Here is a 72,089-nt window from a genome sequence, read left to right as displayed (position 1 = left end):
TTTCAATCGTCAATGCAAAACGATCTTAAGGCAATTCAATGGTGGTTTACCAATAATAATATGCTATTAAGTGCAGAGAAAAACCAAGTACGTAAATTTTAATGTAAAGAAGAACATTATTTTTGATATTAATCTGGAATATAAGTGTGCTAACTGTCTTATTTACCAGGGAGTTTGTGGGACGGGTAAAATGTGCTGTTGTGGAAAGAGCGGAATACATTAAGTATTTAGGAATTCATCTTGACGAAAGAATAAACTGGAAAATTCATATCAATAAATTAAAAAACAATTTAAACAATATTTTGAGATACTTTTATTTTTTTACGAGAAATGTGTAATGAAACATTGTTACGAATGTTATATTTTGCTTTGGTCCAAAGTATATTAGAATATGGAATAGTTTTTTGGGGAGGGACATATTTTTCAAACATTAAGCCATTATACATTCTGCAAAAACATTTCATAAGATTAATATCCTTTAAAAATAGAACTGAGTTTTCACGTTCCTCTTTTTGAACATTTAAAAATACTTCCATTGCAGTACTTGTTTGTCTACAATGTAATGAAAACTTTTCTATAAAAAGAATGGTAGCATGCCTCGAGATAATAATACATACAAGCATAGAGTTAGGAATAGGAATGCATTTTTTGTCCCAAAACCTTGTACAACCTTTTTTACGAAATCCTATATTTTCGTTGCCCCTAGGATTTATAATAAATTACCGGAGAGTATTAAAACTTCTAAAAATGTAAATATATTCGTAAAAAGACTTAAAAATTGGCTATTTAGTATAAAAGAGATTAAAAACACTGCTAGAGATTTCCTGATGAATAAATTAAAGTTTGTAGTAGCAAATAATTGCAAAAATAGCAATGAATAACTTGTAAATGTTTATTTTATTTTGAGGAAATAAATATATTCTATTCTATTCTATAGTAGTCACACCATACACGTGATCAATCTATATAAACTCGCAGTTAATAATGTGATTGAAGTATTTTCAAAACACTCGAATTTTTTTATTTTTTATTTACGGCCAGAACGTGATTCCTCATCATAATTAATCATTGAACACTGATCAGTTTCTTAAAGTAGAGGCTACCAAAATTTAAATTTGATCCTACCTACAGTTTGTTTTAATTATGCATATTATTTTTTAATGTTTAATAGTATCAATGGTTTTAAAATACATGCTTGTCTTGCTCATTACAAGATATTTTACGTATTAATTACATTATGCCAAGTCATTGTTAAAACATTAAATTTATCATGCTATACATTTTTATATTAAATGTTATATGTTATTATTAAATCTGTGTTTTTTACATAAAATTTATTGTCGGCCGAGGTATAAAGTTATGGTATAATTTTACATAAACTATTATTTATGTAAAATTTGACATTTTAAAATAACATAAACTTATCAAAGCCTGATTATATAGAAGAAATTACCAGTCACGATCAACGAGGTTGGTAAAAATTACTCATATTGATTGGTGGTTAATGACTCATATTAACTGGATGTATTTACAACTTAACTACTGCACAATGTTTACACTAGCATGTTTTACTGTTTATTATTTTTTATGTTTTAGTCATTGTAACTAATGTTTCGATATAATGTGTGTATAGCTTATAGCGTAATCTATTATTTTGCTGTAAGAACTGCAATCAAATGTAATTATGTATAGCATATTTTTTAATCTAATGCAGACATCCTGAAACTTATTATAAATTTGTTTCTTGTTTTTCTTGAAATTAAATATGTTGGAAAAAGCACATGATATATCATTGGTTTGTAATAATGATTACCACTTACTTAATAAATATTAACGAGGCTGTGTTAACATTATAGGCTTATTATGTTGTATTTTAGGTTTTATGAGATATCTATCACTCAAATCAATCTTTTAGCCAAATTTTAATAAAATAGATGTATCTATTTAAAATTTAAAATAACTAAGATTTCAGAAGGAAACAGGATTTTACGGACAAAAGAAAATAAGATTTGAGACGGCCATACTTATTGTTACAGTTATTACAGAGTATTATTAAGTTATATTATAAAAAAAATCACATTTGGTATAATAAAACTAAGGATTAGGCCAATGTTTTGAAGTTAGGATTTTTCTTGGGTCCCCACGTGGGTTAAACACATATAAAATCAAAAGTTTAAAAATTATCAACAATTTGTAAATAAGTAAATGGTCATGCTTAATTTGCTTTGTTTTCAATAAGCCTGTTGCTTTCAGAATAAGTGCCTATTTTAAAATCTGGTGTTGGTTTGTGTTTTTATATTCAGGCAATTTCATTATAATATAGACAGATGTTTCTAATATTTCCAGCTAGGCACAATTAAAATATTTAATTTCTCGAAAATAGCCAACAATGTGCGATTGGCGGTATATTAAGATTACAGCAAATCACCTTGTCACACGAAAATTTAGTCGGGTTTTTATTGAAACATTCTCCTTAGAATTATAACTTATTATTATTATTATTATTAGGAGATCTGATACTTGATTAAACAGTGATAGATTGTTTTCAAAAGATTTTGTTATCTAAGTATTTTTATATTCTAGAGCACAAAATTCCTTTGGCAAATTTCCCCCTGATCTTTCCCAACTGTTTACTCAGTTCAACTCAACCCCCCAATCTCAACTCCAAAAAGCCAGCTACTTCAGTTGCACCTATTTTTGTTTTTCCTATAAAAAGGTGTGATTGAATACATTTTTTGACTCATTTGAATGCAGACTAATTTAATTTTGTTTGGTTTCAATTTATGTCTATTAGCTAAAATTTTATTGGGTCGAATTGTTCACCTTTACAAAGGTGCAATCTCAAGTACATCACGATTTTTGTGTTTGGTTTTTCACAACATTCTTTCTGGGACTACATGTGTGATGTCAGTAATGTACACTAGAAAGAAAAGGGTGTCCAAAATCGATCCTTGTGGATCTCTAAATTTGATCAATATTTTGTTTGATCTTTGTCTTAATTTTGAATGAAGGCTCATGTTTAACCTCAGTTACCTGATGCACCTGGTTGCTCACGTATATAATAACCACGTGCAGTTGGTATTCTAACCCAGGGAAGAATATTGTCTTTGACACCAAGCACTATAGTTTTCTGAGTAAGAAATTTATATCAACACAGTCAAATGGCTTGCTCAAGCCTGCAAATGTTGCCATTACAGTTTCGCCAGCAACAGCTGTGTCGATGCAATCATTCACAAAATTAATGAGAGCACATTTTGTTGATTCATTTTTTATGAACCCATATTAGCAGCCAAATAGGAAGTTATTATTTTCTAAGTATACTACCAGTTGGTCAGGAATGCCTTTTTCTAACAATTCGAAAAATAACTGGTAGTAGTAAGATTGCAACATACTTGCACATCTCCCCCTCATTCTCTTTTTTTGAAGACAAGCCAAACCTTTGCCATCTTGCATCCCTTAAGAGTAATTCAATTTGGATTACTGACACAGTTTTAAAATCTTCATGCCTAGCTCCTCAAATTTGTTGAGGTTTTGGAGGCAAACCTACTAAATATTCTTTGTGATAGTTCTTTATTCAAGTGTTTTTAGAGCAAAATTTTCCCTTTTTTGTGGATTAAATTTCTGAGAGCATGTATGTCCACCTGTATCCACCTCTAAGGTCTTGTTAAAAAAAAAAAAAAATAGTAACTTATTAATTCACTGGTTTTGCTCCAGGCTTCCTTAGGTTTAATGCTAGATTCATCACTCATTCTACTTTACCATTTGGGATTTGAAGTTGTAATTATTTTCCTGTATTCAGATAGAGCAACTTTAAATTGTTTTCTTCATACCACCTGTTTTATATTTTTACAATTTTTATACATATAAATAGTAATTTGTTTGATGTGTATTATATCACGATTACCCATATTATCTTATTGTTATTTTTAATTTAATTTCCTTGAGCATCATATATTAAAATGATAGAACCCCCACCACCAACGACCCATTTTTAATCTAATATTCAATCATTTATATAATAATTTTTCATAAATCTGTCATCTTTTTAGTGTTTCTTTTCAGTTATTTATTATAATGTGCAGTTTGACTGCATGGTGACCCGATATCAATGGATTCATTACCTCCTTTCTTAATATGGAATTATCTAGGTTTACAGTAAAGTTCTCTATGAATCATTTGTTATTCTTGTGGGGGTACTAATCACAGTTTTTAATTAATCTAAAACTATCAAGTATATTTTTGTCTCCTAGTATTATTGTTTTCAATTTAAGTACCGGTATCTTTATTCAGGCCCCCAATCCCCTAAGACAAATGAATTTTTATAGGAGATAATACATGCTATGATAAGTAAATATTCAGTTTTTCTGTGAATGAATCCAAATCTCCATCTGAGCTTTTGTACACTGTTACAAATATAAAGGTTTCTTTGCCTATTTTAAAAGAAACCTTACAAAGTTCTAAGTTTATCTTTCCATACATTTAATTTCCAGCACTTGCACCTTTTTACAAGTTGTTAACTCATAACCACATTAGTAATAACACATTTACATATTTTTTATTAGTTTGTATGGTTGGACAAATTGATAAACAAAACATTATTGGTAATTTTGACCAACCTCAGTCAGGTAATATGTATAATAGCTGTTTAAAGTGATAATTTTTAATCACTACTTGCATGCTTAGCATACTTGTAGTAGTAAGAGCTATTTTTATTGTTTTATTTATTGATTTATTGATGCTACAAAAGAGAAAATTCCAATTACATTGCAGCATTTTACAAATAATAATTATTAAAAAAAATTAAGTTTGTACACTATAGCTTTGACAGAAATAACATATAATAAATAGCTTGTATAGATCTATTGACAAGGTAATTTAAAAACAATATAAAACGAATACTTACAATACAGTAAATTACTTGCACTGTGTTATAGTAATTGAATTTGATTTATTTCATTTAATTTATTGTAGGCAGTATAGCATAGTGCAAGTGACTTACTCTATTGTAAGTAGATGTTCATTTAAGTTTACTTCTTTATCAATCATTATCACACAGATCTTGATTGGTGTAGTGATAATTTGTCTTTCTTGAGTAAGGAATTATTTTAACTGCTTATGCAATATACAGTGTAAGTTATAGTATAATCCTTAATACTAATATTCAATTAAGTATTTCGGGGTTTCAAAGAATAAAATAAAAGCTATAGGCCTACTTTGTAACAATGTTTTTTAACAAAATAAAAGTTGAGAATCCTGAACTCTCCTCCAGGCAGGTTTCCGAGAACACAACACAATTAGTGTGTCTATGTCTAAGGTGAGCATATTAGTATAATAAACTGTGGAAAACTTTCCTCGGATTAAAAAAAAAACATGTTTATGTAAATTTTGGTAATTCCACAAAACGTTATTATAGAGAAGACCTACGAAAAATATTATTAGGGGAAATAAGTGTTTTGGTAATCATTGAGCAAACTGTGCCATGGGTGTCAAATTTTGAGATCACAAAAGTTCATGAAACTGAAATAAATAGTAGAAAATACTGCAAATAGAGATTTATAAGTAATACAAAATATCAAAAGAATACCATTGAAAAAAAAAAAGAATTTAAATGCTTCAGATTATGGTTAGGCTATTGTGTTCATGAATGGACTGTACAGATTAATCTGTACTGCAAGTTTTATGTTATTTTATTTTTAAAGGAACCTGCAGAAAGTTTAATCTCCAACTTTAGGTTCCTTTTTCTCTCTAGCTATCATTCAAGTACAATCAGAATTTATCTATATATTCTTATTACAGTTTGAAAATAATAACTTTTGATAAAGCTCTAGAAGAAAAACAATAAGTAAGTTGTTATTGAATTAGAATTTTTGTAATAATTAAAATGATAAATGTTATATATATATATATATATATATATATATATATATATATATATATATACATGTTAAGTCTATAGCTCATTTCATTCTCAGGATGTCCTAAGGACAGATAGAAAGATAGACAATAATTCAGAAAACAAATTTTTATGTTCCCCAACACACAAAAGAGAAATTGTGCCAACCTACTGACCGATAGGCTTCCATGACAATTAGCCAAATTCTATGGAGTGACATGCACCATCATTGAACTTTTAGTTGCCTGTATATAAAATTAAGCTTTATGCAAAATTTCCAGTCTGTAGATCATTTCTACAGTCAGTTTGTTTTCGAGATATTGTGGAGACAGACATACAAAACTGAAATTTTATGAGTGCGTACAGTGGTAGAATTAACTAACGCTCATCCAATTATGGGCTAAAACAATGTATTGTGTTCCATTGATAGCTAAATTTTGTCTGTTTTCTAAATATTAATTTGAATTACAATATACTTGTGTAGTGTAATGTCTCTTTAATTTTTTCATATTTAATAATTATTATCACTGCTTGTGAGAAGTTATTGTATAAGACACACTCTTGTAGTGTACAAATTGATTTATTTTCATTGTACAGTATGAGTAAATCATATTACATGATAGCATGCATTGCTCCTATAACAAGAAATTCCAAATAAAAAGATCTATTAAACAGATTCATTCAAATTAAAATTTATAATAATTCAAATAGCTTATTTTTGCAAAACTAACATTCTTTACAACTAATGATTGCATAAATATTGAAAATTCAATATTGAAACAAATCTGCATCAATGGCTTTTCTAGATGTTTGTAGTGTAGTTATATATTTCAAATTTGATCAATTTTGATAAGTATTTTATATATATTTTAACTATCTGATGTTTGTTTTGTGAAGTCACGAAAGATATTATTCTTTGTCATTGAAATAATTTGTTTTTATAAAATTTACTTTGTTGTAATATTTATTTTGTAAAATTGAACACTGTAGCATATTGTAACAGCCCTAAAAGTCTGTCTTGTTAAACCAAAAAGGTATTAATTTATAGGAACTTTCTGTATCCAAGATAAAATTTTAACCATAAACCATATTTTTGTACTAAAATTTGTAAGGGAAACAAATAAATCACAGTGAGAAAACTCATTAAGTGATTTTATTATAGTCAAATTTGTCTTCCTTATGTCAAAAGGATATTATACAAGAAAATAACCCCTTGTTACAATGACCCTTTACAAGCTCTTCAAAAGTTAACCAATAAGTAAATATTCAAGACTTCTCTAAAAAATTGGTTTTGAGTCTTCACCATTGAGTAAGGAATAAAAAAGGTCTTGGCTCGGGTAGGGTACGATAAGCGGACCCGGTTTTTTATATCGAATTTGGCAAAGGATATTACTTAATCATAACCATCAATATAATCAATCGATACTGATTAATTATTTTTAATAATTAACTTAAATAATCTATATCAACAGCTGTAAACACTTTCAAATAATACACGCAAGGTAATATTTCAATTTTACATAATTAACATTTGATTATTAAATATAGCAGTCAATTTAAGAAATCTACACCACATTGCTTTGAAATAATATATGTTTTTCGTGGCTTCAACATGTTGTATTCGTACTGAAAAACCCATTTTGTAAAATTTGTGGGAAAGAAACAACTGTAACTGTGAGAGTAGCAAATATTGTCGACTTCAGTTTTCCTAATTTTGGTTATAATAATTTGTTTGGCCACTGTAAATATTACATTAATATTCATATAGGACCATAGATACTTTAATATCGATTGATAGTCTAGGATTTGAGATGCGAATATTAGGTATCGATGGATACATTCTTCGATATAAAAACACCGGGTCCGCTTATCGTACCCTACCCCTTGGCTTTTCTTGGAGCTGCCAAATGCCACGATTTAGTTAAAATTGGAGGACACAAAAATTAGGGTTCTTGAATTTCCCTCTGTCTTCAGAGTAGTTTAGGATTAATAAATATGACGCATTGGGCTTATGACCCATAGGAACACACCTTGAGTAACGGTTCTTAAGAGGTTACAATCCCAAATCAGTGTATAAAGTCTCATCTTCAATAAGCTTACATTAGAGGTACCTGTTGTTGAGGGAAAGTAATAAAAATGTAGGCCTGCATAATGAAACATTTTAAGAAATATATTAAATTTATCTAGGTTACAATTATTGGTTATACAGTTTTAATGAGTTGTTAACATTTCTAATTCTTTTTGCGCTTTGGTCAACTGTGAAGCTAACAAGTCTCTTTTCCGTTTAGTCCATCGGATTCTCCATTCCTTAGCCTTGTAACCAACAGCAAATCCAAACATAAAAGTAAATCCTAGTAAAATGGTCAGTCTCAGTTCATGTGGTGTCATTTCAATCCCTCAGCTACAGTTTTATAGATTTCTTTTCGATAATTTTTATTCTATTTAAATTTAAATAACTCACTAAGCTGTGTTGTTATTTACACCCACACTGAATTAAAAGATATTCCACTTTTTATCAAAATTATTCCGATACCTCTTCTAACCTCTAAAATCTACACCAGACAAAACAAACGGAGTGGCTATATGCCCGGTCACCGGTCTTAGTTTCAAAGGACGGGAACGACTATGACGTCACAGACTTGACGCCAAAGGTTTTGAAGTAGCTCTAGCACTGTGCATTGTTATTAAAATGGCGGGTTGTAGAAAGTTTAGTTCTTTTGACCAGTTGAAAACTTTTATCAATAATAAAGAAAATACGGACCATATTCAATTAAGAATAAGTGATTCGAGGTTTGCTATATACTTTAAACTGTACCAATATCCCTTCTATAAGAACCTACTGTCCTGATAAAGTCCGATAATACTTAAGTGATTAATAATAAAACTATTTTAATCGGTAAATGGAAGAATTAATTTTTAAATATCTCAAGACGAGAGACTAATTTCCCTCTTACCACTTACATACAATAATACAATGAAATCATAACCATTTGAGTGTTATTAGTAAATAAAACAAATTATGTTCCAGTTATTTTATGCTATTAAATAACATACATATTTAATATGACAAAAAATATTTATAATTAATTATGATTTCTCTTAATGACTATTAATTGAAACATTCCAGTAAAATTGCGAGAAACAAAACTATATCTTAATAAACTACGAAGAGTAGATTCTGGTACAATAGTTAATTTTTAGTTGCATATTTCTTCTTTTTAATTTATTTAAGCGCACACTTTTATTACATTACCAATGCATAATATACAATTAATAAAATAGTCTACAAATTGTGTTTTTTATATTTCTAAGGCACTGGTGTTAATGTGACAGTTATGGCTGCCCTTTCGTTACGTCACGGTCGACGTCACCACTCATCGCCCGTCTGTCTAATCTACAGACGGTAGCCGGCCATATAGCCACAGCGCAAAACAAAACAATAGTTTGGAAGGTGTACTTTTTGAGGTATTTAATATGTTCATGAAGCCTTAATATTCATTAGATTTAAAAAAATGAAAGATCCACTGGATCACTTGTGTAATAATAAAAATATCTGGTATACACTAAACCGATAGGTTGTTTGTGTAGGCATTTACGTAACAACCTAATCCGTTGATAAATATAACGTTAGTACAATTATATTACTAATATATCTAAATTAGTACATGCGTATAAATTGTTACAAAAGTAACACATGTTTTTAACTGTTTAACCGAGATTAACTGTTTTTGTTTATAAATAAATGATTAATGTATCATTTTAGCAGCCGGTAGAGAGTATATTTTGTTTGTTGCAGAAAGTATCGTATAATCTTTTATTACGATCAAAAGTTATTTTAAGTTTATAATTACATGATATATTTCTATTAGCACAATGCGGGTTTAATATTTAAGTTATCAATTAAGACTCGTAAAAAATTATTGTTTCATCGAATCTACAGGCAGTTACAAAATAACTAGTATTTTTGTAGGTGAAACGTATTTCTACTGATTTTCGTCGTCCAAGTGTGAAAGATAATTATCGTCAAAATACGGGCAGAATAGCAATCCAAGAACGGGATAAACGATGTATTCAATATTGACGTTTTAACTTAAAAATTCATGATGTCTTAATCATATGTGATCAGATAATCTATAATATTTATTTATTACCTAATAATATCCCGAGAGATGTTTTTGTTTGTTATCAGAAGGACGAAAAGGTACTGCGATAGCCCGCATTTGTGGCCAGAGATATTTGAGATTAGACAGTATAAATTTGATATTTTATCTCATACGTACTATCTCGAAGTATATATTTCGTCTGTCACCAGCAATGTGGCACAGTTTTAGTATATCCAATGTAATCGAGTAGTTAAGACAATGAAACAATAAAAAATTATATTTCCACGAAAAAACATACCTAACCTCTTATCTCTTAAAATGTTTTGATATAATTAATTACAGTAGACAATCACCAAATCAAGAAAGAGCTATCAATCTGTCAATCATTCCGGTATCCGAGCCTGCTGTGATTTCTCGTGTTGAGTCAAACTAAGTCGCAAGCTCCACTCCTGGTGGTGCCCTTCCGTCAATTTCTTTAAATTTCAGGTTTGCAACTATAATTTCCTAGTTTTGTAATCAAAATGATGTCTATAAATTTAAAGTTCACCCTCGAGATAGTGTTATTACTAATATGTTATAGTGACTGCAGAGTACAAAAAGCGGTAAACTACTGAACAATCACGAGATAAAATGTTAAACAACTCAATACTGGTCTGCGATTTCAGTAAGAGTTCCATTGAAACAGTGATGGTATTTTTCAATATTTTATTAAATCTGTTGTTTGTGTCTTTGAGTGCAAACTAACTTTTTGTAGCTAGTTTTTCTGTACTATTTGTCATGTTATTTACTTATTTTTCCACCTTTTAATATATTTTAAATTAAAACCGTCAACGCTATAGCCTATTATTCATGTACCCTAACGAACATCCATAAATACGCCATCAACAAAAGTCAATAATGACTTTTATCTCGTTAATTGGTAACATTAGGTTAAAGTTTAATAGGATTTATTATTTTTAAAGTCAATTGCCTTTCAATAATTCAAGTACTACACTTAAATCAGCTTACCCACCGTTTTAATGTTGAATATATAAATATTCTAATTCATGGATTGTAAGTAGTCCGCAGAGTGCGACTTTTGTCTGTATTTGATAACTGATACTTGGTTATGCGTAAACTTGGTTATACTGAGTTAGACTTGTCATGATGCCTGAAATTCAAGACATGAGATTTTTCAATTAGTATTTATGCATATACATAATCAAAGGCTTTTCTGGAATCAGGCTTGAAGAGAAGCCTAGTAGGTCTACTATCTGGTCTTGAAACGTTTTCAAAACCTAATCTTTAATTATAAAATATACTTAATGATATATTAGGAGCAAATGTTACTATTATTTCTTTAAGTTTTTCTATTTGCTTCAAAATGTATCTGTCTGGCTAATATTACATTTGCCGATTACCAATTGGAGATAAAAAACCTTTGACTTTAATTCTTTGATGAATGGTCATGACTTTGATTATGACAGTCTAAGAGAAGATATTACATACAATGCCAAATTCTGTTGTCACTAGCAACGTTGTGGTTGCACCCGAACAAAGAAAATGGTAATTATAAAATATATATTAAAGAACAGTATTAAACACGTTCCTAGCTAAACATAGTAAATTCTAACAATAATAAAAATAATTAATAAATATATATATTTATTAGTTACATATAAATGCGCGCGCGCGCACACACACACACACACACACAATAACTAGAAATCATTGTTATAAAAATCAAATGGATTACAATGTTAAATAAAATATTGATATAGTAGCGAGAATTTAAACGTCACCGACAAAACTAGCTTAACGGGCAAAATGTCTAGCTCACTATCTATGCTCACATGGATGTAAGATCAATGAATGGATTCGTTTTGTCAAAAGTCCTCCTCCGTAGACTAGTGCATACAGTCACGGCTCTCTAACTGAGAGATCAAGGGTTCAAATCCCGGGGAGGTCCAATCATAATAGGAATAATAGCCATATATATATGAAGGGCTAACGGAAAGAACAGGCTAAGTCCATTTTTCTCAATTTTGATTTTTTTGGCTTATATGTTGGTACTCCTGTTGCGGCATATGTAGCATGTGCTAGTTTGGGAAATATCAAGCTCTCAGTCCCGAGAAAAACAACAATTAAAAAAAAACACCAAAGGGAAAAGAATAAGCTCAGTCCATCCAGTATTGGAAAGAACAGGCTCAGTCCATAGTGCTTGTGTCTGCTACTATGCGCACCAGCTGACTTCTTTACACTTGAATACTGAATTAATGTGAAATAATGGTGTTATAGAGTGGTGGTTTTCAATGCTTAGTGAGTTTAGTATCTAATTTATCATTAATATTACGTGCTATTTTTTAATAACTATGGAAGGTGACATTCCCTCTGATGGTTCTCCAATGAAGCTTGAAACTTCGAAGAAAAGGAAAAGGTATGGTAGGATGTCAGAGGTAAGAAAGAAACTTAACCTATCTTCACATACTATGGGTGAAGATTGCCAATGTACCTTGAAGTGCTTTGAGAAAGTCCCCAGAGGCGACTAGAAAATAGTATTTTAAAGGAATTTAATTTACTAAACTCTGTTGACATGCAAAATAGTTACTTGTGTGGCCTAATTTCAGTCTTGCCCATTCAACGTAGACGGCCTAGAAATGCAGAAAATGCCCGACAAAACAATGCCTCCTACAAATATAGAGTAAGGGTGAATATTAATGGAACTGTTGAGGATACTGTAATTTGTCGCAAAGCTTTCATTGCTTTTCATGGCATAACTAAAGGCAAAGTTGAGTATTTAGTGTCTAGTTTGAGGTCAAGTGGTCAATCCCCTTTAGATAAACGGGGTAAACACGATAATAGGCCTTGGAGGCTTTCAGACGTAACTAGAAATTCCATCAAGGCCCACATTGCATCTTTTCCCAGACGAGGCAGTCACTATGGATTAAAAGACTCAAAGAAAACTTATCTTTCTGAAGAGCTGAATACAACAAAGATGTATAATTTATTTAAAGAAGCATACCCATCAGTTAAAGTTTCTTACCAGTGTTACAGAGAAATCTTTTCAAGTGAATTCAACATATCTTTCGGATATCCTCGCACAGACACGTGCAGATACTTGTGATGAATTTTCAGCCAAAGTTAAGGTATTAGAAAATGAAAAAAAACACATAACTGACAAAAATTGTTTGACAAAAATTAATAAAGAAATCGAACGTTTACATGTTGAAAACCAAGTCCATAAAAGAAAAGCAAGCGCATTCTATAACAAGAAAAAAGATGCTAAAGAGTTTAGTAAGACTCATGCAGATTATGAAGCTATTGCTTTTGATTTTGGCAAAAACCTGTCTTTGCCCAACATCCCTACTAACGATGTGTACTATAAAAGGCAATTGGTCTGTTTACAACTTCAACGTTCATATATTAGCAAGTAGAAAAAGCGTCCTTTTTCATCTACCCAGAATGTTCAGGAAAAAAAGGAAGCGATGACGTATGTTCAATGCTTCACAAATTTGTTTACGATGAATTGGACGAAAGAGTAAGGAAACTGGAAGTGTTCTGTGATGGATGTTCAGGACAGAACAAAAATTATACATTGGTACGTTTTTTCCACAATTTAGTTCATACTGAGCGACGCTTTGACTTAATAACAGCAAGTTTTCCAGTGAGAGGACATAGTTACCTTGAGACTGACAAAAACTTAGGGTTAATCAACCAAAAAACTCGTACTGAGCTTCAACATGACTGGATCGAGGTATTTGAAACAGCTCGGACAAATCCGTCACCCTTTATCGTGCACGAAGCCACGATTGATACATTTCGTCAATGGACTGCACACTTAGCAACCGTTTTACAAGAAAAAGTGTCCCCTTTGCTACCCGCCCTGTCAGAGAAATTGTATTTGAAATAAATCTCAAGAAGGAAGTTAAGTTCAGAACAAGTTTTAATGGTGCTTTTGAACTTGCATCCATTACCACAATGGATCTGCCACCACATGGAAAAAAAATGAGGGAGAATTCAACCTACCAAACTTTTCATATGAAGGTAAGCAATATTATTTCCACTAGACACAATTTTAACTATTATATAAGGTTGTATAACTTAGTTTTATAATACTTTCAATACATTTGAATGTCAATTAAAGTAATACTCATTTAGCACCTGGTGGTGTAGCTACCTAATCTACACTGACGTAAACCTCCTTATTCAGTTATAACTTATAGTTTTAGGTTAATGACATAAAATACATGTTTTTTGTTATTCTAGGTCCTTCTACCGATTCCATTGGCCAAGTACCAAGATTTGCAAGCCTTGAAAAAATTCTGTGGCCCACAAGCTCAAGAATACTATGGAAGTTTGCCTCATGAATAATCTGGACATCAAACTAAGATTGCCTAAGTAGAGTTTACCTTGTATCTTTATTTCATTTGAATAAAAACATAAATTTCTATTTATATGTGGCTTTTATTTTACCAGGTTTGGTAAAAAAACTGGGTAAGCCCATGGACTGAAAACTTGTTTTTTTGCCGTTCTGTTTTGTACTTATGACTTTTAAGTACGAGTTTTGGGAATAAACAATATAATAATGACGCTTTTGTTAATTTAAAGCAATGTAAAACAACATTTACTAGGCATAATTATTATATTTCTTGTAGTTATTACCCATTGGTAAGGTTTTATTTAACATTTAAACATTAAAAACGCTCTCCTGTAAAATTACTCAAAATGGACTTAGCCTGTTCTTTCCGTTAGCCCTTCATATATATATATATATTTATATATATATATATATATATATCTGTGGTGTGTGTGTGTGTGTGTGTGTGTGTGTGTGTGTGTGTGTGTGTGTGTGTGTGTGTGTGTGTGTGTGTGCGCGTGTGTGTGTGTGTGTGTGTGTGTGTGTGTGTGTGTGTGTGTGTGTGTGTGTGGAGTTTAAACAATCCAGCATAGCCGAAGAGCTGAGGCTTAAAAGAGCATAAAAAAGTCAAAAGTGAAGATTTGATATTTGAGCTCAGCTCGTTACCAGCAGTGCCGGTAATATCGTAAAATTTCGTAGCCCACACTGATAGCTTTAAGAATAAGATCAGATCCTGTGGAATTTTGATCTGTTATCTGATATCGGTGGGTTAGAAGTAAACCTACCCAAGTCCACTCTGGCAAAGTTACGGGAAATGAAAAAACAAAATTTGGTTTTAGTATATAAATTAAAGGGTTATAATAATATAAACCTATTTATGTATAAAATGTTGCTTATGTTATAGATTAAACATTGAAGTGTTCATCTAAGTTTTTCCAAGATTTTAATGCATTTTTTTTAAATTTTAAATTACCGTGTTGCAGGGTACTTTTACTTGAAAGCTTACCTTATGGTAAAATTACCCAAATGTAACAAAATCTTGTTAAATGACGTATAAGAATAATAATGATGGTCTGAAAGGGATTTAAATAAATAAATAAAAACATTCTAGTCCTTTTACACACAATTTTATTACAACAACAGATAGTTAATGGTTACAATTTACATCAGTAAAGTAATTCTTCATTCCTTGTTGTAATAATAAATTTAAAAACTTAGTTTTTTTCACAAATTGTTTGTCTATCTTTGTAATTAAAACACAATTAGTAGAGAAGTATTATATTCTTCATCAAAGTATTCCTCTAGGGTTGGTTCTGTAGTTACATCAGATGTGGCAAGTTTGGGTGACTTCATCGATGAAAACCATTGGTGGTGATCTTTTGGAATTATTCCAGTTCGACAAAACTTAAGGAGATCTTTCTTTTTTGCTTCTGATATTGCTAGTTCTCTGGAATAAAGCTGTTTGAGGTTGAGGCTCTTATGTCTTCCAGGTTCTTTTTCATAAACATGGAGTTCACTATAGTCACCCTGAGACTGATAGCTGAAAAGAACTACGTTGGGATTTAACTTCCGGAAGCAAAGACGCTTGGTTTTTGGCCATTGCACAGTTCTACCGGATAAGTCTTTGTTTCTGTTGTCAATCAGACTAGCACCAAAGTCTTTTAAGTCTACAAAATCACTGAACTGTAATTATTTTACCATGTAACTTGACTTCAAATGTTTCTTCTCCCTTTTCTTATTCCGATTACGGTTTAATCGTGCCATTTCAAACACTGTCAACCACTGAGACATACCATCAATAGGAACGTTTTGCTGAGCATATTCGATAGCCGCATGCATGGAGTCTACTTCCATTTTTTGAGTAGCCGGACTTCAAAAACTTGTGTTCTATCACCTCAACAGGGTATGTCTGAACGATGTACAAGAACAAAGCAGCTATAAACTGATTGCGATTTTGACCATTGCAGTTATTAGAGAAGAGGGATACTTCTTTTACAGAATTAGGTAAGGTCTTAAACCATTCAAGTATACAAGTACCAATTTCGCTGCTCCCTCTTTTACCATTACATTCATGCTAAGAAAAACAGTATGCTTTGTTTGGCAGTGCAGCCTCGTAAACAGTTAAATTGTTCACACACAAATTTTTTTCTACTGTAATAAACTGGCACTGCATCTGAAAATTTGCACTTACAAAAGTGTTATCATTGTTAGCTCTTATCTATCTTCTTCTTTGCTGGCATTCGCCTCTTCTTTTCTGTTAATATGTGCCTCGTAATCTCTCTTTAATGACTCCTTTTCTTCTTCTTTGACTTCTTCAAACCGTTTGCAAATCAAACACTTGTCTTTGGACGGTGCAAAAAATTCATATTATACTGTGTGCAGAATATGTTTCGGTACACACCTTCTGTTGGCACTGCTTTTTTGCATTTTTGTACAGTTTTTGGAATAGTTCATACATTTTTCTTATAGATAATGTTGGTTCTAAATACAGTTTTCTTGTGTCCTTTCTGCAATAGTGACTCTCCATAGCAACTAACGACTCAATATTATGTGCCTTTATGTTCTGTGTCCAATACTCACTAGTTTTATTTGGAGGCGTCTTATGCCCTCTTTGATCCTTGTCAGTGAAAGTGCCATTTACATCATACTTACTAGCAAAAGCTGTCTTTAACGGACCATTACCAATTGAAAGTGTTAATAAAAAGAACTGTTTGCACACTCGTGTATCTTCACCGTTTTTTTATAAAAGTGTAAACATAACTAAACCTTTTTTCAGGTCTTACTTCGACTAGTTCTTTTCTTTTCATTTTTCTTTCAATCTCTTGTTCCTTGTTTCACTCTAGCTAAGATAAAATATTTCTGTTTGTCAAAAGATGCAGCTGTGAATTATTTATAGAGTTTTTGTCGATCTTCTTTTGTAAAATGGTTAGTACACTTATAAAAACATTTGCTGCAGTCTATAGTTTTAGTATTTTCAGCAGCCATATACCTTACTTGTCTTTTGAAATATGGAAGTAGGACTAAGGTGTCGTTAAGGTTAAGCTGTGTTGCTGTTATAGTCTTTTCCATAGAGGTAAAAATACCCATTTGCATGTGGGTAGTTGGACTACTAACACTATTGCATCAAGAAGACACATTCTTTTTAAAGGTAAAACTACCTAAATGTATTTGGGTAGTACTACCTTAAACAAATCTTCACTTTTAGAGTTAGGTAAAAGGAACATAACTAAAAAATACTGTCTTCCATATAGGACTGGACTTGGGTGTTTGTACCACCAATAGACCTTAACATGTTCTAAATTTGGGTGAAATGTGTTGATTTCCCCGAAAAATGGACTTGGGTACTTTTACCTCTAACCCCCCGATATGTACATTTCCTGATGTCTTTTGTTAGTTGGCAGGCGTGCGGGTTGATTTGGTAAAGCCACACATAAAATAGTTAATGCATTGAGAATTGTAATTTTTATTTATATCAAAGTTAAAAGCTATTCTTCCCCTACTTAGATGAAAAAACACTGTCGAAATTCTTAACCGCCGAAAAATAAAAAAAAATACTTTCCACCAAATTGTTTCCAGAATCAAACATCGATATAAAAGAATGTTTAAAGAGTTTTGAATCTGAATGTTTTAAATCTGAGTAGTTACTGAGTAGTTATTGGTGATTCATTATTTGTCAGTGGCTACACTTTTTTAGTTCTGCCAATTTTAGAAATTATTTATGAGAAAACGCAATTGGGCTATGTTAATGTGAATGTAAAAATGGTAACATGTCCACAATTCGCTGTTGTATTTTTTTAAACATTCCATTGTCTTAGAGCTACTTGAGTATTTTGTCTTCTGGGATTTTTTTGTAATGTTTTAACTTATTTCAAAGTTTATGTCGTTTCTTTGGATTTTTATGATATATGTACTTAATATAAATCAGCGGACTCCGTTAAAGATGATACTTCAAGTTTGAAAGTCGGTTGAAAAATAGTTCCCACAGCTGAGGAACAACGGCAGTAAAGCCCACAATTTTTTCGTTTATTCGACAAGTACTCCGTTGTGACTATGATAAGTAAGGTTAAGTCATTGCCAACCTAAGATGTAATCTTAGCTTAGATATCACATTTAGTGATTAGATCTATTTCTCTAAACATTAATACACAGTAACAACTTACAATTAATAAAATAGTATGTCAGTGGGTCGTAAATTTCGCAGGGTAATTTTGGGAATGTCAGGAGGGATAGACAGCTCAGTAGCTGCTTTAATTCTCAAAAAGCAAGGTTATGATGTAAGTGGACTGTTTATGAAGAATTGGAACATAACTGACGAAACTGGAAATTGTTCAGTAGATCAAGACTTTCAAGATGCAGCAAGAGTGTGTTCTACACTAGGTATAACACTTCTAGAAGCTAATTTTTCTAAAGAATACTGGAACTATGTATTTACCGATTTGATTGACCAATATCAAAATGGACAGACACCTAATCCTGATGTTCTTTGTAATCGACATATAAAGTTTAACAGATTTGTCAAATTATGCAATTGAAAGATATGGAGCTGATGCAATTGCTACTGGACATTATGCTCAATCATCATTTGGGTCATTTTTAGAGTCTTATGACAAAGTTAAAGGAGTCCACTTATTAAAAGCTGTGGACAAATTTAAAGATCAAACCTTTTTTCTTAACCAAGTTTATCAAGATAGTTTACAAAGGACAATGTTTCCTTTGGGATCATTAACTAAAGATCAAGTTAAAAAAATTGCATTTGAGAATAATTTTTTTCACTTACTTGATAAAAGAGAAAGTACAGGAATTTGTTTCATTGGGAAAAGAAAGTTTTCTTCATTTATTTCCGAATACCTACCTGATACTGAAGGTTCATTCATAGATGTCGATACAGGTTTGCATGTGGGGCGTCACCGTGGTATACACCACTGGACATTAGGCCAGCGTTGTAGAATTGGTGGAAATGCAGATCGTTTCTATACAGCTAAGAAGGTACCAAATACTCAAGACATTTTAGTTGCAATGGGAAAGAAACATTTGATTTTATGGAGCCAACATTTAACAACAAGCCAACCTAATTGGATTCATTCGGTTCCTAAGATTTTAACTAAAGGTGGTGTTCTACATTGTGAGTTTAGATTTCAGCATACTTATCCATTAATCCCTTGTAAAGTAATGATGAAGGAGGATACATCTCTAATCATCATATTGGAAAAACCTTTGTTTGCTTTAACAGCTGGACAGTATGCAGTTCTTTACAAAGATAATGAATGTTTAGGTGGTGCAAAAATAGAGAACACTGCTCCAAGTCTGTATACAATAAGCAATAATTGTAAGTATAACCAATCAAAACATTTTTAGCAAAGAATTAGTGTGTTGTTTTCCACTTATAAGTAAGTCCTGTTATGGGTATATAATATTTCAAGTACACAATAATTTATTTACATAATAATTTTTATAGAGTTTGAGTTGAGATTCATATGCCATCCCCGTATTGTTATATCAACACTATACAATATAGCTCTATAATATACTCTACATTCTGATATTATTATTCAATCTCTGATATTTTAACTTATCCAAATGAATACCTATTAAGTAATTAATAATACAATTATAATCAAAACCAAATAAAATTTAGGAAAATGGTACTTTGTTATTATCAAGGATTTATGACTTGTTGAGAAAATTGTTTTTCATTATGACAATTGGTCTTGTGTTCTGCCTAACGAATTAGAGAGAAGGCAGCCACTCTGTCCCTATCTACTATTTTATATATTTTTTTATATATATATATATATATATATATCGTTCAACATGGTCTGAAGTCAGGAAAGTACTGATTGGATGTGCCCCTGGCCATCAGAGCGGGCTTCAGTGGCACACTCTTCTGACATAAAAGAAAAACATCCCTTGATATAGTACCTAAATTCAAGCTCAGATCACGTGAGTGCTTTTAAAGGTTATCTTTTACTTCCACAATAATAAGAAGTAGATAGGGACAGAGTGACCTACTTCTTGTCGACATTGGTCCTTTTGAGTGGCAGAAAACAAGAACCGATCGTCATAATGGTATGTAATTTTCACAGTAAGTGAAATAGAATCTGTTCTTTCTAATAATGTAGTTTTTTTAGGTAACAAAAACTGTTAGTAACAAAAAGTGGTGTCCGGATAAAACCAAAGTAACCAGGAAAATAGTGACGGTTGGCATTTTCGTTAACTTTCTTTCATAGTTCTTTACTATGGCCTCCTCTTGCCAACAATACAGTAGTGGTATGACGCTGAAATAGTTACAATACAATACAAATGAAAATTTAAAGGAAAATGAGCAGTAATAAAGATAAATAGGTGTTTGAACATGTAGTATAACATTAATACTTGAATAGACTGCCAATAAACCAAGATTGTATCCATAAAATAAAGTGAATTGTAATGTAGTTTATAAATAAACAAGTGAGGAATAAAATTTTTAATACTAATCAATTTTGAGTTTTACTTAACCTTCTAAAAAGTTAGCATTTTGAAGGTACCTTATGTGTTTTTATAGTTAGCTGTTGATTTAATATAGCAAAATACTTTGCTGCAAGATACAAGTTAATAGATGAAGAAAAAATCCTGCAATACCAATACACCTGATGCAAATTCTTATGATTGGCTTTGTGGCCACTGCCTTACAGAAGGCTGTTTCATGATCCCTTGTCTTAAATAAATTTTTACCGCACAAAACGTGAATGAAAATATAAAATGAAATCATGAAGTTTAATCTGAACATCTAAACCGTAGGCTCTAGATTGATTACTTATCATTCAGATAAAGTTTGTAGACATATTTCATTAAATTTAAATTCATAATTACTTGGTTAAATTTATAAAAATGTATATAATTAGATCAATATGTGTATATCGGAAGTTTCAATTATAACTGTATCTAGGCTATAATTCTATATTTATGTTGTCTGTTCGTTTCTATACTCTACTTGTGGATTTAAGCACAATTTCACTTGTTAAATCTAATAGATCAGATCTAAAATCTAATCATTGTGTAAAAGTCTACACACAATTTGTATGTTTCAGAATTTTAGAAGTGCATTTAGAGCATAAGGTTCTATCAGTTTACATTATAAACTGTGTAGCATTTGTCTAAAAAAAAACTCCACCTCAATTAATACTTAAGATCATCACAATCTCTGACTCTTGGAGAATTAGAGATCCTCTATATAGGATCCGCTTCCTTGAAAGGAAATTGGTGATCAAGGGCATTAACCTATTTAAAACTCTCCTCAACTAAATTTTTGAGAGTAAAGTTGAAATGTCAATTCACCAACCTCATTACAGTGTCAGGGATTGTTTTTGGGTTACCCAGTCAGGCTAATGATAGTAACTTATAAGGTGGAGATACATCAGTGAATATTTTATGTTCATACCCTAATTAATCTTAAGTTTTATTTCATTAGTCTGTAAATAATTTTCTTAGGTTACATATTGCATAAACACCCCATTACAAAATTGATGTTATTTTGCATTGTTGTTCTGTGCTTGAATAAATAAAAACAACAACAATCAAACTAATTAGGCCTACATTTTATACAGTTAAATTATTTTTAAAATTGCATTCACATACTTTTATTGTAAAATTATTAATTTACCTTACCTTATTTAGTCTTGCAAGTTAAAGAATCTTGGCTTATGAAGTTAAGTTTGTTTAATAATATAAATACCTTTACACGTAATAAAAGATTACCATCATCACACCCCTCCATCTCAACTCCTAAATTATGGTGATAATAGAATAAATACAACATTTTTTAATATTTGTTTATTCAATAATATTTATAATAAGAAATATACTTTACAACAATATTCATTAAATAAGGTATTTAAACAAAAATTAATATATATTCAAAACCGTTGTTGCCGCCATCTATTATACAGAGCATGAGGAATTTTTCCTATACTATATAATTTTTTAATAAACTCCACATGCCTTAAATTGTAGTCTTTCAGTAATTCAGCCAAGAACACTTTTTCATAAAATTGTTTTCTAAACACAGAGGCTTCTAAAACTATTTTCATAATTTCTCTAGTCTGATTGAAGTAGGCTACCACTTTGGCGACATCAGCTTCACGGCCCTCCTGCAAAATAATAATAAAATTATTACTGGTGCTGTTTATTAACGAAGACATTTATGTAATGATGGATAGCACATGACATTTACTTATGACTATGGCGTCGTCCAATTAAGTATTTAAAGGGCATGTAAAATTCTGTACGATTGTATTTTATTGCCGGGATATTAAAAAAATATTGTATAAACATGTTTTCAATCTGTGCACTTTTTATTTAAATTCTCTATTAAAAAAGATACTTTTTCAATGCCGCCTAGATCATGAAATCACCTAGGTACTAGACCTGCATAGCATTTCTTAAAATACTTAAAATCCCTAATGTTTGATTTCATGACACAATTTTATATCTCAAAGATTGTAAATAAATATATTGTATTCTCATTCTTATTCAATCGGATAGTAAAAATTGAAATTCTTTCATACATATTACACGCATATGCTGTACACATGCAGTGATTACAGGTCAAAAATGTACAGCATTGCTCAAAGAGATCATTAACTTTGAGGAATATAAAAAGATAACATTAACCCTTTAAGGAGTGCGTGTAAACCTTACATAATGAGTAAGGGCGTCATATGACGTATACTCTTATAGTGGCCCAAAAGAGTACGGACGTCATATGGCGTTTGGCCCCTGTAGTTTTGTATCATCGTAAATGCATTGCTATTAATGATTGCCTATAAGTAGATTAGTCTGTAAAGTGGTTCCATCTATCGGCAACATAATTAACTTCCATGTTTGATCTCGCATTCACATGTAATCTGATTTTACCACCAGATCGCAGTAGCAACTGACTCAAGGTCACGTTGTGCACGAATTGTTTTTGCTGGCATTATACTAGCCATTCCTTGTATACTTATCTGTTGCTATATTTATCTTGTGAGAGTGTGCTATACACTCCACTGAAAGGGCACAGATCTCACGCCCAAAACTGAACAACACACCAGCGTACATTTGGTCGACACATTATTCGTTCTCTGCCCCAAAGTGAAGGACTAAACAGGAAAATCCAAAGGAAGTGTCAAGTTTGTTTATACTCTCAAGAAGACCGAAAAGGCAGAAGGACACCTCTTACGAGTGCTCAACCTCTTGTATATCTTGTGTTGCTCTTTGTATATATCCCTATTTTGAGGACTTTCATACTAAGAAAAAGTACTGAAATATTGACTTGTAGAACATGTTGTCCTTTTTTATTAAGCTTTCGAATGTAAATATAAACATTTTATAAGAGATTTTAACATTTTTTATTTTTTACTCTTTTTGGTAATTTTTTGGATTTCATCCATCATCACTCATTTAAGCCTATCACAAGAAGACGTCATATGACGTCCATACTCCCTAAAGGGTTAACATACATCAGGGTATTTTGACATACATTCCAATGGAGGAAGGGGTTATATGACTGGATTCTAGACCGATCATTCTACACCTTCAAAGCATTTATTTAGACTTTAAATCCCTAATGTTTGATTTAATGACAAAATGTTATATCTCAAGGATTGTACATAAATACATAATATTCTCATGGTTATTCATACGGATAGTAAAAACTGCAATTCTTAAATATATATCACACACAAAGGCTGTACAAATGTAATCGTTTGAGGCTGAAAATGTACATTATTGCTCAAAGGGACCATTAATGTGAGAAATATAAAAAGGGAAATATTAACATAAATCACAGTGTTTTGACATGGCCATGTATTAAAACCAGCATAGTAAAAAAAGTCCATTACAAAATTACTTCTTTTATTTATTGAAAAGAATACATGCTATACCTGATATTTCTAAAATTGTTACCATATAAAATGACAGAATGATTTTTGAAACTAAATCGCATTGTATATATGAGGTTAATATCACAAAAATACAAAATTGATCACCATTAACAGTTGTTTGTAACTCATACTTATAGGATTGCAATGGTTGTACAGAGAGACAACCTGAACGTTTTAACTTATATAAAAACATCTGATACTTTCATTTTGAAGCTGGCAGTGTAAGGTGTCTATTAAATATTAAAAACAGTTACAAAAAGCCACACACAACTTATTTGGTTGGAAGGATTGATTCAATGTAAATATTGAGTTTAGTTCCATTTCATCTTCCATTTATTGCAGTGTCTGAAATCTGAGAGATAGTATAAACTTGACTTCTGGACTCTGGAATCCATATCCGTCCAAAGAGACAAAAAATTCAATGACAAAGATGTTAAAATCGAACTCTGTTGGACGTTTCAATATCAGAGACATCTAGGCTACAAAAGAGCTCGATCTGGTTTACCCAGAAGCTATCCATTGTAATTTAGATAAAGAGGTATTCTCATTTCTCTCACCAGCTGCAAAATTGTACTCAATGTCGCATTAGGTGTCAATATGCTAGGAGTCCTACATTACGTTAAGTCGTACCATCCACTCCATAGCTTAAAACTAAGTGGCGAGGCAATGCAACAGACGTTATACATCGAGCCCAGGCAGAGCCTACAGGAAGGCGAGTTTTTACTGGTATGCCTGAGCTTCTTGTCGCTTATCATTGGTCCAAGCTAGATTAACTCCGACCTGGCCCCAATTCCTTTCCTTATTGATATAAACTTACAATTATCACCTATAATACAACAAAATAATATTGTTCTATCAGAAAATAAAGTCTTCTGTTCTCTAATAAATAGTTAAAATTCATGCTTCAAAATATGACCCTTAGGAACAAATTTAAAAGAAGATAAGTAAATCATTAAAGGTTATAGATAAATATGATTGTTACCTGTTCTGTAGTGGTGTACTCGCCGAAGAGACCGACGTAGTCAGTGGTCTGCTTGAGGTCTGCCAGTCTAGTCTTGGCGAGATTCGTGTAGTCTGCTACTACACTGTGGCAGTTAGCAGGCACTGAAGGTACCTGAATACACAGTTGCCTTTTAAATACAATGTTATGGCTCAGTGAAAATGTAAATATTAAGTGAAAGTGACACTTGTGGTTAAGTATACAAACTTGTTGTTGATGATAAGTTAATTTTGGTTTAAAAGCTTTAAAAATATGAATTATTGTCAGTAATAATTAAAGTTTAATGTTAAGTACCAAAGAGTTTTCTTGATAATGTGACAGACACCATTTATTATATCATCTGCCAACCCTCCTTTTAATCAATGACCATACTCCATACTTTGAGAGGATTTACTCACAAACATAATAATCCATTGTATTGCCAACCCTTGTGAAACTATTAAATGTTTAAGAAAAAACCTACCTTATTGACATGGATCTTGAGACATAGAACTGGCTCAAAAGGGACCATCTCCGATAAGAAACTGAAGAGAAATTTGAAGGCCGATGCCGGGCGCACTTGTAGGCCACCGAACCACGTTGCGTAGGAACCAAACACTTGCATGTTTTCTGTACAACACTGTCGTGCACAGAGAACTGCAGCAGACAACAAACGTGAGTCCTTGCTGGAAAACGCCTGCATCATCCAGTTTTCCACTGTAGCTGCGGACATACTTTTTATGAGTAAAATTTGGAGAATAAAAATAAAAATAAAAATTTGAAAGTAAAATTCGAATTGATTCCGTTCCTACCCGTGTAATAGAAAGCAGTATGTTTAAATAATACTTGTGTAAAACTGCCAATGGATTTCATCAAGGAATTCCCCCACTACACCTCATAGCTTTCTCCCACGACTAACTAAAGCTAAAGATGAGTGAAATGGCAGCTGACATACATGGAATCCTAACCTATAAAATTGGATATCTAATCTATAAACTAAATACAACAATCTACAACTTGGCACATAACATGACCAATTACCAATGAGTTTGTAGTCATAGATTTGCGTGTGATGGTAATAACTTGATTTTTTTGGTGTGAATACAAAGTCGCTACAACAGGGCACATCTACCATATGAAAGTCCACAGTTTATACTACTTAATAACTCATATTACTTCCATTTGTATGTTCTAAGTTTCTTGTTACGAAGTTACCAATCAGTTCATTATCATAGATTTGCTAGTAGATTGTAATAATATCTTTTTTCCTCAAAAAATTCAAAAGAGATCTGACAAAGCACATATACCACATGAATGTAAACAATCTATACCACATAATATTTCCACTTTTATGATTGTAATCATAGATTTGCTTGTGAACTGTAATAACTTCCTTTCTTTTTAAAAAATACAAAATGGCTCCTAAAACGCACAAATACCACTTGATAGTACACAATAAACACTGCAAATTAACATATAATACTTCCAATTTTATATTAAGAGTTTTTTTGTTATGAGGATACTAATTATGTATTACATAGAATGACAAAATTATGCAATTTAAAAACTGTATGTGTTTATTTTAGTTCCACATCAAAACATAACCTGGTCAAATCCTTCAAGTATTATTTATGTATTAAGCAACACAACAAGTTACAATATACAGTACTTTGTCAAACTATTAGACAGTAATATATTTAACAAAATGTCAACATTATAGACATGTTTTAAAAGTAACAGGGATTTTGCAAAAGACATGAAAACTTACAAGTTAATGACTTAGATTAATAGAGAGTAGTCGTAGAAAAAAAAAATCAAAAACATAAATTAAACAAGAAACATAAGAACATAGACAACTAAAAACTAATAAACAATGTTACAATAATATAAATATTACAAAATATGTAAATTAAGTGGTGAAAACTTATAAGCTGAATTCTATAAAACTAAACTTTAAATGTAATGGTATTTAAACAAAATCTGACGCAAAAAGGTTTTAAGAGTTATGTACAACTTAAAACTAATAGATTCAGACAATGCTGTTTTCTTAAATTAGCATTTTGCCCATTTACAATCTTTATACTTTCGAAATAGTAAAATATATACTGTAATCCAACATCAGCCCAATGTTTAAATATCTAACACCCATTACTTTACTAGAAACCAGATACTCTCTGAAAGACATAGACTAGAAATATACAAATGAACACTAGTTATAAAGGCGCAGTGTTCTTCAGATAATTGTCAAAGGAAATAAAAGTTGAAGAAGATAATGTACTGTTCATAAGAAAATTCATGCTGAGTAAACCTTTTTATTCATTAAAGGAATTTAATGGTTCATCAGGCATTACTTAATGACAATCATAGTATAGTTTTATTTAGACCTATTTAATTTTTATCATTACATAAGCTTTATATGATTATTTATATCTGACTCTATTTGTCATACTACAAACCACAATATCATTTAAATTGTCTATTTTGAGAAGATTATCATGAGCCAATCAGAACAAAATTACTTTGATAAAAAAAGTAAATACCTTTAAGAGTTTCAGCTCCTTGTGTACTTAATGAAACAAACACTGAAACAGTTGTCAATAGCCAACGCCAGTTGAATTGCTCTTCAAGTACGATTTTGCTCAATTCATTGATAACATCTTCTGCTGGTAACTTTGACAGAATCTGAAACAGAAAATTACAATGTGCAATGAATTTTATTGCACAAAATACAAAATAGGATCAACTCAGCAAATAGATGTGTATATGCATGCAATAGGATACTTTCAACCAAATCTCTCTCTCACAAAACTAAAACTAGAATATACAAAACAATTATATGTCCAGTGCTTTTGTACGGATCCGAAACGTGGAGGCTAAATAAGAAGGATGAGAAAAAGCTTCTAGTTTTCGAGAATAGAATTTTACGTAAAATTTATGGGCCATCATATGAACAAGGGGTATGGAGAAGAAAACATAATAGAGAAATCAGGGAGCTCTACAATAGTACGGATGTAATAGGAGAAATAAAGTCCAGAAGACTCCGTTGGGCAGGCCATGTTTTGAGAAGAGAAGAGGAATGCAAACTGAGGAGGGTAATGTACGGTAACCCAGAAGGAAGACGACCCCGTGGGAGACCGAAAGTGAGATGGTGGAACCAGGTGAAGGCTGATATGGAGAAGGTGGGCGCTTCAGAGGAAGATGCAGAGGACCGTTCAAGATGGAGGAGCCTTGTTGGTGCGGCTAAATATCACCTCCGATATAAATGGCCCTGGGAGTAAGTAAGTAAGTAATGAATTTTATTTACAGAGAAGTGAGTTAACTTAGCAACTGTTATTGACTAATTAGGCTACATTGCTTATAGTTATACCTGGTGTCTTAAAAAGTTCCCTCCTTCTATTAACTTTCTTATGACCAACTAAGGAGTTGTTTATGTATGAACATTTTTGACTCCCCCTTCAAACGGGGTACTTTGGGGTAAGTCAAAGTTTTTAAATAGGAACCCCTAGCAAGTGACACCTCATTTCAAAGTTATTTTAAAAAGGAGAAGAATGGCACAAATTAGAAGGTCTCTAATGCTTATCAAATTTGGAGGCCAATTAAAGTTTGAATTGTTTTATAATACCACCACAGTTTAAATTACATTTAAAGTTGTAAGGCAGATAAACCATTCATTCTCTAGTTATTTTGATAACTTATAAAACAAAATCATAAAACAAGTTATGAAAAGGATAAAAAAACATCAACAACCATGATTAACATAACATTTATATTAGGTATTGTTTTGTCTGACCGAAGCCCATTACTGGTAACTAAGAGATGACATGTCAAAACCAGCTATTGGTTTTTCCATTTCCAAATGGGCTTCGGTCACACAAAACAAAACCTAATAAATGCTATACTAAAAACTTTTTTTATGATTTTGTGTTGTAAGTTCTCAAAATAACTAGTGAGTGAATGCTTTATCTGCCTTACAATAACTTTAAATGTAACTTAAACTTTGGGAGTTTTATAAATAATTCAAACTTTAATTGGCCCCCAAATTTGATAAACATTATAGAGACCTTCTAGTTTGTGCCATTCTTCTCCTTTTTATAATACCTTTAATATAAGGTGTTACTTGCTAAGGTTTCCTATTTAAAATTTTTGACAACCAAAATACCCCTTTTGGAGGGGCGGGAGTCAAAAATTTTCATACGTAAAAAACTCTTCAGTTGGCCATATAAACATCCTCTAAATTAAATCACTATTCATAATAAAGTTAATAGGGTGAGAGGGGGGAGGGCTTTTAAGACAACCGTTATATTATATTATCTCTTTACTTCTGGATATGAAGTGTAAAGAAAAAAGTGCACCATTCCAGAATTTCTTTAAACTACAAATGTTACTCGGGCCTATAAAAGTAGGTAGTTAATAATTGTTTTCAAGATTTTAGAAAGAAAATGCAATCAGTGGCACACGAGAGAGGTGTAGGTATGCTGATCTAGTCTGCCATATTTTACTGTGAAACAATTTTCAAGAAATCCCTGTTGATGACTTAACAAATTATAAAATAACGAATACTATTTCACTGAGATGATATTGGTTGATATAAAGCTAAAGCTTATTTGACTATGAGAGCAAAATGCACCAACAAAATTAATATTTTTACATTAGCAATTAATATAGTAAGTAATGTAACTGAATCAGACCCTATATGATTATCTGACAATCAGTATTGAGGATTACAGATGAATTGACAATCTTCATCAATCCCTAATAATTCTGTGATGAGAATTTTGATCTGTCCTGTTTGATCAATTTGGTATAATTTACCTAGGAAAATCTAGTTAGTTTACTTTTTGCAATTAATTATAATTTCAAAATCAAGGTTTTTTTTTTAATTCTCAATTGTACATTCAACACTGTCATTTTTTGGCAGTGAAAGGTTTGGAATGGAGATCAAGCAAACCCCTAGACAATCAATAAAATCAAACAATAAAATGCTCTTTCAGAATATTAATGCTATGTCTCTTCTTCAGTCTATTATTCCTTACTTATATGTTTACTGTCAGCATTGTGAGAGTACAATTGTATGACTGAGCATCCAAAATCTGGGGCTGAAAGTAATTTGGTCATGGTATCAATTATTTATTAATTACCCTATGTAACTGAACACTGTTTACACAAAATGTCCTCTTTAGCATCATATCAATTGTCCAACCAATTCCAAAACCAATAGATGATTCACTTAATTGTTTTGTCATTCTTAGAATGTTCACCAGCATAATGCTGAATCTAGGGGATTGAGAATCCTCACTTAGTCAAGTTCAACACCTGTCACTATATGACAAGTTCTGTTTAGCACTACGTTCAACATTTCACCGTCTTCAAACCACTGTCACTCTCGCATCGTTCATCAGCATACAAACTGTAATGTTGAAGTCACGAAGTAAGTCTAGATCCTCAATGTATCAATCCTGCCAATGTATACTCTGTACCTGGCAGTAAATTATATCATTATCACTCTCTCAATTGTCTGTCATGTGTTCTTGTTCCAACAGATAGGCGAGTAAATTGCCAATCAACAATAGTAATCTTTATAATTTATTGTATTTTTTCTGAAAATTCTTTCAATAGATGTCTCTTTTTAAGATTTGTTCATAAGACCACTACTGGTCAGCAAAATCTCTATACCTGGCTTTCCGGTTATCATGAAATTGGAACTATAAATTAATCCAAAAAATAGAATAGTTTCTTGGTCACAAAATATTTCAAGCAAATTCATATATGCAGGTCAGCAGTACAATTTATGTTAAAATTTATTTACTACCAGTTAAAAAAATCATCTTCAGTCCTTTGGCTCAATAAAAAATCATTTACAGAATAATCATTACTTAGCAAGAAATTGTGTAGTTTTTTATTTTTAAAAAGTTACTCAATGTTTTCACTTTAATTAGTCACTTATTCATTAACCTAAATGCAACATACAGAGATTGTTCACTTTTACTTGGTCTATGTTGAGGTAAATTTATAAAATGGCTACTTCTTGTATTGTAAGAGAGGATTTCATTTCTGAGCATAGTTCTGTTTTAATTATTTCTAAGATATAGCAAACACTGCATCATGTTAAGACAAGGCAAGGTGAAAATCTTAAGACATCTAAAGATATCCCTACAACGGGCAAGCCTTCCTGTTCCAGCAATAAGGATTATAGCCTTCTTCTGCATTATAAATACCTCTTCGACTTGTGAGGTTCTGCCCGTACAAGAGCATAGGTAATATGTACTTGGAAGATAACACAATTATAGAGTAGATGCCATCCTGATTTAATTCAACACAGAGCATAAATGCTTTGACTGAGTTTACTTTTGCGACCAATTATATGCTGATTCCAACAGTGTTGGGCAAAGGTTTCACCCAAGAATTGGATTTCTAATTAATTGCTTCGGTTTTTCTTTAAAATCACAAGAAATTGTGTCTTGTTAGTATTTAGTACCAATTTATTAGCAGTCAACTAGTTTTGATTAAGTTTTTTATTTAATTTTGCTTGTACCAATGCTAACCTGTTACTGGGTTATCTATTAATGATTACAGTGTCACGGGAGAGGATTACATTCACAGGTACGCACTTACTCAAATCATTTGTCATGAGAATAAAAAGTAGAGGACAAAGTGACTGATAAAAAGAAACAGATGGAATATCCATGTAGTGATCAAATTAAAATAAAGCAATCTATGATAATAATAATAGTATGATGCTATAACTGGGTGTTGGTCTAATCCTATCCCAACTTTGGCTTCACACCTCAATCCACATTGCTAAACTCTGGTTGTATAAAGGTGCAGTTGTCCTAATGCAAGACTGACTAAAATGTTAATAGAAAAACAAAATTGCCTTAAATCTCAAAAGCTCACAATTCCTAAAGTTTCTAAAAATGGCAATGCATATTTTCCAATTTGTTCATCATGGATTGTTCATCAAGTCCAGTAAAAGTGTTATTACCTTACTAACGACTTCAGTGATCACAGGAGAAGATTTGCTGGTTGTATAAAGCTCAGATTGATCCTGTATAGCCTCTTCAACTGTAACTCCTTTTCTCACAGACTGTACAAATGTTCGTAGCACAGACACACAGAACACTTGTAGTCTGGACTGTACACAGACAGAGCTGCCCAATAGCTTGGAGAGGAAAGGTACTGGTATCTCAGGAACTGAGGAATCTTCAAAGAGCCTATCAACAAACTAACAAAGATCTTTGTTATTCAACAATTACTAAACTTTTTTAAATTTTACATCTGCTTACTGATTATGACTAATTTTATTTTTGTCTAGAAAATGTGAAGTCAACACTCCCAGCCACCTCACTTATCAACTTTTGTTGGGTTTGAAATAGAGTTGTATAGCAATTGTCTACAGCAATGCAATAATATGCAACACCTGTACTCATTTGACAAAGTCAATGATGGTGTGTTGTACGACTGGCAGACATGACGTCATATGATTGAAAATAATATTAGTGATTGATTTCAAGAACTATTATATTGTCAATTAAGATGGTTTTTTTTATTTTGTAACTTTTGTGGTTCAAACATGAAAGGATTTATCAAAACAATACAATAAAAAAACTATACAGTTTTCAACATATTGAATTTTAAAATATTCACCTTCTCCATGACGGTCTCCAACAGTTGCTGGGCCGGCCCACAGACATGACGAGAAGTGTGAGGACCAAGATTTACCAGAGTTGCCAACAGTCCAGCCACAGTCTCTGCACAGTTTTGTCGCAAGGTCTCATCTTGACACCAAATCTGTTTCTCAAACTGCTCACTCAGGCCAGCAATCAAATTTGTTTTGCTATAAAACAATGAAGTAGCTGAAGAGGCTATAATAATGAGTTATACTTGACAGTTTACAAAAAAAAGTTTATAGAATTATATTGAGATTCTTGTAATTCTAACATGGCAATTCAATGTCGTTTCAAGAGAATTATATTAAGTCAGTGATAATAATTTATAAATAAATTTGGTTTTATTTAGTCTTTTTATCTATAAACTAAGTTAGATAAAGTAAACATATAAAAAATTACAAAATTTGCATATTCTCATATATTTTCTAAGGAGAATAAATTGTAAAATAAGAGAAAATATTCAAGAAACCATTTTAACTTACTGGAAATATAAAATGAAAGTTAACATTTCAAAAATCGGATTTTTCGCTACTTTAGAGAATAAGGCATTTTTGAAATAAGGATAGACCTACATTCATATCAGGGACCCTAACAATGTCCATGTAAAATTTCAGTGCAATCGGTGCAATAGTTTATGTGAGAAAGCAAAACAAACAAAGGCAATATCGGATTTATAACATTATTAGGATTAGGGTATTTCATGTATAATGTTAATTTAAAAGCTTATCAAAATGTGACGAGTTATGCTTTAAAAATATCTTCTGTGCATTAAAAACTTCTTATATTTCAACAAACGTCGAAAGGTTAGCTGCAACGAAACCGTTTTCATTAACACACTGTTATTGTTTTGCATTGATGGGTTTGTGCTACAGCCAGACAGGGGCCATCCCTAAATTACATAATGCCCCAGGGAGGGAGAGGGGTTTTCAGCAGCGTTATATTTGGGAGGGGAGGTTTCAGCAGTGTTATATTTATGTAAAAATGGGATTAATGTTATTGTTACAAGTCCATTACAAGGGGGGGGGGGGAGGGAGGTCTGTAAACCGATTTTAGCATTATGTAATTTAGGGACGACCCCTAATCATTATATTTAATTTACATTAGATTTATCCCAATAAAAAAAGCATTGTAGGTAATTCTACAACAACGAAGCTTGTTGATTATAAAATTGGAAGTCAAAACTCCAACACGTATCTGGCTGCCATGAAAACAATTAAAAGTGAATAATTATTTTGGTTTTGGATGTCTTGCTTTTGAGTACTGTAGTACCATCTTCAAAACATTTACTTAACAATACTACTGCCAAAGTTATCGAAAACATGAGGAACATATAATTGGTAGAATGGTAACTCCTACAATGAGTTGGCATGATCTGACACAAGCTAGGGTAATGACAAATTAACACATAATGTAAGAACAGTCAATTGAAAGGGAAGAATTTAGTTAGCTGTTTTCTTCTACTGGGGTGATTTTGAAGTTTAAGTTGTTTAGTAAGCTAAACAAAAGAACATCAAGAAGGTCAACATCAACTTAAGATTGACATTATTCATGTACAAAAAGATAATAGATACTAATTTGTTGAGAAACTAAAACTTTATGCATATTAAAATATGTACCTGATTATAGCACAGTGATTCATCCTCAGACCACAAATAAACTAGATGTTTAATTGGATCCTACAACAAAATATGTGAAGTGTGTAGTACTTAGCATATATCGCTATAATACAGTCATGCTCAGATCCCACTAATTGTGCCAACCGGACAACCAGAGATGATAAGATTGAACATAAGAAAATAAGACTGATGTTAAGGCAGTACAGTAATTAAATGATGTTCAGCTTCATCTTGTTTCCAGCACTCCAATTTACAGTGACAAGGTTTGTTTGATAATTCAGTCTCTTAGTTTGTTGGGAAAATGTGTTTTAGGACAAATATTTAATTAATTAAATGTAGCCATTCATAAAAATCAAAGCATAAAGAGGAGACTATCAGGAGAGCAAATACAAGATTTAGAAAGATAAAAGGATTTTTTTCAAATTCTGGAAAGAAAGTAACAATCAAATTCAGGATAATTTTATTGTAACAACAATCAACCTTATTAGGACCTACAAAGTCAAAGGCCTTTGAAAAATCTGTTGTTTGTTTCTAGAAAATTATATTTAGGAAAAGAAATAACACTTTTTACCAACCTTTCACTAAAATATGTTGTTGACAGTTTCCAGAAGACATGAAATCCAATATTTTTCTAAATACTAAAGCCTGAGAAAAAAATCAAGCAGTTAACAATGATGGCCTTGACAGTGGGACCATTATTGACTGGACCATTCACACAATTAACTCTACTTTTTGTAAAATGTCAATCCTTTAAGTTTATCACAATTGACTGTAATCAATGTTTTATGTCAATACTTACTAGTAAATATGTGTAGTAAATTGTACTAGGCCTTGAGACTGCAACAGCCATAACAACTCTAAGGGAAGAAGCTTCTCCTGCAAAGAAAAAACAAATTACATTAGCCATGTTTAAGCCCTGAAACATTTTGTCACTATGATTAAATACATTTTATTAAGCAATATAGTGTAGCAAGTACGCTTAAATATTAAAATACTTATAATGGGAATTTTGTAGATATTTGAAAGTTTTTAAGTTAGCATGCATAGATAAAATAAAGTTCTGAAAGTGAAATACACAACAATTTAAAACGTATGTAACTAACCCACTATCACATACATTCAGAGTTGTAATGTTTTAATCTGTTTAAGTTTATCACAAATATTATATGAATCTACTAAGTACCTATTACAAAATTACATCATAATAATTTTTTAACTAATCGAATAAAATAATGATATATTTAAAATTTAAACAAGATTGAAAAAATATATACATTACAGTAGGAAAGATTTTTGAAACAACTAAAATAGCTTTAATTACTCAGGAAACTGTCAGCATTTCTATTATATCATGTAATTCAGAGGGATATTTCAAAAATATATTGAGTAATGAAAGTTGACACGTATCTTCATTTCACAAGACTTAGTTCGATGATGGTGCATGTCCCTCTATAGGACATGGTTGAGCATGATCAAAAGTCCATAATTCAAGGGATTATCTCAAGAATAATAATAGATTAATTGTGCATTTCAGCAAAGCCTATTATGTGACATATGGTCTAGCGTACTCCTCCATTGTTTAATGCCAGGGGTAGGATAAGCGGACCTGATTTTTTATTTCGATATTGGCAAACAGTATTACTTAATTATAGCTTTCGATGTAACCAACCGATACTGATTTTTCAACAATAACTAACTTGTATAAACTATAAACACTTTTTCATATAATAAATATATTTTTTATAGGTAATAACAGACAGTCGAAAGCTTGTGGAGGACCGTGAAACGAAGTATAAAAAGTGGCATATCAGCCAACCTGCTTGCAGATCATCTCCGTGAGTATTTATACAGAATAGAAGTACGGTTTTCCAGAGAAGATGCTTCAACAACTTCTCGAAATCGGCTAATCATTGCTACCCAGAAAAAATTTAAATAATTAAGCATATTTTTTATTTCCTGTTATAAATGTTTGTTATAATTTCATTATTATTTATGACTTTTTCCTATTCCCAGTTCTAATCGTTTGTTTGATCATTAAAGCTCATTTATCTATAATACAAAAATGAATTGCAAAATGTGTTGGTAAGCGCATAACTCAACAACGCCTGGATCACTTTGATTAATTCCTTTTGTAAAATGTTCATTGAAATCCATGGAAGGTTTTTATGAAGCAAAATATAAGAAAAGTTACCTTGAATATTTTTAAATTCAGAAAAAATGTAGTTTTTACATTTCATAATCCAAATTAAACTGGCACTAAACAGCTGTTCAAACCTTCAGTTTTACGTCGACAAATTGGCTGAAACATCTGTTTACATTTAAATTTGATGAAATATTAAGTAAACAGTGATTGATCAGTAGTGTAATGCAGATAGTAAATATGAAGTTAATATATAAATTTTAATCTAGATTGCGCCAGTGATGGATTTAAATAATCTAATGCATTTTAAATATTATTTAAACACTGTTATGTAACCAACCTTAATGAACAAAGTTATGAATGTTTTCACATAAGTTACTTTAAACTGGTGGGCTTCCTTGACATTGTGATCTGGCATTTTGCCATTAGCTTATGGAAAAACAGAGAAATGAATACTAACATGCCTAAACGATTCGTTGTTTCCCTGGCTACAGTCCAAAAAGCAAGACTGGTATAATGCAAAACTTTAATAACGATTATTTTGGAATGTTGCAAAACCTTAATAAGGATTTCCCCTTTATACTGAAAGTACATAGGAAGTAGGTGGGACTTCCCCCTAGGTCGTAATAGGCTTTTCAGTCCTACTTATGTGTGTATTTTCTTCATCAGGACAAGGCAAACTCAACTATGTCAACACGATTTTGACCAAAATAGATTTCCGAGAACTAGATAAAATCGAACATATATAGTATTTTGATCGAGGCAATATGGCAAGCTAAACTGTGACATAGTAAGTGAATTTAAACGGTCTTAAGTAGGCACTTTTTAACCGAAGTAGGCTTCTCGACCCTACGTAACTATATATTTTTCTTTGTCAGGACAACAAACCTTAGGTATATGACAAGGGCAAGAAATAGATGCTTTTTGACCGAAGTAGGTTTCCAAGACCTGTGTATTGTTTTTTCTTGATCAGAGTAATAATGCAGGCTCAGCTGTGACATTGGAAATATAATTAATTTGAACCAGAAATGCTCTTCCACGTGCAAAACATGATATATTAATTAAATTTAACTTTGATACTATTTACCATGAACTTAAATAATATCTACTTGATGTATGTCTAATTACGTTTTAAAATTTTCATAGAACTCCATCATATTACATCATAAGTGCTTTTACTAAGTAATATAAGGACTTTTATGACTATAGATATGTTGATATGATTTATAAACACGTTATTCGATAAATGAATATTAAGTATCGATAATTGTACCAATTGATATATAAAAATCGGGTCCACTTATCATACTCTACCCAATGCCAGTAAAATATGTATCATAAGTGTTTAAATAAAGAGATTTTCTAAACCTGGTTGGTTTATACTGTCTGATTTTAAGAGATATTAACTATTACATAATAAACACTATAGGCCTAATTAATCATCATTATTTTTACTTGACATATCTAGGCTAATTTAGTTTATAAATTATTATATACAACCATATAAAACTATACATAATCAGGCTATTGAATTTTTACATAAGATCAGAACAAATTCATCAATTTAATAATTTTTAACTAAATATAAACATGTTTATAAATATAAAGGCAATGTAACATCATATATTGTCTAAAGGGGTAGGGTACGATAAGCGGACCCGGTTTTTTATATCGAAGAATGTAATCATCGATACCTAATATTCGCATCTCAAATCCTAGACTATCAATCGATATAAAAGTAACTATAGTCCTCAATAACAATCATATGTTTTAAATTAAAATATGGATTTAATATTTACAGTAATGAAACAAATTATTATAAGCAAAATTAGGAAACCTGAAGACGACCATATTTGCTCCTCTCACAGTTACAGTTGTTTCTTTCCCACAAATTTCACATAATGGATTTTTCGGTACGAGTCCAACATGTTGAAGCCACGTAAAACATGTCTTATATTTCAAAGCAATGTCGTGTAGTTTTCTATAATAGACTGCCAATTTTAATAATCAAATGTTACTTATATGTAAAATTGAAATATTACCTTACGTGTATTATTTGAAAGTATTTACAGCTGTTGATATAGATTATTTAAGTTATTTATTCAAAATAATTAATCAGTATCGATTGATTATATCGGTGGTTATGATTAAGTAATATCGTTTGCCAATTTCGATATAAAAAATCGGGTCTGCTTATCGTACCCTACCTGTCTAAAGTAGTGTGTCAATACATAACACAACACTCCCATGGTTTACATTTAAAGCAGTATATAACAATAAGCTGAATAACACATACTCTAACACTAGACACTGTACTGCTTGGGAGCTGAGGATTTAAGTTAGTTATGAAAATAAGAGAATGTAATTACAAAACTTAAAGAATTAAATTAGATTGGTTTTGTAAATCTTAAAATGACAATCAGTATTACGGTAATATTTTTCATCTGCAGAGCAGTTATATGATACAATATCAGTTGGTTTTAAATAATTATCTCCCTATTCCTGCATAATACTAATTTTTCCCATGGGAGGGATTCTCACCAGAGGGGACACCTATTAATAGATCACATTATGTCCTCCCTCAAAATGTCTGAAATGTCAGTTAAAAAAAAATAATAAAGAAGTAACTTATTCTGTCAATTTCTCAATCTCCACTATGGTAATAAGTGGTATAGTAGTTATAACTTAATGGGTAGATTATTTAGGATATAAAACAATTACCTGTAATCTGAACCATGATATTATTAAATTATGGTCATAAGATGACAAAGCAGTTAATAAATCTCGAAGAGTACTCAAGTCACTTGTTGAGTATGGTTCTTTAGCCTTGGCACAAATTTCGGAAAGCTCATATACATGCTTCAAAGCAGCTAACCTAAGTGTCATGTTTGTTACACATCGATGGATACATAAAATGATACACAGTAACTGAGAACAAAGCAGTAGAACAGTAAAAATAAAATGTTTAATTACTAGTAAAACAAAATAAAGTCAGACTTGCTGTCCATCACTTAATTTCGTTAAAAATTCATTTAAACGCTCCTGTCATAGTAATTTGTAGATTTGTACTTTTTGTTGGTACTGTTTTCAAAATACAAAACCGCGGCAAGGCACAAACGTCATAGAGTAAAATGACTGTTGTTTATCCTTGAAAACAAAACCCCTTGAGTAGGCTTCATAAGCTACAATCTTTTTCACGAAATAGATTATGTTATATTTACCAAACAAAACCAGATAAACATTTGATTTACAGACTACAATATTATAATTTGAAATATTTTTGCGTGTGAATAATTGTAAGAGACATTTGGTTTTTCAGCGGAAACATTGTTATCGCCGATTTTGTCGCCTAAATGTGGCAAGAATGACTATTTAAATGCGAGAATAGTGACCCTTTCAATGTTAAAATTACAGTTACCGAAGTTGTTATTCGCTTTTCCTTGGTTATACTAAATAACTTCGCAGACCTTGAAACGAATGAATAACTCCCTCGCGATGCCTGTAGTATGAAAGAGTAGCGTAGCCAGGGAGTATCGGGATGTATATCTCCCCTGAAATGTTGGAGGAAAAGTAGGGTATTTTAAGAACAGTATAAATTCAGTAGACCACAAACAAATCAGCTTAAAAAGTTGAAAAGTACGCTATAAATTATAACTTAACCATAGTAATAACTAATTAGAAACTATATCGTTAGTTACCTTTTGGTAATAATTAGTAGAGCCTAATCATAAATTATTACTCCATGAGTAATATTGAGGATCAACCCTAGTTCTGAGTCTTCTGGTAATTTGTCAGGGGGTTTGAGATTTGAGTACTGGGTATTTGGCACAGCCTTTAAATTCTGTCAAGGGGAGCTACGTCATTGAAAGTTTTGATGGCGAGTCGATAAGAATTTTTCACCACAATATTTGTGGTATTCGACAAAAAATGGATATACCTTAAATAAATTTATGACTTGACAATCTTACATAGGTACTATGTTTTCTGAAACCAATTTTATGCAAGAATGACATGGTGATTATAATCTTACTGAATGTAATTAAATTTGGACTTAATGTCCTTCCATGCAGAAGAGAGAAGTATGCATATTGGTTAATCATATTACTTGCAGTTTGAATGAGTTAATGTGTCAGTGTTCTGTATAATGGTGTTTATCAGTTGGCAGCGGCTAGCCATTGTTTGAGATGTTGCAAAAGCCCCTTACTAATTGCAGAATATGAAATTCCAAAGTACCACCGCGAAAGGTTTTTTTATGCACTGTAGTTCCAATGTCTTGATCAAACTGCAGATCGGGAATATTTTTTTCATTGTAATAGGGGATTATAATACCACATATACTGAATGAAACAATTTAACAGATAGTTTCTATATATCATGGCATACCAGGGATTATCACATAGTTAATATGTGCACTCAAGAATTTAAGAACTCTAAATCAGCTATCGACAACATATTTTGTAATTTAGTTTTTATTTAGTAAATAGTCATGTTTTAATTGCAGCTACTTCGTATTACTAGACACGGGAGACTACTATTAACGTACTTCCATTAAGTGTAGATTTGGGATCTAGATATAAACTGTCACCTAAATTTCCTCCAAAACATTCATAGCTTTCGGCATTATTTGGGAAATAATAGTTCAGTGAATTAGTTGAGGTTTACTTTAACATTTTCTCCCATTACTTAAAATCGAAATTGGTTCTCGTTCTGTCGCATCTACGTTTATATTTAGTCCTGAAATGTTATTCCTTTTAGACGAATTACATTTTTTTATTCGGCGTCAACATGTCAAATAAAACTAACACTTTATGGAAGATCGTAATCAGCACACTTGATGAAGTTTATAATTCATCTCTTTTTCTCACGTGGGCGAGAACTTGTAATTTCTTTGATCAGTCAAGAAATTTTTATTTATTTCTTGGAAAACGGAGAATGAAGTTGTAAGGAGATTTTGCTATGAAAACTAAAAAATCGTCTAGAGAAGATGGTATCTCATCGCAGCTATCGAAGTAGGACTTGTTTTTTGACGTCATTGCTTGACCCTTTCCCTTTTCCGTCAGTCTGTCATGAACGTACGTTCCCAGAAGCTTTAGAATCTGCTACAGCAAGGCTTCTGCGTAAGGTGATGAGAAGGAGAATTTTAATAGCTACAAGCCAATAGCTTGTCGTCAATTTTTTTTCCTGGGGTATTTGAGCTAAATTTCTTGTCAAGACTGTTGTTTTTCTCTGATTAACATGCTTTATGGTCAAATCAGTTTAGATTCATCGAGCATATGTCCACGATACAAGCCATACATTTTCTGTTTTTTTTTTTCTGTTTGTCAGAGCTCTATATTCCAGTAGACCAGCGGCCGGAATATTCTTTTGGAAATACATTTGACATGGTATATAATATTTTTCACAAAAAACTTTCAAACTTAGGATCAAGAGGTCTCATATTCTTAAATATCGCGCTATCATACTTGTAGAGTACAGGTATAATAACAAAATGGCTGGTTACAGTCTACTCAGTCGAAGCAAGTACACATGACCAAGGGAATATTACAGGTCATTCTTCTTTTTTTGTTCGTTAATAACTCCCCTTCTAAGTGTTAGGGTAAGCTTCTTTGCAGATGATACTTATCAATAACAGCTCAAATTCAAACAGAACTTGAAATAGTGCCCTCGAAGGAGATCAGTGCATAACTGCAGTGGTTTAATGAAACCTGATGCATTTTTGTCTTAAGATGCTTATCATGGTTTTATATCCTGAATAATTGCGATTTAAGAGTACGAAAACGCTAGAACACTTGTTGTTTTCAAACTGTATAAATACAGTTAGAATTTATTTATTTTAAAACATAGTTTTATCATTATTCGAAAAAAGTACCAAACAGTACATTTCTCTCCATCTACATTCCTCCTTTGTGTCCTGCTTGTTAGAAATAATATGAGTATCCCCTGCAATACGGCTCAATCACAATATTACAGTTTGAGGAACAACAATAAAGTGGGTATACCTCCGCTTAAAACAACATTTTAAAATATTATTTGACATACAACAATTATTTAAACTCTCTGGCGGATACACTCAGGTTTGAGCCTGAAGAAAATAAGTCCAAAAATTAAGTGAAAATGGTAAGGTGCAGTTATTGGGGGTATCTATAGGCCCTGCTTTTCCTTTTGTTTTTAAAGAGAATATGTTATTGGTAAGATTGTCTTGATTGCATGACCTCTATTACTATACAATTTTTTATTGTAAAACATAAGATTCTTTTAACAAATTTAAGCTGTAAGGTTCGTTCTCCCCATATTTGGACAATCTTTCTTCCGGTATTTGAAGATTATTCTTTTGTATTTTTAAGACAAAATTTTAAAAATCTACGTTTTTTTTCAACAAACAAAAGTATGCATGCCCACCCTGAAGTTATTGATAGGCATCCAATATTATTTCAAATTGGTGTTGCGTAAATGGATATGCCTCCATATGAGCATGAGTAGTTTCTTTTGGCAAAAACAGTTGGTGTGACTGCTTGGTGTGAGATTTTTGTGTCGGGAACGATGGTAGATTGGTAGAATGATCAGCAAATCAAGCCTCACGAGGTATTCTTGTTCTTGTTCATATTCAACATAAAGTTGGCTAGTTAGCAGCGTTGCCAATCGGGTGGTAATTACCACATTTTGTGGTAATTTAAGGTCTCGGTGGTATTTCAGGTGGTAATTTTGCCCCGGTGGTAAATTGGTGGTAACTTTAAATTAATTAGGGGAAAACAACGAACACTGAGAATTCCGCTTTCAGGTAACCTGATTGATTTCCCATTCAACACATTCAATCGATATAATATTACAATATGTATTCAGATTGTTGTTTGTTTTTAATACTCTATGCTAAGATAGAAATTGACGGTTGGCATAGTTAGTCTATGATAACAACAACACCAGGGATATTTAGTCTATGCTGTTAGTAATAGTGTTAGTGTTCTTCTTCTCTTGAATTTTGGTTTCTATTTTCTTATTTCTTCTAGTGAAGTTATTCAGTTGAGATAAGTTGATCAGTTTAATGGATGATAAGATTTCATAGCCGTGTGAGTTGGCTTTAGTTAAGTACGTTTTTTCCAAGATACGTAAGATTTCAAGTTTTCTTTATCGTGCATTTTAATCCGTGGACCTAGAATAGTAAAGTATGTATTGAAATTGTGTAGACTGTGGCCAAGGGTATAGGCTACAAAAATGTAGCAATATTTTTCTTCTCGGACTAGCCCATTATTTTTTATTGTGTTCATGTCATAACTGTTAGTAGTGCTTGGCCAATCTTTTCCCCTTGGACCATTATTTTATAGTGCATATAACTTAAGAACGTAGATCTCTTTTTTGCAATGCTATTTTTCTTCTTGGACTATTATTTTTAGAGTGTAGATGACACTTTTGAGAGCTAGCTTTGCTGCTTTAAGTTCATACAAATCATTTGTTTTGTAAATATGATTAGGGGCCTATAGCTAGGTAACGACCTAGTCCTATTTATGCTTTGTAATACCTACTACTAGCCTATCTGCTCTGCTTCATAATTGTTTTCCCTAAGCTTAACTAAACATCACCTAACTATAGTTAGTGTTGGCCTAACTAATTTACATTTTCCATTTACAATCCATCTAACTTTGAACTAGCTTTATTGACATGAATCTCTAATTGGACTAACTTAAGTTACTAAGATGGATAAGTTTATTATTAAAGGTAGGCCTAAGCCTAAGAAAGATGAAGATGAGAAAAAAGACAAAGATGATGAAAGTAGACAGAGCAAGTCGTTTGTAGAAAGCTCACATGGTGAATCGAGCAAAAAATCTATTTGGCCTAGTTCAAATGTCTCTTTGCAATCCCAATGGAGTACGAAGACTTAGGAATAGATCCAGATGATCCAGAACCATTAGGTCAAAGCTCTAGTGAGGAGGACCAGGTTAATATTGCTGCTAGTAGCAAGGAAAAACTGAGCTTGATACAGACCTAGCCGTACACTCAACTTCAAATACCACCCAACCAAAAACTGCTGCTAGGCCTAAAATTGTGTCTAGGTTTACCCATACTGCCACCATTAGGCCTAGTAAAAAAGAAAGAAAAATTCAATTCAAACTGGTTGAATGACCCCCCAGTTCAAAAACTGGCTACAAAAAAAAGTCAAAGAAAGAACCGGACAAGACATGGCATATTGTAGTGTCTGTGATGCAGTCATGGGGGCGCATAAAACAGAGATTGTGGCGTCATGGAAAGTCCCTCAAGCACCTAAAATTAATCAAGGAGATAGCCACTAACAAAGACTTAAAAAAAAATTGTTCAAAGAACTACAACAGATAAAAGTGTCAAACGAGCAGAATTAAAATTTAGCCGGCCTAATTGCAACCAACAACCTGCCCTTTTCGTGATGGATACATTGATTCCGCTGTGCAAATCGGTCTTTCCGGACTCAGAAATTGCTGCTAAACTGTGTATGAAACGCACTAAAACAACAACTGTGATTAAAAAAGCCTTAGGTCCCGCATTCATGGAATTGATTTACCAAAAACTAAGGGCAACCAGGATCGTTTTTCTCCTTGATCATGGATGAGACAACGGATCAGGCATCGGTTAATGAACTCGCTGAAATCAAAAAATATACCCATTGAAAACTTAGTGGGATTTAGTTCTGACACATGTAATGTGATGGTGGGGCAGCATCATTCGGTTTTTTCACTTTTGAAAATAGAAATCCCTCACATTGCATGTGTCAAGTGTTCTTGCCACATGATCCACCTGGCGGCAAGTAAAGCATGTATGAAGTTACCAAAGACAGTGGAGGATTTGCTCCGAAATCTTGGGCTCACTTCAGCAGAAAGTTTTGGGAGACAGTCTGCCTTTGTACAGTTCCAAGAGTTTTTTTCAAGAGGAAATCCACAAAATACTATCACCAGCAGTAACAAGATGGCTGTCATTAAAATCTTGCGTTGACAGAGTGATTGAACAATTTCAACCGTTGAAGGCCTACCTGCTGACCGCTTCTGTCGAAGACCGTCAAACACAGTGGATAGCATGTTAGCTGCTATGAACAACCAATTTATCTACTTATACTTGGAGTTTATGTCTTATGTTCTTGGTATGCTAACAGATTTTAATGTAATGTTCCAATCCGAAAACACCACTTCTCCATAGATTGCGACCAGAGGTTCACAAGATGCTTCAAGATCTGTGTACAAACTACATGGACTTAAACTACATTAAAAATAACACCCATCATGTCCATTTGAGCATTCAAACCCCCGTCATTTCCTGCAATTAGAACAAATATATTTAGGCATTCAGGCAACAGAAACATTTAATGAATTAAAGAAAAAATGCAGAAAAGAAAGATATTGAAGTTTTCTTAAAAAGTATTTTAAGCTTCTATGTGGAATTGGTCACACAAATCAAATCTAGATTTGATTTTTCTGATGAAGTTTTTGATGTCCTCAGTGTCTTGGAGCCAAAAAGTGCCCAAAACCTTCAAAGTAAGGTCTTTGGCTCATGTCATTAACAGATTTCCCGTTCTGAAGAAAGTTGTGTTGATGTCCAAAAACTCGACAATCAGTGGAAAAGTCATGCTTTGCTAGACTTCAAAGAGCATAAACTTGATGCAAATGAGTCTGCTATGCAATATTGGAAGGCTGTATTCAGTCTAAAGACAGTCGCTGGAGATGCTATGTTTACAGAAATACAAAAAAAGTGTTTAACTTACTTTTTATACTGCCATTTTCAAATTCATCTGTCGAACGAATATTCAGTGAAACTGAAGCATTGCAAAACCAATGACAGAAACAAATTGAAAACAGAAAACAGTCGTTTCATTGATGGGTACAAGGGAAGGAATCCCGAAATAGCGGTGGATGTGTTAAATTTGAACCTACCAAGGAAATGCTCACAAGATAATATATGGCAATAAGAAATTAGGCCTTATTATTATTATTTGGCTTTTAAAAAAAACTAAAACTGTGTTAATATAGCCAAATATATTGTGATTCATATTTTGGTCATCAAGTGATATATTTGTGAAATAAATTTTGTGTGTATATTATATATATATATATTTATATATAAATAAATATTTGAACCTGAGTTATAGAGTAGGCTAAACACATCATGGTAATGCTAGCCTTCTAAGGTTTTAATTTCAAGACTATGTGTGCCTAGCACTTTGCCTGACATTAAAAAAATTGTGGTTAACACATTTAAAAACAGTGATCCTAGTGTAATTTTTTCCATAAAGCTACAAGTTGAGTTAAAGGAAAAAAGTGGATTTTTTAGAACAACACACATAACAGTTCATGTGATTTATCATACAAATTTATTAAACTGTACATCAGTAAACAACCTATTTTGGAGGTAGGATATCATGAAAGAGTGTTGTAAGTATTTTTGCTTAACCTTGCATGTTTGGTTTTTGGTAGGCCTTTCCTAAAATAATACTTTGTAGGCCTATAGTATGTTCAAACCTAAAGCCTGTGCTTAGCTGGTTGACAGTGAGATTTGTAGAAGTCATTTACATATTATATTCCTTTACTCCTTCTTTGAATCACAGCAGGATTGCATGATTAATGTCTGCTTTATCAGTTTACAAGTTTCTATTTAAAAACTTTGGCATGGATCCAAGCTCATTGAAAGTTAAATTTGTTTTTCTGAAACTAACTTTTTCATGCAAATTGTCTCTCTGTAAAAAAGTAAAAAGTTAATTTTTTTACAATATAAGTTATGATATTATGCTCTAAATCAACCATATTCAATGCAATAAAAAATCCTGCTCGTTAAGCCATTTAAGAGTGTCTAACCTAGAAAACCTGGAAAAGTCAGGGAATTTTATATGTTCAGTTTGGTAGACACCCTGCATTTTACAAATATAGACTGTCATACGATGTCGATAACACACTTTAGTAGCCTAAATATACTTTTAAAGCAAGGTGGTAATTTGGGCTCATAGGTGGTATTTTTTTCAGGTACTGGTGGGAATTTTCCAAAGTGGATTGGCAACACTGCTAGTTAGTGGAAGTTTGTGAAGTGAAATTAAGAACAAAATTTAAGTTGATTTAGTGTACAAGTGGACACTGTGCTCTTAAATCTATATAAATTTGAATTACGGAGTCCTCTTAAGATCTGTAAGTAAAGACATTAAGGTTATAAATTTCACGTGCATCCGTATCTATTCAAGAAAATGTCTAGTCGAGAAGGAGGAAAGAAGAAACCTCTCAAAGCGCCTAAGAAGGAATCAAAGGAAATGGATGAAGAGGATATGAAGTTGAAACAAAAGCAGAAGGAGACCCAAAAGGCATTAGCGGAAGCTAAAGCTAAAGCTGCACAGAAGGGACCCTTGGTCGGTGGAGGAATCAAGAAATCGGGGAAGAAGTGAAGTGTTTATAAAAACAAGATTTGTTGTAAGGAACTGCTATATAAATTTTGAACCATAATTTTGTATGAAACATTATCTAGCTTATTAAAATGATTGTGTAAAAACTATTCAACAGGTTTCATTATCAAGCCCTTTTTAGGTCTGTAGTTTTGTAATTGTATAATCCCAAGTGATGAAATAACTGAGATGGAAAGTGAAGAAAACTGCGAAATTGGTCTTAGTCCTGAAGACTTACAAAGAAAGCTGTATTTTTTAAATGAACAGTTGCAAGTCATGGCCAAGGATTTGCCACTGTAAGTACATATATTTAAATATTCAGTATAGGCATAGTCTAGTCTCTTATGAAATCTGCTGTATTCATCCATTAATGAACACTTAGAAAAACATTAGCCTTGTTCTCAGTATATAATTCAAGCCTACACTCAGCTTCTCTTGGTAAATTATGTTTTGGCTACGGGCAGAGGTAGAGTACAATAAGTGAACCCAGTTTTTTTTTTTTTTAATGATATTGGCAAATGAGGTTACTTCATTATAACTTTGGAAATCATAAGATTAAAGGCCGAGGTGGCAAATCACGAATTTGACGTTATCAACGTATTTTGCTCATCCTCCTGAACAAAAAATATATATGGTTTTAGGGGGTGCAAATGGCAAAAAAAAAACATGTATTTAGAGGGTATATACATAAATAGTTAAGTTCTTAATGTTTTAATGTTCTGTCTGTGTGCTGTGTCTGTATATTCGTAAGTATTATTTGCGGCTGGGACTGATAGCGTATCTGTTAAAAACGCTCCGGGGCAGAAGTCGGTGCTTCACTAGATATCGTGTACTGTAGTTTAGATCGAGTGAGTGCGTGACGATCATGGATCAACCATTTACTAGTTCGACCAATCATAGTGAATTGGTGTGTCGGAGTGTTTTGTCGGGCGTGTTAACCCTATAAGTGGCAGTCATTTGTGGTCTCAGTGGCAGGCCGTTTTCAGGTAAATTGCCGTGATCGTTAAACTTATTATTAGAAAATATTGTCTAAGTGATAACCTAGCAACATTATATATTTTTGTTTTCTTTGTGAACTATAGGATAAGAATAAATATAATATTTGGTTCCTTACCTTTATTTTCAGATGAATATCATTGTAGATGTGTAAAGATTTTCTTTTAGAAAAAATAATTTTTAAGTTCTACTGTCCGTCACTTTGAAACTACTGGAGCTTCAAAATAATATCAAATTCACAGAATATATACAATTTTAGGTACTTTGGGATTATACCGACCACACCAGTATGAAGAACACAAAAATAGAAATTTTATAGAAACAAACATGATAGAACGAAAAAAACAACTCTTCAATTACAAAATTACAAACTTACAAGCATTTCCAGGTATTGTGATCGGTATTGTTGTCGCTGTTATCTTATCTTTCTCGAGAATCCTGATTACGGCAGGCCGCGCGGCATCACGTGATTTGCACGGTACATCATTGCCTTTCCATTACAATTCAATTTATATTTCTGATTAGCCCCTCTAGAATTTGATATTTTACTGATAGGTACTATCTCGAGGGATGTTTTTCTTTCGTCGACATCAGCGCGGGGGCAGCACCGAAGGTGCTGCCGAAGCCCGCGCTGATGGCCGGAGGCACTCGCATTTTGGGTGGCGGAATGTGATCAAGAATAAAAACAAGTTTTTGAGTGTTTTTTTAATAAAAAGTTTAGTTTGGTAAATGTTTGTTTTTGTTGAATTTTTGTGTTTGGAGAAATGTAGAGGTAAAACACGGAAGTACAACAAAGCGATGCACCAGCTGAAACGGGCGGCGAGACTCTGCAATCACGTTATCTACTAGACGCTCGACTTTGACCTCTGTCTGAGGATGGGGAGGTGTTTGCGATAAGACAATTCCTGTTTTATATTGACGAAATATTGTTCTACGCTAATCTAGTAATCAGTAGAAACGAAATGTGAAATAACGATTCATGTCTGGGTGTGGTCGGTCGGTATAATCCCAAAGTACCCAATTTTATTCTTAACAAATCACTTCCTATACATTTTTTCTATTTACAAGAACAAAAAAGTTAGATGGGAAAAACTAAATCTATGTACAAACTGGTTCTTTTCACTCCAAGTCACTAGAAGGGGCTTGTCTTTTCCTCCCAGTAGTGTAGGGCCTATAATAGTGGCTTAGTTTGTCATAGCACAGTATATTTCGTAAATATAAAACAGGAATTGTCTTATCGCAAACCCCTCTCCATCCTCAGACATAGGTCAAAGTCGAGCGGTCTAGTAGATAACGTGACTACAGAATCTCGCTGCCCGTTCAGCTGGTGCGCCGCATTCTTGTACTTTCTTGCCAAAGTGTCTGTCGAGTGCGTCGCTTTGTTGTACTTCCGTGTTTTACTGTGTGTGTAATAGATTAGTGATGGGTGACACTATGAGAATTTGGGATTTACCCAGGAGCGAAGAGGGGGCCATTCGTTTTTTACAAGATCATGACTTGTTGCCTAAATCTAAAATATGCGTGGCGGTCGGCAGTTGCGGCTGAAGGCGGAAATCCACTACACTCACTCATCCTTGATATTGCTGCATTCTGGGCGTCACAGGAAACCCATTAACAATTAATAATCGTTGTAATTTTGTAATTGAAGAGTTGCTTTTTCGTTCTATAAGTTAATGTTTTTTTCTATAAATTTATATGTTTGTGTTCCTCATACTGGTGTGGTCGGTATAATCCCAAAGTACCCCAACATTTTCCATGACAAACGAATAACCTAAACATTTACCGGTAACACAAACAACGCGATAAACAATAATATACTGACAATAACAGTACGCAGTCGCCAAACAAAACAGTGACGAGACGAGTAGACAGCTGTTCTCTTGTCTGCTGCCAGGTCAAACGAAAACTGTTGAATTCATTTAAGCCAGCAAACATTAGTAACATGAATACACACTATACTATATGATATGTATAGGAAATTTCATGGAGAATACGATAGTTCAAACTAGGCCTAAAAATAATGGACGGTTGCGGAGCAACAGCCTTAAATGTGAAGCAATGGCTGTGACGGCGCTTGCCACTTCGCGGCGGCTTGAATCATACGTCTCAGATGGCGCTTGCCACTTAGAGGGTTAAGAGATTATTTAGTTTCCTGTACATTCAGTGGAACACACTAATAAATGGTAAGTGTTCTCTATTAATGTCCATTTATATACGTATTCATATTAGGGGTATTCATGATTTATTCAGTTTTTTACACTACATAATTGCCTTTCCATAACAATTCAATTTGTATTTCTGATCAGCCCCTCTAGAATTTGATATTTTACTGATAGGTACTATCTCGAGGGATGGTTTTCTTTCGTTCACATCAGCGATGGCCAGCATCTTTGGTCCAGAGGCACTCGTCTCAACTCGATAACAACTAATTAATTTGTAGCTCGAAATTTAAGAAAACATTGTTCAGAATTTGGATTCAAAATTCTGCTCATTTCAGTATTATTTTTCATTTACGTTTGCAAAGATGGCGCCGCATCCGATGACGTCATCACGAGGTTGAATCATGGTCACACAAGGTCACGTGATGCCCTATGTGGATGTAGAACATGGAAATATTGCTCCGCGCTTGAACAGTTGTTCCATTTTTGATGTTCTAGAACTTCGTTATTTCTCATTTCCACCCCGTCAAACCTTATATTGTTTTGTTCTGTAGGACGATTCCAATAAGTTAATAACGCGAAACTCGTATTTTGCCGCTCCGGCCGTTAATGTGATAATTACCATAACTTTTGATATAACCAACTAATACTGATTTTTTAACTATTAATTAATTTGTATCAACTATAACACTTTTTCATATAATAAACGTATTTGGGGAGATTTTAATAAGCAGCCTACATTCGTTGTTCAATTGCTATTATCGAATGGTTCGATGTATGTAAAAATCCTAGCCCTACACAATAAGAGTTATAATAAATTACTGTAATAAGAAGAATCTTGTACATTACAATTTTAAATACATAAATTTTATAACAACATTATGAAACCAACTATGGCCTAAACTAAGATATCAAAGAAACGTTATTATATTTATATCTTGCCCAGCTTGATATCAATAAGTAACCGCTTTTGTGAAATGGAGGAATGAATTCTCCCCATGTGTTACCAGGTGCCAAACCTACTTGTTGAAGTTACTTAAAGGAATTTCGTCACTTATTAGAAATATCTTACAAATTTTCTTCACATTCATCGCCATTTTGAAAGTCTAAAAATATTAGTTACTTCTTGTTGTTTATTTTTTACATATAAATTACTATAACTTGTAAGTTGAAATCATGTACTAAGTTAAATAAATTGTAATATCGAAAATAAATTTGTATGATCGTTATAGCTTATTTATAAGATTATCACTATGAGCATTAAATTAATTGATTTCATTTAAAATATGATCGTTATTATGACTAAGATATGTTGATATGATTTACAAACGCATATTCGATAAATTTATATTAGGTATTGATGATTATACTAATCAATATAAAAATCGGGTCCACTTATTCCACTTATCGTACTCTACCCACGAGCAGGCACAAGCTCTTCTGGCGGCCTACTCAAAATAACGGCTGCAGTAAAGAAGAAGCGGTCACCACCACAATTGAATCATCGATATTCATGATTATCTAAACTACCGAAACCAAATTACCAGTGTAATAAGTATTATTAGGATAAATTACAGTAGGGATCAGTTGTTTTTATATCTTAAAAGTAATAATTTAATAATTATTAAAAAAACTATCTGGGCCATGTGTATTTATAAAAAGTAACAAACAAAACTGTGTAACATTTAAGTAGTTACTGTATACTATTTTGAAGGATATTCAATTCAATTCAACTTTATTCAAGACTCATACAATGTACACATACAGTATAAATACAGAATAGCGTCAACCATTACATTACAATATCCATTTAGTGATTACATAAATCATTAAATAAAGCAGTTTGCCTCAAAATGTTATTGAAATGATTTTACAATCCTGCTACTATTTACAATATGTCATATTAACTACTAAATTGTTGGATGAACTAAGTTACCTCAAAATATTCTTTAAATGAGTATACTGATTTTTCAATTAAAAATGATTTTAACTTTGTTTTAAATATGCAAATTTGTGAAATTTATAGAAACGTTTTTGGAAGAAATAACAAGAATTTGGATCCTATAGCAGTGGTTTTTTTATTAAAAAGTTCTAAGTTATGTTTTGGGATTGATGGATAATTTCTATGGCTAGTGTTATAATTAATCATGATTTGCTCCTAATTTAGGTATACTATCTTCATTTGATTTCACAAGCATTATAGTTTGAAAAATATATAGACCATATACGGTAAGGATTCTTAATTTAGAAAAATGCTGTTTGACAGATCCATTGCTTTCCAAATTTAACATTATTCTAATAGCTTTTTTTTGTTGGTGAAGAATTCGGTCTAGATTTTTTGTTGTTGTAGCTCCATACATGCTTATACCATAAGACATGTGTGAATTGATTAGTGCAAAATAAATAGTTTTCAAGGTTTCAATATTACATACCCTTGACATTTGTCGTAGAGTGTATAGACCATAGGACATTTTATTTACTACATGGTCAACATGTTTATCCCAACTTGAGTGTTGGTCTAATATTAGTCCAAGAAATTTTGAATTTTCTACTTGATTCAGTTTTGAATTTTCTAGATAAATATTTGGCTTTAATTTTGATCTAGTTTGTTTTGTACAGAATGAAATAAAATTCGATTTATTTATATTTATTAGGAGATTTTTAGTGTCTGAAAATTCTTTTACAGTTGTAAGACTTAGAGATCTCAATTTCTTCTTGACTTTTACCTGAAATTGTGATGTTGGTATCATCAGCGTAGAGGCACACTGACCCATCCACCTGTATCACACCCGGCAACCCCCTTAAATAGCAAAGAAATAGAAGAGGGCCAAGTATAGATCCCTGTGGGACACCATGTTTTATAGTTTGAAGGTTTGAATAAAAATGTTGTGTATATTTATATTTGCTGTTTAAATAACTAAAACTATTTTGAATTAGAATACATTGTTGTCGGTTTTTTAAATATGATTTGAACCATTCATGTTCCTTACTCTTAATATTTAAATTGTAAAGTACCTTAAGTAATTCATCGTGGGACACACTGTCAAATGCTTTGGAATAGTCAAGGAAGATTCCAATGACTTTTTCATTCCTGTCAACCAAATTTATTATTAATTCAATGAAATTAACACCTGCAGTTATCGTAGATTTTTGTGGTCGGAAACCATGTTGCTGATCATCCAATATGTGATTACTTTCCAGGTAATCCAAAAGTTGATTATATACTACTTTTTCAAAAATTTTAGAAAACACAGGTAATAAAGATATAGGTCTGTAACTTGTTGGACTATTTAAATCCCCCTTTTTATAGAGTGGAACAACTTTAGCAATTTTTAATTTGGATGGGAAAAGGCCAGATATTAATGATGAATTGATTATGTGGGTTAATGGTTTGGAGATTAGCGGAAAAGACTGTTTAATGAGGGTGATTGGTATATATATCATCAATTCCTGTTGAGAATTTGTTTTCAAAAGCCATTACAATCGCTTTTAAAATTCTTTCATCAACCTCTTTAAATTTGAAAGAAATTGAGGCTTGAGGCGGTTTTTCATGACCCGATTGATTAACAAAATCTTTCTGAATATTTGGAAGCACAAATCTATCAACAACATTTATAAAAAAATCATTAAATATATTACCAACAAGAATTGGGTCTGATATGGATGTGCCATCCCGGACTAATTGTATGTTATCAGTGATCTTGGCGCATTTTGTTGATTTCAGATTTGATAATTTTCCAAGTTGATTTCGACTTATTTGTAGATTTCTTAATTTTACTGTCAAAAAACCTTTTTTTTGTCGTTGTTTATTTGAATTTTATTTTCAATTTTCAGTTGCTTAATTAATTGTTTTAAATCATTAGTTTTCCAAACCCTATATGTTTTCTCCAATTGCGCAATTTTTTCCTTTTTAATCTTTACATCATCTGAAATCCAACTATTTAGGTTTTTCTCTTTTTCAACAGATAATAATTTAGGAAAGCTAATTTCAAAAACATGAACAAATATTGAGTAAAAAACATCATACTTAGTTTCTACGCTAGCCTGGTAAACTTCTAACCAATTTTCACTAAGATCCTTTTGACTGTGTTTTGGGATGCTCATCGAGTTTATGTGACCAATTATCTGGAACAAGGCGTGACGTAAATTTGTCTCAATACTCTAAAACACCTCTGACGTTGAGGTTGTTGTGTAGAGGCAGCCTCGAGCCAATAATCTTGCAATACGACAATGCTCGTCCACACACTTCACATGAAACTGAAGAGGCAATGAGAAATTTAATGTTTGAACCAATAACACACCCTCCCTATTCTCCCGATCTAGCCCCCTGTTATTTTTATTTTTCCCGCTACTCAAGACAGATCTCAAGGGTAATCACACTTCAGACGATGCAGTGAAAGTAGCTATTTTGTCCTCGATTTGAGAAAAATCTGAAGAATTTTTCAGTAACGTAATAAAAAAACTTGTTACACATTGGGAGAAATATGTTAGTCTTAATGGTAACTATGTTGAAAAATAAATGAATGATTGTGATGCTTAAGAATTGTACTTTACTTTTCACCCGATCTCGCTATTTCATTTCGTTAGCGTTCTGCAAGCATGTGTGCACTACTTTTCAGGCTACCCTTGTACTCAGCGTATCTTTCTGATTTTAATCATTTATAGATTCCATCATAAGCTGTATTTGGATGTCAATACATACAATATTTAAAAAAACCTTGGGTCAAAAGACTCGCCATGAGTCTTTAGCTAGTTTTAGGGTTAACAATACTAAAACTGAAAACATACTTTTTCTTTGAATCAAGTAATTATTAAATATTAAAATAGTAAGATTATTAAATTATTCAATATAAATTTAGATATAAGATTGATTGGATTAAGATTCTCACATTAATTGTTTGTTCAGTAAGATATCTCAACTACCTTCTTACTAAACAAGTTTAAGGATTATGTTATACCACCTTTTAGAGGTGTAACTATAAGGTAGGTTAGACCCACCCATTAAGAATTAAAAAAAAGCAATAATTGTATAACAGCAATTGAACTTGGTTGAAATACTACATCACTTAAATGTTTTACTTTGATCTATACCTACAAAATGTATTAAAATTAGATTTATTCTGAACTCCCGATGTGGTTTGCTCTTCAGTCAGATTCATCCCCTAAAAATCAAGTCCTAGTTACGTGCCACTGCCATCAATGTTTGTTACAGCCTAATATGACTTTTTTCAACTGTCTTGAAAAATACGAAATTATACATATGAGAAATAGTGCTCTACAGATATTTTGTTGGGTAAAAAGAGGCTGTAAGGACTATAAACCACAATGTTGTTTCAAACAATAAAAGATAAGTAAACAGTCATACTCATGTTTCAGTAAATATCAGCAAAGACTTCCCAACGAGTTACTGTGTGGTCTAGCTGAATCACTTCTGGATAACACAGTGTTTGGTATTGTAGACAACTTGATGGATATCCAACATGTGACAGAGAAACAGCTTTTTCAGCAACGCTTGCAGTTCTTGAATAAACATACTCGTAAGTGAAGCTCATTTTCATTGTTTATCAAAGTATATAATACAAATAAAGTCAAATTAATTATTAAGGGATTTAAAATCATATACAAAGCAGAATAAAATTTACTTGAACATGAATTTTATTTTTCTTAAATATTTTACGAAGTAAAAGTATATTAAAATAAACATTTGAAATATTTACAAAACAAGTTAAAGGGGTTATTTAAAAGAATAGTAATATCTGAGGATAGATTTTTTTTCAATAAACTGTTTGGGTAATACAATTTCAATTTGTCACCATTTATTTGAAAAAATTGTTGAATAATATGACATGGCTAGATTTTTATTACGGTTTAAAATAATTAAACAATTCTCCAAAGAAAAATGTATAAATCGAAATAATGTTGCATGTTTGACAAATTTCACATTGGAATGTGGATGTTGCTTTTCATTAGCTACATTTCTGAAATAGTTCTTAAAATCTTACAGTAATCCATATACTTTACTTCTGATACCGTTTGAAAACTTTATAATTGAACACAGTTTTTGAAGGTTACAATTTTAAGTTATGTCAAATTACATTATATATAGCCTAACTCTGATTTGCATAACTTATGAAAAATACAATTTCCAGTGGCAATGCAAGAACTGGCGATGGACACGAGGATGGATGATGTCACAAAGACAAACCACCGTACCCGATTACAGGCTACTCACAGGAAAGAACTCCAGCTCTTCGATATGAAATTAGTTAATGAATTAGATAAAAAGGTAAATATATAGTCTTGTCAGAAACATATTACTCTATACTATATTTTATAATGTTCTTTATTGTACTTTATTTAGTGCCATAATTTTATTAATATATCACTTTGTTTTGATGGAAATGTAAATACTGAGTTGTTTAGAGGGTCCAAATTTATTTCACCAATTTTGCCTTGGGTTAATTTATGTATTATGTATAAGTTAGCTAGTTTATTTGCCATTTCAGCTATTTTTTGTTACAAAAAAGCAATCAGAATAATTTACTAAACTTCACTAGAGAGTTGTGCTAGCCAACATTAAAAAATCTTTAACCTTGTGAGCGTCCATCATATTTTGTAAAATGCATACCTGTTTTATAAGGTTTTGCAGACTATCCTTGTAAAATTTATATAAAAGCTAAAGAGTAACTTAAATATAAAGTATTATATACCAATTTTTTGCAAAGAACTGTGTTTTCTCACTTTGTAACTATGAAGTTAGAAAAAACAAATTCTTAGTTTAGAAATTAAAAAAAATTAACAAAAAATAAAAATAAAATCTATATTTGCAATAAAGTGTATTTGAAATACTACATACATTCAAAATTCTGGATAGCCAAATTGTAGGAAATTTTGTCCTGAAGACAAAAATGTATAATGTTGAACTGTTTATATAAATAATGTATTTTTATGAACAAGTGCAAATTTGAATTCTTTTCCTACTCACCATAGTTATACACCAACACATTGATATAACAATATTCTTACTTTCTATATTATACTAAATATAAAAGCAATACAACATTTAGAAAACCTACTTGTGGCAATTTTTGCCATGAACATAGAAATATACATTGCTGTAAGTATATTTCGCAGTTCATAATATTTATGTATATAGAGGAAACTCAAAATTATGATTATCTTATATGGAAAATGTAAACAATATTACCCGCCATAATATCATTTCTAACAACTAGCAACTACATAAAAACAAATTGAAACTAAAACAAGGACAAAATAGATTACAAACAGTGAAATTTACACGTTCGTATCTGAGCAACAACAAACAATACAAACTCACTTCGCTGGAAACAACATCTGATGAAAATGATGTAGATCAATCTTTGGTAAAGAGCACGAGAAATCGAAAGACCACTAACCATAAAGAAAAACATGGGCTTTCGAACGGTATGGGTTATAATGCGATTTGATTAGTATTAGCGTCAGCAAAATGAGTTTTAAGAAATGAATTTTTATCATCAAAAAGTGTTTATTGAAAGTCCGAGTAGTCAAAGATATTGATGATGGACGCTTAGAGGGTTAATTATTTACACTTTCCTGCCTCTATATTTTGGAAATATCTTCTTTTTTTTTCAAAAAAATAGAAGATAAAATGACAAAATGTGATTACATAAAGAGGTAGAGACTTTTACGCTTATGAAACTAGATGAAGGAAGAACTACTGGACTAGGAGACACAGAACAGTAGTGTATGAACGTAGTTCAATTTGTCGAAATAGTTTGCCGGAAACGTTTAAAACTTGTCTAAATGGTGTTTTGGTCTCAGAAGCGTTTTAAAGTGTAGACGAGTTTAAAGCAGACAACAGGGAGACCACATGATTGGCTAACAGATCCCAAAGCTATAGGTGAGGAATTAGGGATTGAATGAGAAACGGGTGAATGAAATATTTGGTATGTCTGAATGAGTTGCTGTAAAGAGTTAATGGCAAAATTTTAGTTCAATCTAATTAATTTGATGATTACAATACAGTGATTACATTGTAACTTTTTCAATAGAGATTTATTATTATTGTGTTATACATGATCAGCCTCTCCAGAATATTGATCTGGTACATGATAGGTATTATATCTTACCCATTCAAGATTCAACAAGATTCAAATTAATTTTGTTCATTACAGTATATGATTGTTGCAGGTGTGTGACCAGCAGAGAATCCTTGAGATGGCTGGAGTACCAGGGTTTGAAGTCACCAATGATCCTATCAAGATCCAAGTTCAGATCCGTTTATTGGATTTTATCCTGCGGCTCAGTCAAATGCAAGTTCCCCCCTAGCAGGAGCTATTGATGGCCTGCAACTAGTTCTTGCTTGCCATCAATTTCAGTGCTTGTTCAAAAACAATCAGACAAAGTATCACATAATTCAATATATTGTGAGGGAAATTCTTTGTGATTGTTGGACCTGACTAGGAAGGTTTTGGACTGATGTTATAAACGAATACTATATGGAATAGTTATACTATGTATTATTGTGTGTATCATTCATATATGACTTAATGGGAATAACATTTAGGATTTTAATGATTAATTTTCTAAATAAGATATGTTTTTACGTAACCTATTGTAAATTACGACATGTTTTTATAACAAATGATGCTGTAAATAATAATGTACCACTAGATGGCGTTATTACATGCCTAAATTTATTCCATGAATGTTATTGGAGCTTCACATAAGCCATTTAAGTATAATTGTATAATATTTACTGTTCTAAAATTACATTGATTACGAGTGTAAAATATACATATATGTACATGAATTATTTATTCATATTTTAAATTAAGTATTTGTTGAATAAGTTGCAAATTTTTGCAATTATCTGCTCATTCATAAATAATTGATAAAATAGAACTTCAAGTTTTCATACATATAAATTAATGGATGTTACAACTGTCAATGTAACTTATTCATTACATTACATTATCCTTTAGTTAAAAATGTTTTATTGCCCTGAAATCCTACAAATTGATAGTTTATTTAAATTTATTGTGGGTTAACAGCGGTGCTCAAACTGTAAGAGCACTAGAGGCCAATGTTATCTTGTTAATGGCATAATTTAAACCTGATATCTATGGTACTTGTAAAAAGATACTTATCATAGAAGTTTCAAGGCAGTGTTTGATTTAATTTTCATCTGGATTGCTGCTTCGGTACTTTCTATAGTACCATAATTTATTTCATTATATTTCCTTTTATTTGCTTTAAACTCCTCATTAATCTTGAAACTGCCACATTTCTCTCAGTAGTACAGTGTTCAGAAAACGTTTATTCTATTCAAACAGGTGGACCGAACCCCCATGCACTTCAGTTTTCAGTACACTCCGAGGTATTCAAGAAGTTTGACTAAGTTATGTACAAGGCCTTAGAAGACCAGAAGATTGGTTCTTTGACACCCAGACACACCTCTTCATCCTTCCTGATCCATCTGGTACCAAATCTGTGCTCTGTTCTGAAAATAGGGGCCACCCTGCTACCACATTTAGCACTATAGTATGATCATCTGAAAAAGGTGAATGATCATGAGCGTATGTGAGTTTTTCTAGCCATTGATTACACTTATATGTCGAGCCAAGTAGCTTACAGTACTATGGGCCATCTTACCCTTCACGAAAAGGTGAAGGGGGAACAACCTGTTCAAGGCTTCTCTAGAGCTGTCGTAGAACTGGAGTGCATGGCTCCACTAATGCCATTTATCCCAGTTATTGCTGAATTGCGCTACTTGACAAGATGGCTAGCTGTAGATGATAATTGGCCTAGTAATGGTCTTGTGAAGGTAACAATCTTAAGCACCATACCCCAGGTTCTACTGCAGAACTGTCTGCTAGTATGGAGGGTGATCACTGTATGATAAGAGTAGTATTTTCAAATGCGGTTTCTGGGCCAGCTCTTTATTGAGCAGCCCGCACAGATATTTAGCCTCACTGTATAAGGATACACTAGTACCTAGGGACCAACCGAGGCTGGAAATATAGCTTTCTCCAGTGGATGACTAGTAAAATAACCTCTCAATCCTGGAAATCAAGCTACTGAAGGATTGGGTTGTGGATTTTCTAGGTTGATAGGATACTGTTCAGATGTAGAGGTGAGTTTACAAGAACTTCTCCCCTAACATACTTATCTACAATCTGTTCCATATGCTAAATAGAAAGGACGATAAATGTGTGGGCTGATATTAAAACTGATACACTACTATAAGGATACACTAGGGACCGAGGCTGGAAATATAGCTTTCTCCAGTGGATGACTGGTAAAATAACCTCTCAATCCTGGAAATCAAGCTACTGAAGGATTGGGTTGTGGATATTCTAGGTTGATTGGATTACTGTTCAGATGTAGAGGTGAGTTTACAAGAACTTCTCCCCTAACGTACTTATCTACAATCTGTTCCATATGCTAAATAGAAAGGACGATAAATGTGTGGGGTGATATTAAAACTGATGCAAGAATGGTAGCCAGCCCTGGTAATAAAAGTCATCTGGACCCCGTCCATTGTTGGGTATGTGTACAAGGACAAAACCTGACCTAAAATCAGTGAGTAAGGAAAGTGAAATCAAAATAAGCCCCTGCTAGAGCTAAGAGCTAGAAGGATCCTTTCCCTTCCAGAAGAATTGAAAGGTTTGAAGGAGTTCACTCCCTAGCACGCTTTACTTCGATTCTTGACCCTAGAGGGTCAAGGGATTGGTTCCTCAGAGGGAAAACTATCTTAGTGTCCGCAGATAGTTTGGGACCCCGGAAGTAGGTTACCAAAAGAAGGTTGATGATGTGTATGTACCCTCCCGTAAAGTAACATTCAGCTTTTCTCAAAAGACTAATAGAGTTAGTATGGTCTCTTTGGAGGGTTTATCATAACCCAATGTTGTGGGAGTCAATTATATCCTCATGCAGAAATGTCTGTGATTTTCGCTTGGACTCGCTGAGCTCTTTATTATATTCAGTTAAAGCAGCTTAGTATTTAGCCAACAGACCTAGACTTTAGGCTATGTTAAGAGCTTTCTGGTTTTGCTCTCAAAGTATTAAGTTTGCTGTTTTACCAAGGCACATTGCACCTTGCTATTTGTTGTTTCTGTGAGTAGCTTTTGCGATAGGTTAGAAGGATAGCACCATGGAGGCTGTCAGTCTTTTGATCAATTTGATATTTCATAATGGCCTCACAATATGACACTTAATCAGTCAGTTGTGAAAATGTTAACTGTTACGCAAGACCCTGTAGTGTTTGTCAAAAGAATGTGGTTGTCATTAGAAAACAATGGTTCACTGTGCCATGGTACTATATTATACATGAAAAGGCAGTAATTGTAGGGAAAGGTGACAGTATTGCCCTTGTTAATTATCATTACATTATTACTAATAGTATATTCGCTGACTCTCAGCCCAACAGTTGATGTCCCAGCTCTCCCACACCAGATGTTGAACTTGATTATGTAAGGTACTCCTGTCACCTTGCAATACTGGATGAGGTAACAACATTTTCCAGTATCTTTTCATTCAATACATCTTTTATAGGACTTTAACATTTTTATATTAATGTTATAATTGTGTATAGTTAAAAATGTTGTTAAAAAATAGTAAATATATGTTTAATGGATTTTTTGAGTAAAACAAAGGGTAAATTTAAAGTTTCCCCATAGTTATAAATATTTCATGGATTATTAAAGTGTTTGTTTAGTGAATATCTAGCAGACTTACAGATTTGTTTGACATAAAAGAAGTATTGAAACAGTGATGTAATAAAAATTACATGGTTATGGAACATTGACATATTCCTTGTAAGTAAACTGAAAAATAATTATGTAGTATAATTTCCACATGTTTCATCAAAGTTATAGTTGTTAAAGATAATTAAATCTTTCATACAATTAAATATTTTTAACTTAAAATTTTTCACACAAAATTCTGAGCTTTTTTAGACCAAGAATAAATTTATGATTTATATTGTAGTAATTAAAATTATAGGAATTAACCCAAATCTTAATGGAGATAACATTGCACAATTGTCCAAATCTGACACTCTTTTTTAATTTGCTGTATTTTATTAACACTACCATAAAGAATAATTATAGTTTTAATAAAGTTCTGAAACTTTGTACTCATGTATAGAAATATATTCACTGAGCATCAGCGAAGCCTATCATTCAAAGGGCTAGACAAATTTCATTTATGTTTGTATGTCTGTCCACACTAAATTTAAAAAATGAATGAACCTATAAACTTGAAATTGTGCATGAAGCTTCATTTCTACATAGGTAACACTGAGTTTGATGGTGGTGAGTGTCACTCCATGAGATTTGACTGAGCATTAGAATATATACTTACTCGTACATTGATCTTATATGGCAAGGAGAATATAGCAGAATGAATAAATTTGCTAACAAGCTGAGCACAACCATACGAAATTTTAAAAAGTGACATATCAAATATAGCATCTCTGTACAATAAAGAGAAAATATAATAGAATTGAAAGTCAATGACTAAAGTCGGTGAAAAGATTTGATTATAACGCACTCTTGCATTGTAGTCACATGTACTGTTATTATTAAACACTGCTAATCAATGAACAAAAATGTGAATGTATCATGTGACAAAATGTCTCAAGAAGGATTTTATTTGTAGACTAAATTTTGTATGAAATTTCATTTCTACTTAAACAACAATGGGTTCAATTCAATTATGGTGCATGTCAAACAATGGAATTTGAGTGAGCATCATTGAGTCCATCACTCAGTGGCCTGACACAATTCTCCTTTTTCTTTTCTGCTATTTACAATAATGGATGTAAATATTTCTTTTCTGTATGAATGTCTATATGTCCACTGAACATCTCATGTATGAAATTAACTGTAGACTTGAAATTTTGCATGCAACCTCAGTGAAGCATGTAATGCGATACCTGGTGTAACGTACTTCTACCTTGTAACCATTTTAGAAAGTCTAGTTTCTTTTCATTTTTATTACAATTACTTATAAATATTGTTTTGTATTTAGTTTGTTATATAAATATACATATATACCGGTATCTATATATATATATATATATATATATATATAATATATATATAATATTATATATATAAGTAGATATGAATATGGGGTTTTCTAGCTCACTTTTGGGACAGACGGTAAATCAATGAAAAATACTGTTTAAAAGGACAATAAACGAATCTGTAACTCACGAATGAAAAATTACCGAATCTATAGCTGTTTGCTTCTACTTTCTTGAGCTGTCAAATCAATCTATTTGAAATGTCTCGAATAAACGAAAAAATCTTCTACTCTACAAAATTGACGGTAACACAGTCTTTATCTTTAATAGTCTTCTTTCCAGTAACAACCAAGTGTAATTTATCATGTTTATTCAATTCTTTAATCTTTTTTTCATCCAAAAACATTCAAAAGTCTGTTCGGTAAGTGTACTTTAATTATCTTCCAACTCGGCAATTATTGTAAACCCGAATTTATCTTTTATTTTCTCCAAAATTCAAAATTTTGTATTTCTTATTTTCTTCTAATTCATTCAACTTCTTATATTCTTTAAATCTTAGCTCACCAACTTCATTTAATTCCTTTAGTAGCTCCATTTACATAGGAAAAAATTTGAGTGAGTCAAGTTTCACTATTTAGTAAAATATCTTTTTATTAAGGAAAATTTGCCAACTTTAAGCTTAAAAGTTTATAACTTTTCCTTAATAAAAAGATATTTTACTAAATAGTGAAACTTGACTCACTCAAATTTTCCCTATTTAAATGGAGAGGAAAAAGGTGTCATGTCCATACTGCAAAAAAGACATTTTTGAACACCATTATGATAGACATTATAATTCTAAAATTCATCTAAAAAAACAAAGGCATTTATGAGAAAGAATTGAATTATTTGAGGACTTGGGCTAAAGAAAATCAAATTGTCGATCATGAAAAGATGTACAATATAGAAAAAATTGCGTGAATTAAAGAAAAACTTTAAGGAAGATAAAAAAGATCTCAATCTATTTAATGATGAAAAAATTCAATCAATCGCTGAAAAAATTGTCCATTGAAAACAAACGATAAAACTAAGTCTGAAATGATCGAAGAAATTGACAAAACTCTTAACGAAAAACCTGAAAATATCATAGACGTTGAAGTTTTATCCTCAATACACAGTCTTTTCAAGCAATACATTTTAACAAATTTAAACGATAATTCCATGTCAATCATTTTATACAGGATGGAAGAATATTGAATGAAATTCTAAAAAGACAGCCAAATGACGAAGAAGAAATCTTTAAAATTCTATCTGGGAAAAGGCATATTTCCCTATGAATTTATCGACAGTATTGAAAAACTTGATTACACAGAAGAATTGAGAATTCAGATTTCTATTCACTTTTGACAGACGAGAGCATATCTGAGAAAGATTTTCAACACTACTTAAATGTTTGGAACAAATTAAAAGAGAAAAATCTAGGAAATTACTCTGATCTCTATAACATTCAAGATGTTCTATTGCTCGCTGATATCTTTGAAAATTTTAGGAATATTTGTTTGAATTGCTATAAGCTTGATCCAGCACACTATCTAACAGCTCCCAGTCTTGCATGGGACGCTATGTTAAAGTTAACTAAAATCGAGCTTCAACTGATACACGATTACGATATGTATTTAATGATCGAAAAAGGTATTCGCGGAGGGCATTTCTCAATGTATTTAAACGATATGTGAAAGCAAATAACAAATATTTAAAAGATTTTGATAAGACAAAGCCCGAAAACTATTTACTCTATCTCGATGCTAATAACCTTTATGGGTATGGCCTCATGCAAAGTTTACCATACCGGCGATTATCAAGTGGATGGATCCTAAAACATATACAAAAGAAGAGTGGCAAGAAACAATTTTAGAACTCACTGGCGACGAAGATTATGGCTATATTTCTCGAAGTCGATCTTGGATATCCAAAAATTTTTACACGAAACATCACAAGGATTTACCTCTTGCTCCAGAACATTTTTAAAAACAAACTTTGCACAACTCTACTGGATAAAACTGAATACGTAGTTCATTCCGAGAAATTTGAAAATTCTATCTGGAACAAGGAATGGTGTTAAAACATGTGAATAGAGTTATCGCATTCGATCAGAAGCCTTTTATGAAAGAATACATTGATTTTAAACACAAACATGAGAACCAAAGCTACAAGCGACTTTGAAAAGGACTTTTATAAGCTGATGAACAACTCAGTTTTTGGAAAAAATCTATGGAAAATGTGAGAAACAGATGTGATATTAAGCTTGGAAATGAAGAATTTTTCAATGAAACAAGCTAAGAAAACAAATTTCAAAATGCTTTAACATCTTTGACGACAACTGTATAGCGAGTCACATGTACAAACAAAAGGTTAAATTTAACAAACCGATTTACATAGGATTTTCAGTTCTCGACCTCTCAAAATTGCTAATGTACGAGTTTTATTACAACAAATTAAAGAAGTTTGATCCAGATTTGAATCTGTGTTACATGGATACAGACAGTTATTTCTAGAATTGAAACGAGATCCTTTTAAAATTATTAAAGAAAATATAGATGACTTTGATACAAGTGATTATCCAAAAGATCACGAATGTTTCACTACTAAAAATAAGAAGGTAATAGGGAAATTCAAAGATGAGTTAAATAGCGAAGTTTTAGAAGAATTTTGTGGTTTAAAGGTCTAAGATGTTACTCGTACAAATATCTAGACAAAAATCCAGTTAGGTGTAAAGGAATTAAGAGAAGCGTTGTAAATAAAACAATAAATATCGAAAACTTGAAGAGATGTTTGTTCGAAGATAAAGAAGAATTTAGGGAGATGACAGTAATCAAAAGCTACAAACATGAGTTGTACACAGTTACCATAAACAAGCTGGCACTGAACGCTAAAGATGATAAGAGAATTGTCCTAGAAAATAAGATCGATACAGTACCGTATGGATATAAAACAGATATTTTAGAAGAGTTAAACAAACTTGGAAACTTTGATATGTAAATGGAAGATGATTTGATTCACTGCCACAAATGCAAGAAAAAAACGAAAAGTATAGATTCAAAAATCGTTCAAACTCAAAATGGATTGTATAGAATTGCTGCAAAATGTTTCAAAAATGTAAGACAAAACAAGAGTAAGTTTATAAAGAATCCAAATCCAAAACCTGTTAAGCAAGAATTGAAGACTAAAGATGAGATAGAGATTGAAGCTCGAGAAATTCATGCACCAGTACGAAAAAAGTTTAAAAGAGAGAAAAAAATTATAACTTTAGGAATTGACGATTTATGGGCAGCAGATTTAGTTATAATGTCTAACTATTCAGATCAAAATGATGGATTTAAGTATATGTTAAATGTTATTGATACTTTCTCAAAATATGCTTGGTTCAAGAGCTATCAAAAGAAAAAACGGCAAGGATGTTTCAAAAGCTTTCGAAGATATAGTAAAAGATGCTATAAAGATCGGGCATAAACCTCCGAATCTTCTTCATACAGATAAGGGTTTAGAGTTTAAAAATAAAGAATTTAACGATGTTTTGAGAAAATACAACATTAAGATTTATCATACTGAAAATGAAGAGAAATCAAGTATTGTAGAGAGATATAACAGAAAATCAAAATGAGAGAATGAAAGTAATTTTTGAGATTAATAAAAACTTTAAATGGATCGATATTCTTCAAAAAAATCGTAAACAATTATAACGATACAGTTCACAGCACAATCAAAATGAAGCCCAAAGACGTAGATAAAGATGCAGAAAAGGAGTTATTAGAGACCGTTTTCAAGTATATTCCACCAGAAATTCACACAAAAACTAAATTTAAAGTCAATGATCATGTAAGAATTGTTAGTAAAAAAAACAAACATTTTCGAACAAATATAAGAACAATTGGTCAAGAGAAATCTTTGTGATTTATCAAATTAATAACACAGATCCTGTAACTTATAGTATAAAAGATTTAAATAATGAAGAAATAACCGGAAAGTTTTATGAATATGAATTGAGAAAGTCAAAGATTTTTTCTATATAAATGGAGCCCAAAAGAAATGTTCAATGTGCAAGGAAATAAAAGGTTTTGAAGAATTTTATAAAAATAGAACTAAAAAGACGGATTTGGACATTATTGTAAAAGATTGTCATAATAAATATCATAAAGAATTGTAACGATAACATGGAAAAATTAACTTTGGAAGAGAAAGAGTGTCACATTTGTAAAGAAATTAAGAATATTTCTGAATTTAAATAATCGACATTATAGTAAAGATAGAAAGGACGCTTTTTGTAAGGAATGTGCTAGAAGAATTTTCCGAGAAAGTCGAAAGAAAGAGACTCATTGTGAATGTGGAAGAATTCTTCAATGGTTACCTAGTTATGCTAAACATTTACAAACCAAATATCATAATTCGAGAGTTAACATTTTCATCGTGTAATAATTTTTTCTATATAAATGGAGTCTCAAAAGGAAATGTACAAAGTGTCAAGAAGAGAATAGAAAAGACTGTTATTGTAAGGATTATACGTTAAAATGGACAAATTAACTTTAGAAGAAAAAAATTGTTACTTTTGTAAAGAAATTAAAAATATTTCTGAATTTAATAACTGGCAGTATAGTAAAGATAGAAAAGATGCTTTTTGCAAAGATTGTGCTAAAAAAATTTTCAGCGAAAGTTTATAAAAACGAAATGCCTTGTGAATATGAAAAAAAGATTTTACAATGGTTACCTAGTTATGCTAAACATTTACAAACCAAATATCATAATTCGAGAGTTTAACATTTTCATCGTGTAATTTAGATATTCTATAAATCAGTCGAGATTCTGCCATATTTGTAGTAAAATGATTTCCGTTGTATAAAATATTCAAAGATTCTTTCATTTGGTTGTAGAGATTTTTACTATTTGGATCTCCATGTCTTAATAAAATTTCCATTTTCTGGGTAATCAATTTCAAGTTCTTTCAATCTTTTCGGTATTTCTCTCTTTTGAGCTCTGATAACGTAATAAGGATATTCCCACATGTGATTCTTCTTAATTAATACAAAAACATGGTGTTTTTTCTTAGCAAAATCTTTACAAACAAGGTCTGGTTTCATTAAGTCAATTTTTACACTTTGTTTTGCGATTATTTCCGTTTTTATTTCATCTTTAATTTGCAAGTGTTTAACTTCATCCTCTAAATATTTAATCTTGTTTTCAAGTTTGTACTTGTAAAGATATGTTTGTTTTCAAATCTAAGTTGATTATTGAGTAGGTCTACAACTGACTCCATTTAGATAGAAAGAAATTTAACTACTTACTTGCAATCTTAAATAAATTGTTGTTTTTACTCTCAATTTTTCAATAGATTTCCTTCAGAGTCTTGAATAGTCAGAACGATTTTTGAATTCTTTTAATATTTTTTCTAATTGGAATATAATCGATTTTCATTTGGTTTTTCACTGATTTTTGATCCATAAGCAACATTTGGGAAAAAAAGTGTACAAAATTTCAGATTCTTTGTGTAAATGTTCGGTATGATTTTCAAAACTAGGTTCAACGAGATTGCAGTGCACTTCAATTACATCAAACGGTCTAAATTTTGGCGTTTTATTTCCTAAATATACCTGATTTGGCTCAATAGTTTCTTGAACAAACCCTAACAAATCTACAATAATTGCTGAAAACATTATTCTTACTGGTGATTTTATTTGAATTTTATTAGAGAGATAATTTTTTTTGCATTTCAAACTTGTTTTCGTCAAAGTTTAAAGATTTTTCTGATTGTTTGAATGTTTTCAGATAATTTTTTAAGGGAATTTTTTATTTGATCGAAAGTATAATATCCTTTGTTTAAACCATAATATTTTGTTATGTTCTTCTCACTAAATCCTATACAATAAGGAGAACTTTCACTAATATTTATTACAAAATTGTCAGAATAAAAAACCGCTTAAACCGATAAAATAATTTGATTCTTCCTCTAAGTGTATAGGATGTTCCAAGTTTAAAAATAATTGAGAGCTTTCTGAAGTCAACTTGAACAGCTTCATTTTCGCAAGCGTTGCTTCAAGATGAAAATCTTCTATTTAAATGGAGAAATTTTTTTAAAACAAAAAAGATCAAATAAAGCTTCAAACTTTTGAAGAAAAAAAGAAAGATCAAACCAATCAGATTGTTAATTGTTGTTCAAGTGGATGTGGAAAAACAACTTTATTATTGAATTTTATCTACAATAGGTTGATTCCTTATTCCAATTTATACGTCTTTTAGCAAGTCTTTGGAACAAGACGCATATAAAAAATTTACAAGAAAGATTTGAAAATATTGAGAAGAACTTAAGTAAGAAAATATCATATTTTTATAATGCTTCCGAGGACATAGTTCCATTAAGCGAATGTAAACCGAATTCTTTAATCGTTTTTGATGATTGTATTTTAGAAATCAAGACGTTATCAAGGAATATTTCGTAATGTCTCGTCACAAAAATATATCCTGTATCTATCTTTCCCAATGCTTTTCAAAGGTTGATAAACAAGTTATTAGAAATAATTTGAATATGTTGTGTGTTTTTAAGCAAGACGATCACTATTCGAGAAAGATTTACAACAATTATGTGGGATCTGATATGAGTTTTAACCACTTTAATGAATTATGTGATAAAATTTGGAAAGAAAGACTATGGATTTTTAACTATTAATCTAACTTTGAAGCCTAAAAAATGGTAAATATTTGAATAAGTTTTCTAATATAAATGCTGCTCAGTGGTCTGACAAATCTACTTGATAAAATATTTGTTACAATTATTTTTACATTATCTTTACTTTTTTATTTACATTATGAAAATAACAGAAAAACGGTAAATCTGTTCACGTTTTACGTTCCACGTTTTCACGTTTCGTGTTCACGTTTTCACGTTTCGTGTTCACGTTTTCACGTTTCGTGTTCACGTTTTCACGTTTCGTGTTCACGTTCCACGTTTCGTGTTCTCGTTCTCGTTCACGTTCTCGTTCACGTTCTCGTTCACGTTTTACGTTCCACGTTCACGTTTTTACGTTCCACGTTCACGTTTTTACGTTCCACGTTCACGTTTTTACGTTCCACGTTCACGTTTTTACGTTCCACGTTCACGTTTTAACGTTTCCACGTTCGCGTTTTTTTTTACGTTCCACGTTTCACGTTTTACGTTCCACGTTCACGTTTTTACGTTTCCACGTTTCAAAATTTTTCCTAAATAAATGGTGAACGTAACTTCTGAAGAAGCGAAAAAACTTGATCAAATCGAAAAGAAAATTAATCAAAGAATTTAAAGAAACAGATTCGAATTGATGAAAAAGAACAAGAATTTATTCAAAAAAATCAATCAACCTGTAACTTCTGCAATAAAAAATGTTGAGGGCAAAATTGAAAATGTTTTAAGCGATAATCAAAATTTGATGAATTTGGTTCCAGTTGTACGACAATTTGCCGATATTTCAATTCCAGAATCTGAAGAGTTTGAATTGCCAAAATTACCATCTTCAACACCATTTAGACCTCGAATCATTGAAGACTCTACCATAGTTGAACCAATAAGTCCTGGAAACAACAGATATAATAATTGGTGAAATTGGTAAAAAATTCCTTCCTAGAGTAAAAGATGATAAATTTGGTTTGTATTGGGATAAAAAAAAGAAAAGTTTTTATGATTGGAAATTTACCCGTTAATTTTGAGCATAATGATATCATTATTAATGAAAAAACATATGAAGGAACTCAAGGTTTATGGAGATTATTAACAGACTATGACGCTCCAAAAGATAATTTATATTCTGAAGAAGATTTGAAAAAGTATACAGAAATTTTATGGGAATCTGACTCAATTTACAAAAATAATGATATCCATCTACTAAGA

The 72,089-nt window shown here is 31.8% G+C and overlaps 4 protein-coding genes across 4 annotated transcripts; 3 read left to right on the top strand and 1 right to left on the bottom strand.

Annotated features, from left to right (window-relative positions):
• The first annotated feature begins 18,350 nt into the window (after positions 1-18,350).
• Positions 18,351-20,809, top strand: LOC124357229 (mitochondrial tRNA-specific 2-thiouridylase 1-like). The gene is given in 2 exon segments (XM_046808779.1): positions 18,351-18,852; positions 18,854-20,809. Coding segments are annotated over 2 exon segments (1,179 nt in total). The 5' UTR covers positions 18,351-18,507; the 3' UTR covers positions 19,688-20,809.
• A 1,415-nt stretch (positions 20,810-22,224) lies between these two features.
• Positions 22,225-39,828, bottom strand: LOC124358297 (Fanconi anemia group A protein homolog). The gene is made up of 8 exons (XM_046810594.1): positions 39,355-39,828; positions 35,293-35,369; positions 32,855-33,044; positions 32,193-32,432; positions 27,751-27,892; positions 25,695-25,933; positions 25,214-25,345; positions 22,225-22,458 (listed from the first exon to the last, which is right to left on the bottom strand). The coding sequence occupies exons 1-8, from the start codon at positions 39,517-39,519 to the stop codon at positions 22,225-22,227; spliced, it is 1,419 nt and encodes a 472-aa protein (XP_046666550.1). The 5' UTR covers positions 39,520-39,828.
• A 7,818-nt stretch (positions 39,829-47,646) lies between these two features.
• LOC124357228 (translation machinery-associated protein 7 homolog) lies at positions 47,647-48,120 on the top strand. The gene has a single exon (XM_046808778.1). It carries the CDS (start codon positions 47,819-47,821, stop codon positions 48,011-48,013), a length of 195 nt encoding a protein of 64 aa, XP_046664734.1. The 5' UTR covers positions 47,647-47,818; the 3' UTR covers positions 48,014-48,120.
• Positions 48,121-48,173: 53 nt separating this feature from the next.
• LOC124357227 (gonadal protein gdl-like) lies at positions 48,174-60,151 on the top strand. The gene is made up of 4 exons (XM_046808777.1): positions 48,174-48,306; positions 56,542-56,702; positions 57,315-57,451; positions 59,359-60,151. The coding sequence occupies exons 1-4, from the start codon at positions 48,200-48,202 to the stop codon at positions 59,494-59,496; spliced, it is 543 nt and encodes a 180-aa protein (XP_046664733.1). The 5' UTR covers positions 48,174-48,199; the 3' UTR covers positions 59,497-60,151.
• The last annotated feature ends 11,938 nt before the right edge of the window (positions 60,152-72,089 follow it).

The sequence above is a fragment of the Homalodisca vitripennis genome, chromosome 3, assembly GCF_021130785.1.
Source record: "Homalodisca vitripennis isolate AUS2020 chromosome 3, UT_GWSS_2.1, whole genome shotgun sequence".
NCBI classification, from domain to species: domain Eukaryota; kingdom Metazoa; phylum Arthropoda; class Insecta; order Hemiptera; family Cicadellidae; genus Homalodisca; species Homalodisca vitripennis.
This window is presented reverse-complemented; position numbering and strand designations above follow the sequence as displayed.

Bases quoted from the DNA above. Each gene is read 5' to 3' on its own strand.
- LOC124358297 (XM_046810594.1), bottom strand. From the start codon at position 39,519: ATGACACTTAGGTTAGCTGCTTTGAAGCATGTATATGAGCTTTCCGAA. The intron at 33,045-35,292 runs GTAAGTATTGAC...ATTGTTTTATAG, and splicing joins TTTACTACACATATTTACTA to CAAAACAAATTTGATTGCTG. The intron at 25,346-25,694 runs GTAGGTTTTTTC...CTGTGTATTCAG, and splicing joins TCAAGATCCATGTCAATAAG to GTACCTTCAGTGCCTGCTAA.
- LOC124357228 (XM_046808778.1), top strand. From the start codon at position 47,819: ATGTCTAGTCGAGAAGGAGGAAAGAAGAAACCTCTCAAAGCGCCTAAG.
- LOC124357227 (XM_046808777.1), top strand. From the start codon at position 48,200: ATGGAAAGTGAAGAAAACTGCGAAATTGGTCTTAGTCCTGAAGACTTA. The intron at 48,307-56,541 runs GTAAGTACATAT...CTCATGTTTCAG, and splicing joins ATGGCCAAGGATTTGCCACT to TAAATATCAGCAAAGACTTC. The intron at 57,452-59,358 runs GTAAATATATAG...TGATTGTTGCAG, and splicing joins TTAATGAATTAGATAAAAAG to GTGTGTGACCAGCAGAGAAT.